This window comes from Acinonyx jubatus, chromosome X, assembly GCF_027475565.1.
Source record: "Acinonyx jubatus isolate Ajub_Pintada_27869175 chromosome X, VMU_Ajub_asm_v1.0, whole genome shotgun sequence".
NCBI lineage: Eukaryota > Metazoa > Chordata > Mammalia > Carnivora > Felidae > Acinonyx > Acinonyx jubatus.
The window spans coordinates 116,481,265-116,553,353 of record NC_069389.1 but is presented as its reverse complement, the minus strand read 5'-3'; the positions used below and the strand labels follow the sequence as shown (position 1 = coordinate 116,553,353).

Below are 72,089 nucleotides of genomic sequence, written 5' to 3'. Positions count from 1 at the left end.
CATGACAAATCAGGGCTGCAGAATATTATAAGTGTATTCACTTTTGGTTTGTTGTGAGTGTCTAACCACAGAAATGTTTTCAGGTACCTTGTCTCCCAAGTACATAATAATTCACCACATGATGCTTATTACTTTTACTACTTGTTAATTTTACTAGTTTATTACTACTCTACTAATACAACCATAGCTAGTGCTCCTAGTATGACTAAGTTTACAAGTAAAGCTAAGATGAAGTTCAATTTAAACAGGAAAGCTACCTGTTTAAGATGCATCTGTGTGTGTGTGTGTGTGTGTGTGTGTCTGTGTGTGTGTGTGTATTCTGTGTTTACAAAAATGGGATCATGCCAGTCACCTACTCTGTGGATATTTCCACTGTTAAATAAGATTTATTAACGTTTGTTTTTTTTTTTAATAGATTAATACCTTTTTTATTTTTTATTTTTTTTCCAACTTTTTTTTTATTTATTTATTTTTGGGACAGAGAGAGACAGAGCATGAACGGGGGAGGGGCAGAGAGAGAGGGAGACACAGAATCGGAAACAGGCTCCAGGCTCCGAGCCATCGGCCCAGAGCCTGACGCGGGGCTCGAACTCCCGGAACGCGAGATCGTGACCTGGCTGAAGTCGGACGCTTAACTGACTGCGCCACCCAGGCGCCCCAACGTTTGTTTTAAATTCATACACTGTAACTCATGCACAATGTGATATGAAGTCAATGAAGTCAGTATTTTATTTGATTATTTTCCCTTTCGAATAGGAATTAACCAGACACTATTTTAGTTATCTATTTTCTTCCAGTTAGCTCTCCCATAGTATTTTAATAAGGACAGCTTTTACCTACCTAGACACTGAATTTTAACATCTTGTATATGTATTTTTTATCTCCTTACAACTTTCTGAACTACTTCATCATTCTTCAAGTTTTCATTGGACTCTCTGTGTTGATTAATATATGTTATCTTTGGGGTTTTTGGTATTGATTTTCTACATTGATTTTTTTTTTTAAGAAACCCAATGTTGTCTCAGCCTAACTAGAAAAAAATTAGTAAAATAGAATATTGAAAACATAATAACACCTGTAGACAAACCCTCTCTTTTGAGGATTTTCTTCAGGCAATTTTTTAGAACTTGAACTTATTCACGTAATTGTTCATGCTAAAATATACATATGTATGCTCACATGAATATATGGATGGACAATACATTTTGTGGGGGGGGGGCACGTTAAGAACATCTGAAAGTCACTGCTGAAGTTCAAAACATGCAATTCTCTCTTGATTTTTTTATCCCATTCGCTGAAATTTATTGTTATAAAAGTAAACTTATAATTTTTACCTTATATCAATTTATGATAACGCATTTTAACTAGTTAAGAATAATAGTTTAACATTTGTTGGCTCTCTTATTTCTTTTGAGGTTAACGCTCACCATTCTTAAGTGTACTTGGTATTGTATCAGAAATCCCTATCAAGTTACAAAATGCTACCATATTGCTCCAAATTTCCTCATGCCCTTTCCAAATCCAGCCCCAGAGAGTCAGTATTTTAGTTTTTGTCTACCACATATTAATTGTCCATGGTCTAGAAGTTCAGGTAAATGGGATAATCTAGTGCCCTCTTTTGTGCGTGGCTTCTTTCTTTCCTGAATAAACTGCTTTTGAGATTTATCCATTTGATGTCTGTATCAATATTTCACTACTTTGTATTGGTGAGCTGTATTCCACTTTATGAATATATCACACTTCTTTTTACCCATTCTCCTACAGATGGACAATTCTAGTTTGGGGCTATTATAAGTAAAGCTTCTATTAACATTCATGTACAAGTCTGTAGACTTATATTTTCATTTCTCTTGAGTAAACATTTAAATTTAGGGTTTTTTAAATGTTTACTTTTGAGAGACACAGGAAGGGCGTGAGCAGGGGAGGGGCAGAGAGAGAGGGAGACACAGACTCCAAAGCAGGCTCCAGGCTCGGGGCTATCAGTACAGAGCCCGACGCGGGGCTCGAACCCACGAACCGTGAGATCATGACCTGAGCCGAAGTCGGACGCTCAACCGACTGAGTCACCCAGGCGCCCCCCTTGAGTAAATATCCAAGTGTACAAATGCTGGTTTATAGGGAGAGGGATATTTTTAATTTTCAGAAAAATTGACAGGCCTTTGTCCAAAGTGTTAAAAATGTCTACCCTGCCCCCGACGACGGATGACAATACTGTGACTGGTCAGCATTTTCACAGACCGTTGCAATTGCCGGTCTTTTTATACCTGAGCCATTCGAGTGGCATGTAGTGTTCTGTAGGGGGTTGGATTTGCATTTTTGCTGATGCCCAATGGTGCTAACCTATCAACCTTTCCCTGTGTATTGTTGGCTAATGTATGCCTTTATGTTCAAGAAATCAATATTAAGTGGAGGTTCTGATAGCTTTTGGTAATAGCGTATAATTATGTATACGTAACCAAGATAGAGAACCGATGCTCTTGTCCTAAAAACTTTCCTCGTGTTACCCTGTATGCGGTGCAGCCAGCTACACGCTTTCTCACACCGCAGGTCTGCCTTTTCAGAACATTCATATAAGTGAAATGCGTGCGGTTTCCTTCATTCACTTAGCATAAGGAACTTGAGATCCATTTCTGTTACTGCGTGTACGAATCGTTGATTCTTTCGTGTTGCCGTATTGCGTCCCATGGTGTGATGTACCGTAAATGATTTATTCATTTACCAGGTTTTGGACGTTTGCTCTGCTTCCGTTTGGGGACTGTTAGGAATAATTGCGCTGTGAGCATTTATGTACACATGTTTGCACGGACATCCATTCTTACTTATCTCGAGTAAACACTTAATAGTAGAATTACTGGGTCATTTTAGCGCACATATATGCATAAAGCCTTGCCAGTGTTTTTCCAGAGGGGCTAAACAATTTGCCTTCACACCAGCCATGAGTGAGAGTTTTACTTTCCCCACACACTCAACAATTGGTAGTTTCAGTCTTTTACTATTTTTATTTTTTTATTTGTAGTTTTAATTTTTTAATGTTATTGTGTGAGCCGGGGAGGAACAGAGAGAGAGGGAGACACAGAATCCAAAGCAGGCTCCAGGCTCTGAGCTGTGATCACAGAGCCCGACATGGGGCTCGAAGTCACAAACTGCGAGATCATGACCTGAGCCAAAGTCAGACGCTTAACCGACTGAGCCACCCAGGCGCCCCTAGTTTTTATATTATTGAAGTATTACGGACATACAATGTGAATATCAGTTTTGGGTGTACAACATTGATTTCAGACAATTCTATACATTATGCAGGGCTCAATCCCACCACCCTGGGATCATGACCGGAGCCAAAATCAAGAGCTGGACACCCACGTGACTAAGCCACCTAGACGCCTCACTTTCAAATATATCACTTTTGTATATTTTATATGCCCAAAAATATGGATACTGTTTTTTTAGTTTTATTTTTAGAAATAATTGACTTGCATCACTGTGTACAGTGTTTTATACAGTAGTATTTAAATCAAAGAGGGAGAAGACCTATGTATTTACATTATCACTTCTAATTTTATGAGTGGATTTGATTTTTTAAATGTGGATTTGAATTAACATTTTCAGTCCTTTTATTTCAGGTTAAAGCTTCCTTTAGTATTTTTTCTCTATGACGTGCCTTCACTAGCAATAAGTTCAGTTTTTGTGTTATCTGGGAATGTCTTTATTTTGCATTTTTTTTTTTGAAAGATAGTTTTCCTGGATATAAAATTTTCCCTAAACAGTTACTTCTTCTTTCAGTGCTTTGAATATGTCAGCCAGTGCTTTCTGGTTTCCATTGTTTCTGATGAGAAGGCAGCCACTCTTGTTGGTGGGTTTCTTTTACCCATGACGTGTTCTTTTTCTCTTGTTGTGTCAATGCTTTTGTTTTAGTAATTATAGTTCATTATTTTTACTATGAGGACTGGATAAGAGTCTCTTGGTATATTACTTAGAGTTCATTTCAGGGCTTTTTTTTGGTGTTTAAACTTACATTTTTCATCAAATTTGGAAAAAAAAATTTTAGCTGTTAATTCTTTGAATAATTTTTGTGCTCTTTTTTCTCATATTCCCAGGACACCTAAGTTGATAATCTTAACGGTGTCCAACATTGCTCTGACGCTCTGTTAGTTTACTTCATTTATTTTTGTTTGTTTTACATGTTGGATACTCTTCATCCATCTTTATTCATGTTAACTGTTGTTTTTTGTTGTTGTTGCCAGTTCAAGCCTACTATTAATTCCCTGTAGTGAAATGTACACTTCAGTTATTATCATTTTTTAAATGTTTATTTAATTTTGAGAGAGGGAGAGAGTGCTAGCGGGGGAGAGGCAAACAGAGGTGGGTCAGAGGATCCAAAGCAGGCTCAGTGCGGACAGAAGGGAGCCCAGCCCGATGCAGGGCCCGAACCCAGGAACTGGGAGATCGTGACTTGAACCGAAGTTGGACGCTTAACCGACCGAGCCACCCGGGTGCCCCTCGCTTCGGTTCTTTTATTTTTCGATTCTTTCTATTTAGCCCTTCTTAACAATTTCTATCATTTGTCTCCTTTTATTTTCTTACTACCAAAAGGGCTAATATTTTCAATAGCACCTTTAGTGTCCCCCACGCTCCATTTTTTGTTTCAAAAAGTCCATTCCTACGGTAAGAGGTTTGTCTCTCCCTTTTCTTACAGACTGCCTCTCGGGCACAGTGTCTGAGCCACTGATCTGGGTACTGGGCAGGGTGTTAAACTCTGGTTTTCTCAGCCCACCTCTCCTGATTTCTAACATCTTCCTAATGAACAAGCTAGGGCATGGGCAGTCCGGGCCCCAGTATTCTCACGCAGCTGTCCCTAGAGCGGAACGTACATCAGATGAGTGAGGAATGGTTGTAGGAGTCCTCTGATCTCTGACTAGGCTCACGAAGACTGACCTCTTCAGCTCGGGCTGGGAGAGGGTGAGGAGTGCAAGCCACCTGCCCTTTTGTTTAAAAACCTTATTACTCGATGGAGATCTGAGAGGAAAGAGAGCCTGTCGTCTTAGTCACTGTCAGTGGGATCTGAGGCTTCATCAGTCCGAGATGGGGACGAGAGAGGAAGCGCATCGTGGCTCAAGGGACCTCGACTCTTGCCAATCTTCCTACGTTCTCGTCAAGTTAGCTTGGACAAGGATGTCGCGCCGAAGACCATTTCCGAGACAAGTTTTGTAATGTTATTTATTTCTTTATTTACTTGGTAAGGTTATTTGAAAGTTTGTTTATTTTTGAGAGAGTCAGAACATAAGCACGGGAGGTGCAGAGGGAGAGGAGGACGGCATCCAATGCTGGCTCTGAGCTGGCAGCAGAGAGCCCGATGCAGGGCTCGAACTCACTAACTGCGAGATTAGAACCTGAGCCGAAGCCAGACGCTCAACCGACTGAGCCACCCAGGCGCCCCTATTTTTCAAAGAGTTTGTGCCCGTGATGCTCCTTTCTCTGGCTACTGACTTTGCAGAGCTCCTCATGCTGCCATCCCAGAATTGAAGCTTTTGCAGTGCTCTCTGTTTTCCGGGGTTCTGTTTATTTACCTTACCTATTATTCCTGGAGTTGAACGTTAGCCTAACTTTCTCCACTTCTCTAGGTGTTTATAGGGAGTGTTAAAATACCTGTTTGATGGCGTCGTGATATTTAGGAATGTCATACCCCAATTTGTCTTGTGATATTTTTTGTCCTATCACAGAGGTCAAACCGCGGTGTCTCCTTTAATACTGTGTCTGAGATGTGGCACATCGATAAACATGTTGGCGTCCACAGCTGTGCTTGTAGTCAAAACGCGTGGACCATGGTCGGGTTCTTACCGTGTGAAAGAAAATGTACAGCTGTATGTGAACCTATTTAGTTATGTATTAGAGTGAAACCTAACGTCTAGTTCCTGCTCTGAGCATTTGGGTTCCAAGTAAGAGCCCAGCATGTTTTCAGTTACTACGCGTTCTTAGAATTTCAGCCACTGCCTTATTCATCCCGTGAATGTATCTGTGTGCTGTTTTTTTATGGTGAGTGTTTGTTCTTTCAGCTGCCTCATCTTGTCTTTGCGTGACCTCTGAGGTGGCGAGACCCGTGGTAAGTGTTTCGTATCGCTGCTGGGAATACAGAACCGGAAAACAGGTAAATACACAGCGTTTGGCCTTCTGTAGGCAACGTGCGATTGTGGTCTGCTGCCGTTGCTGTTACTGTTAATAGGTATTCATTCCTGTCTCAGTGAGAGGTGACCTTGAAACCGGTTTGATTGAATACCATGGGGTAATGTCACCAACGGATGCCTTATCCAAGTATTTTTTTCCACAGGTTTGAATAGATCTTCTCATTCAAATGGTTTTTTTTTTTTAAAGGAAGTATCATTATTTTTACAAAAATAGAGACACAGAAAGTGATGATTTCCGTTACCATTATCCTTTGATTGCACCCCAGCCTCACTCACAAGTATTCATTATGAGCAGTGTCCACATCTTCATATTTGTTCAAACGAACCTATACCCTTCATTCACCATGCGTTTCATATATTGTACTCTTACGTAGACATACAGCTAATTGGTTTTCATTTTTGTTCGCTTGAGAGAGACAAAATTACGGTATATTTATAGTCTTCAGTAAATCGTTTCTCTGCTCAAAAACATTACTTGTGTACATTCTTCCAGGTCCAGTTCTGTGTCTATAATGTAAACCAGTTTTTATTATATGATCAAAAATAAAATTTTCCTGACAGAGTTTTTCTTATAAATCTGGTCCTTTGATCCATCTTTTTAAATTCTTTTTGCTATTATGACAAAGTGACTTTATCACTTGGTGGTGGTATAGAAATTTGTACAGTTTATTTCCGTTTTGAGGTCAGCTTGGTTAATCTCCCCAACTTCTGTATTTGCTCTTAATCTAATTTTTTTTTTCAACGTTTATTTATTTTTTTTGGGACAGAGAGAGACAGAGCATGAACGGGGGAGGGGCAGAGAGAGAGGGAGACACAGAATCGGAAACAGGCTCCAGGCTCTGAGCCATCAGCCCAGAGCCTGACGCGGGGCTCGAACTCTTGGACCGCGAGATCGTGACCTGGCTGAAGTCGGACGCTTAACCGACTGCGCCACCCAGGGGCCCCAAGTATTTGCTCTTAATCTAGAACAACACTGTGCCAACACCAAGAGAGTTGAAGTGACTTTTTTTCCTCCCCCGTTTATCCTTGACCTAAAATTGTAAAATGTGTTCCGGAAAACGTACATTTTTGGCAGTATCCAATCTTGCCATACATGAATATGGGTGTTAAGGTTTTTGCTGTAAAGCTTTAATTTACATAATGTGGGCCCTGAAGTATTTCTTGATAATTTTATTGCTTGCTAATTTACTCTGACTTTCTTTGGTCTGTGTGTTTTTTTTGCCATGGCGTGTTGTAATTATCATGGCAGTATATGGGAAGTATTGAGTTTATGTTTATTGTGAATACACTTCTAGACATATATGTTGTATATAGAAGTGTGCATATGTTGGCATAGATTAATAGATACACATAAGTTTTTTATGTAATCTTTTTCCCTTCAAACTACAGAAACCTGATTAGAGCATACATGTCGTGCAGATCAGTAGTTGAATTGTGGGTGTTGATGTAAGCATATAGAATGTTTACCCTCAGAGTACTTCTGTGCTGGTAGGTGGGGCATTTGGCTTCTAATCAGGAGAGCGACGTGGTCTCAATTCATTTTGTCAAGAATGGAAGTAATATTGTGGGAATACGGTTCCTCGTTTCTCTGTGAGTTTCTCAAAGTATTTCTGTGTGTATGGATATTTTTTAATTCTCATGAGAGATCTGAGGTGTGGAATTAAAAGCGTCCACAGCTCGGGGAGCCTGGATGAGTCCGTCGGTTAAGCGTCTGACTTCTGGCTCAGGTCGTTATCTCCTGGTTTGTGAGTTCGAGCCCTGCATGGAGTTCTGTGATGACAGTGTGGAGCCTGCTTTGGATTCTTTGCCCCTCTCTCTGCGCCTCCCCCTCTGTGTTTTCTCTCTCTCTCTCTCTCTCTCTCTCTCTCAAATATAAGCAAACAAAACGAAGCGTCCACAGCTCCGCTAACTTGTAATGCCTGAATAGGGTGATCCACATGCTGTTTGTATCCCAGCTGCCACGGAAGCATGTAAGTGAGTAAGCGGTAAGTCGGTGTGAGTCCTGATTTTTAGACGTCTAAAAAGCAGAAACTGTTCCTCAAGATGGGAAAACAGGAAGCCTTTACCTTTTAGATCGTTCATTATGCGTCCCATAACAAGAGAGTACCCTGAGTATGTTTAAATATTTTCAGTGTAATTTGTTTTCTGTTTAATAATAAACATAACACTTTTTCAGCCTTATGTATAACATAGGGCAACGATATACAATGAAAACTTAAAAATCAATGTCTTCCTGAAAGTTCTCCAATTCGTATCCAATTTTTAACCCATGTTAACCACCTCATTCATAAAATTTAATAGCATATTTATACTTAAACACCTATTAAACCATAGCAAAGAGTTGTTTGCTATTCACATTAAAATGAGATAATTTATTCCAAAGCATCTTATCTCCTAAAAATACTCCAGTAGCATTTTGTTAGGGATCTCTCCCTCCTCGCACTTACCCTCCCAGATTGTTCAATCCTTCTATTTTTTATTTTTATTTTTTTAAGTAATTGCTACATCCCATGTGTGGCTCGAACTTAAGAATCCAGGATCGCGGGTCGCAATGCTCCTGTCGACTAGGCCAGCCAGGCGCCCCCGTGTAACTTTTGAAATTAAGTTCTGCTCTCTCGTCGTCTCAACAGGTAGCCACTAAAACCAAGGCAGATGATGGTGCTGATTGGCGTCTGGGTGCCCTCCTGGCACCTACTGCTATGCCGGAACTCGGCTGTGGGATCTGGACCCTCAGTTGAACTGTATGAGGAGGGACTTTGGCCAGCTTCTCCAGATTCGCCATCGGAGAAACCAGACTCCTGAGAGCCCTTCAGACCTCCAGCTGCTCTGGTCTCTTCTGATGCTCCCAGCCAAGTGCAGCCTCGGGCCTTCGCACGGGCTGTTCCCTCTGCCTGTGCTGACCTCTTAACTCGGCGTCCTGGTCCCTGTCCTTGGCTCTCCCACCCCAGCCTGTCACCCTGCTCTACATGTTTGTTTTGTTTTTTTTTTTTACTTCATGCCACTTGTCCCGCATTAACGTGGCTTATCATTTCCTCACTGTGTCTTCTCCAGAGTGCACAACTGTCCCAGTTGGGGAGGTTCCCGGGGTGTGGGACTTTGCGGTTTTAGTACTGGGCAAGTCCCAGGCAGACTGAGCTGAATTGGCCACCTTGTTTCCTCGTCTTTCTGCTCCCAGCAGAATGAAACCGTCACAACTGTGGAGGCCTCCGTTTTGTTCAGTGATTTATCGCACACATCAACAACGGTGCCTCACACATGGTAGGCAGTTAATAAATCTTGGCTGAAGGAAGGAAGGAAAGAATGAAGAGTAAGAGTCCCAGTGGTTACATCCTGGGAGCTAGGCACGTAGATTCTAAATGGACCTGCTGTGTGTTATTTAGAGCGGCCAGAATTAAAATCTACCGTGAATATAAGTTTCTAAGTCACTGTTTAGTTCACGTACATAGTATTTCCCCATATCTTGCCTCACTTAATCTTAATGGCAGTCCTGCAGCATAAAATGAATATCTTCTATGGCATCCGACGTTTCTGAATGTAAAAGCGGGTTATTCCATAAAGGTGTTTTCACATCCTGACTCTGGAATAAGCGTTCACTGAATGTTCCTGCCTTCATTATGATCCTCATTATTAATTTCAGTATTACTGAGCTAGTCCTTGGCCTTTTATTTAGAATGGGAAATTTGCATACTAGGGAAGATTGATGGCTTGTATAAAGTCACAAAACAAGTGAGTGGCTGATGCTCCTGTCTAAAGAGTTTTGTTCCGATTTGGTCAATTTAAATGCACCCAAGGAAAGAGTGCTCTTTTTACTTTATTTTTCCCCGCTTTATTGAAGTATACTCCTTGTACAAAGAAAATGTGCATATTGTATACATTTTGATTGTATACATTTGTGTGAAGTGAAGTTTTCATTCATTTCCTCAGCCTGCCTCACACTTCAGCAATGCCAGATTGGCCCGGCACCATTGAGTAATCAATTTTGCTGTAGTGTTACCTTTTTAAATTAATATTTCAATACTGTACTGTTTTAACTTACGAACCATTTAATATCTACAGTCACAAGTATCCCTCATCACCTTTCTTTTTTGAGGGTTTTTTGGTGTAATCTCCCCTACTGAAGACTTAACGGCTAAAATTTAAACTTCACTTTTCAAATTTCTGATAACACATTTGGCTTTTCAGTTCATTTGCCAGAATACGAAAGTACTTTTGTGAAAATGAGCATTTGGTAACAGTCTGTCTCAATTCATGTGTGTCCGGCTGTGGCGAATCCTCCAAAGCTGCCCATTTAAATCCCTTAGGGAAGTTTTGTACTTTTCTTTATATAGGGCCTGAGTAAGTCTTCACAAGCGGATTGGTGAGTTACTTTCTTCCTGCTGTGCATTAGTTCTGAATTAGTTGATCTTTAGAAAACATTGGTAGGTAGCAAAAGTAGTAATTCTCTTTCTTTCTTTCTTTCTTTCTTTCTTTCTTTCTTTCTTTCGTTTGTTTATTGACGTTGAGAGAGAGTGAGAAGGAGCAGAAGAGGGGCAGAGAGACATGGGGAGAGGAGCTGAAGCAGGCTCTGTGCCGACAGCAGGGACGCTGACGCGGGGCTTGAACTCATGAACCGTGAGATCGTGACCTGAGCCGAAGTAGGACACGTAACTGACGGAGCCCCCAGGTGCCCAGTAATTCTTTATTTCTTAGCAGTCAACTTACTGAAATGTTCAGCACCGCTCGGAGTTTTGGAGGCCTGATTTTCACATGTGATGATTTAGGAACATAAAAAGCATTCATGTGTTTGTAGCACTATGTGGGCAAATTTTATACATCGTGCACAAATGTCAGAGGATTAATGGATGGGCATTATTAGGTTTTTGAACCCTGTTGAAAATAAATTGTAGGAGTATGATCATAAATAGATTTTTGGAATAGAGAGGCCATGGACTTCTTTAGGTCCCCGTGTGTATCTGTAAATCAAAAAAAGGTGCAATTATATATCTTTTATATGTCTATATATAGACCTATATACATAATGTATGTAGATAGAGAAAATGTTATATGCCTTTAAAATCTACACAGAGGCGCCTGGCTGTCTCCGTGTGTACAGTGTGTGACTCTTGATCTCGAAGTCACGTGAGTTCAAGCCCCACACTGAGTTCAGAGCCTACTTAAATTATAAATAAAAATAAAATATATACGTACGTCATCGTTTAGAATACAGCTCTCTAACCCATTCATTAGTTTAGTTTTTCATATAAAATCATATAAAACCAAACTTGCTATCTTCCATCTAAGTAGCTAATATATACTAAAAAGAGCAAACTTTTGGGAGTGTGTCAATTTTGTGTCATTGATAATCAAGTTCCTCAAATACACTAAAAGAGCAGACTTTTAGGAGTCCGTTTTTGTGTCGCGGATAATCAAGTTGTTCCTCAAATACACCCATCCTAATGGTGCTTTTGAAGAGCGACCTGCCCACCAGCCCCATGCTGATCTTATTCTCTTTCTTCTAAAGACTCTTTAGTCTTTTTGCACACTTAATATCGTCTAATTTTATTGTTTATTTGCTTTTTTCTTTCTTTATTGTATCCCCCCCCCCCGACAAAGTAGAGCATAAAGTCCGATGGAGGTATTCTTTTCTGCTTTGTTCACAGATGATGACTGTGTGCCAACAGTAGCACCTGGCACATAGTAGATGCTCATTAAATGCTTGCTGAGTGGAAAAAAAATAAATAACATTAGAAGCAAACTTAGCTAGTAAGAAAGATTGTGAGACAGAGTACTCACTGGTTAGTGGGCGTGTAGATACTAAATAAGACAATCACATGTTAATTTTTAGGTGTTCTTACAGGCATGACATCAGTTGTGAGGATTACGTAATTTTTTAGGCTTCTAAGTAGCTTTTTCACTTACGGAAGTATTTCCCATACGTTGAATAGTGATAAAAACAATACCAGTTCCTGTGACGTGGAATTAACCATGATGTCGGACACCTAGGTGAGTTGTGAGATGACATATACAAAGGCATTTCCACACTTCCTGGCCTGGGAGCAGACCCCCAGTGAATGTCAGTGATTTCATAATCATCCTTATTAGTGCAGCTATCATTGTTATTAAAAGCACTTCTTTCATTCTTAATTCTAGATGGGAAGTGTGTGTTCAGAGAGGATAAATGATGTGTTCAAGCACACAAAGCCAAGGGGGCTGTGTTTTCATTCATTGTTAGAAATAGGATGTTCTATGTCAATATTGTTAATATTAAGGGGCGCCTGGGTGGCTCAGTCAGTTAGGCGTCCGACTTCGGCCCGGGTCATGATCTCGTGGTCTGTGAGTTCGAGCCCCGCATCGGGCTCTGAGCTTTCAGCTCAGAGCCTGGAGTCTGCTTTGGGTTCTGTCTCCCTCTCTCTCTGCCCCTCCCGTGCTCACACTCTGTCTCTGTCAGAAATAAACATTTAAATTTTTTTTTTAAATATCGTTAATATTAAAAGTAGTCCTTTGTCAGTTTACCTAAGGAAACAGCTTAGGGACATTGACAAGTTTAATGACCTACACCAAAAACGAACTCATCCCATACCTTTTCCATTATCTGTATTAAACTTGTGTTCCATCTTCCTCTATGCACAAAAACTGACAATAACATACACACACAGACACTCTATAGTTCCTCGTTTTTTATCCATTTTACAAGAACAGGATCATTTTACAAAAAAACTGTATTAATATTATCCTACACATTTCCCCGGAAATTGGTTTCCTCTTGGATATATTTCCATAGACATCCCTCGAGGTCATCATATACTTTATTGTTTGCAGTTTTAAAATTCAAGTCAAACCCAGATGGGATTCATTAGGTCCGTAAGATTTCCAAAACAAATTTTATTTTCCTAAAAGAGCCAATGTATGTAGCAGAATTTTAAGAATGTCATTTTATTTCTTTGGTTCTCTTTCAGTTTTTAGCCAATACCGCATTGTTTGAATTTTTATAACGTGATACTGCCTTTGTGTTACTTTTGTCCTCAGTGGCTGTCAGGAATTAAATTATGTCCTTAAAAAAAAAAAGAGACGTTGAATCCATAATACCCCATTATTCCAGTATCGCAGAATGTGTCCTTGTTTGGGAACAGGGTCATCGTAGATGTAATTGGTTAAGATGAGGTCATACTGGAGTAAGGTGGGTCCTTTACCCAATTTGACTGGTGTCTTCACAAGAAGACAGAAATTTCGACCCTGTTGCGGAAGGAAGATGGAGTCCTTTGCTACAAGACAAGCGACTTCTGGGCCGCCAGAATCGGGAAGAGGTAAGAAGTGATCATTTCCAGAGTCTTTGGAGGGAGCGTGGCCGTGCCAACAAGTTGATTTGGGGTTTGTGGCATCCTGAACTCGAAACACCCAAGTTTATGTTGTTTCAAGCCCTGCGAGTTTGTGGTGCTTCGTCATGGTAGCCCTTCAAAAGCAGTAACGCTGGCCTTCGGTATTTTTCTGGGGTTGTTAACTCTCACTAACAAATTCTTACAGCTGGAATTTTAACAGCTCTTTGTCAAATTAACCAAAAACTTCATGGGGATTTTAATGTGATTGTCTTAAAAATACGACTAGAGAAAATTCAGTATCTCTACAATATCAACTCCACATTTGAGAGCATACCTATGTGTCTATTGAAACCCTATGTAATATAATACAGTTTTGTATTTTCATTGTAGATCCTGAAATTTCTAAGTACGTATAAGTAGCTTGCGTTTCATCTTTCTGTTGTATTTTTGTTTCATTTTCTTTTCCGCTTTCTACTTATTTCTATAATGTAAGGGATGTATTGATATTTTAAAATTTGTACTTTCGGTCCAGTCTCTAAAGAATCTGTTCTATATTCTCAAGTTTCCTCATTTGACTATTTTCCTTTCTTCCAGCTTTATTGAGATACGTTTGATAAATAAAATTGTGCCTATTTAAGGAGTTCAACGTGAGACGTTTTGACATACATGCACATCGTGAGCTGAATACCAGTTTCTAGCAAATTTACATGTCTTCTATTACCTCACGTAGTTGCCGTTTTGTGTGCGTGATGAGAACACTTGAGAATTCATGTCATGTATGTGAGACATTTATTGTGAGGATTAAATGAGTTAATCCCCATAATAGCAGTTAACACATTGATTGACCTTTAAATAAGAAGTCATTAAACGTTAATAACCTTTATTATTGTAAGTAAAAAATAATAGCATTAGATGCACCTTAGGTGCAAAGAATTAAATTTGCCCTAATTCTTCATGTCGGACATGCTCTCGGTTGAAGTCTCTGCCTACCCTGCTCTTACTTACTTATGTTTCTTTCTTTAATAACGTAAGAAACAGAAGCTGTCCTGAGAATCAGAGCAATAGCGTTGTTAATAACGCGCATCTAACGCTCTAGCTGCCCCAGCAACTCTTTCTGGCCTCTGTCCACCAGGGGTAACCGTCACCCTCGTTCCTGTTGAGCGTTCCTCTGCTTCCTTTTCTCTTGCTGTACGGAATCTTCTTTCGGGTTTCGCTTTTTTCCCTTTCTTAGAAGTTTCCTCCGCGTTGTTGTGTGCTGCTGTGGCTTATTCCATTTGACTACGATGGAACATTCTGCCGTGTCTATCAGTTGTTTCACTTACGCTCCAGGTGATGAACATCCAGGCTCTTGCTCGTGTGCGAAGTGCTGCTGCGAACAGCCTTCTGCATGTTGCCTATTGTGATGAATAAAAGTTTCTCTTGGGCATTCCCTGGGAGACAAATTGGTGGGCTATGGGTTAAGCAAATGCTCAACTTGACGTGCTAATGCTAAACCATCTCCCAAATTAACTCCATTTAAATCACACTCCCACCAGCAGGTGTGGATGTTGTGAATTGACACCCAGGCCAACACTAGGTGTCATGAGTCCTTTAAATTTTTGCCAATAGCATGGAGGCAGATGGTACCCCTTGTGGTCTTGATTTGCATTTCTGTGATTAATAAGTGGAATATGTCTTTATAATTTTCTCGTTGTTAATACTAAGTGAATACCTCTTACCATGAAAATATGTTTGCTGTAGGTTTTTTCAAAGGTATACTATTAAGTATGTTTCCATCTAGTTTCTAAAAACGCTATTAGAAATGAAATCTTCAAGGGGCGTCCGGGTGGCTCAGTTAAGCGTCCGACTCTTGGTTTTGGCTCAGGTCACAATCTTGCAGTTTGTGGGTTCGAGCCCCGCATCTGGCTCCACGCTGACAGTGCAGAGACTGCTTGGGATTCTCTCTCTCTCTTCCTCTGTCTCTGTCCCTCCACTGCTCGTGCTCTCTCTCTCTCTAAATAAATAAACTTAAAAAAAAGAAACGAAGTCTTTAAGTTATTAGATGCCTTTATTACGAGAGTTTCGTTCTGATTTCCTACCTTGCCAAGGCTCACAGCCATACCCCCCTCCTCACTACTGTCAGAATCCAAGGCTTTAGGTTACTGAGCGTGGCATGCGCCCTCCCACTATTCACGTCTTCATCTCCGTTTACCCTTCTGGTTATTTCCCCTTTGTGGATTTGGACCCCTGCTTTATTATGAATTCAGCTCTGCATTCAAAAAGATTTTTGTTCTATGTTATCCCATATTTCTATGTTTATAAGAGAAGAGTCCATCCACATCACTGAATTCTTCAAACTTTAATGTGAATATGAAGTGCCTGGCGATGTTGGTAAAAATGCAGATTCTGATTGTGTCTTCAGTCCAGCCCAAGACTCTATCGCTAACACGATCTCCGGGAAGGCCTGTGATACTAATCCCTGAACCACCCTTTGAGTAGCAAGCGCCTACGTCGACTATCATAGTGGTGGAAACAGGATTCCAAAATCAGTTTTTGCATCTGGTCTCTGAAGAAAACGGTCTGTAGCGATTTTTTGGCCAGCTCCTCCTGAGTTGCCCTGGAAGCAACATGAAGGTCAAAATCACTGAATAAAACGGTGTGAAAAAAAAAAAAAGCCAATATACAACTTGGAGTCTAATCTTGGCTAACAGCAATTTACTTAAAGCTCTTACATCCTGAATCGGCCAATAGTTTTCAAATAGGAAGTTAACATCATGAGTAAATGTGTATCATAGAACATGAGATTGAAGTTTTCCATATAAATGCCTATGTTGCCCTGATACCTTGATTTGCCAAAATACCGTGGTATGTGATTGGCTCATTTGATCCCTACAACAAACCTGGGAGGCAGATGTAACGATCTCCTCAAACAGCCAAGAGATTTTTGGTGGGTTAGACGGGATGACACTCATGAAAGGATTTACCCACTGCTTGACATGTAAGTAATCCCTCAGGAAAGGTCATTTTTGCTTTCAATATTCAAAACCTTGGTAACATTTAGAAAAGCTTTGTGTAGAGTACTTCATATGCTACTAGAAAAACTCTGGATGATTTTATTTCTAGATGTCATGCTTCTCCTTGCTGTCCATAGATTTTCTTCCAATTGATGATTACTGGTATAGCAGAATGCTTGATTTTTGCATACTTTTTCTGACTACCCCACTTTAACTATATTAATACATGTACCTTTGTATCTATAATCTTATCAACTGTGCTGCACCATTATAACGAAAGTTAAAAATGCTTCACCGTTCTAGGGGCACCTGGGTGGCTCAGTCAGTTAAGCGTCCGACTTCGGCTCAGGTCGTGATCCTGCAGTCCATGAGTTCGAGACCCGCGCCGGGCTCTGTGCTGACAGCTGAGCCTGGAGCCTGCTTCGGATTCTGTGTCTCCCTCTCTTTGCCCCTCTCCTGCTCGTGCTCTGTCTCTCTCTCAAAAACAAATGAACATTAAAAAAAATGCTTCACCATTCTCATTGAATAGTAGCGTGCTCTGCCAACTAGACCAAATCAGATGGAACAATTGCCTTTTTCAGTCTATGTCCCTACCTGGCCACCTCATCTTTTAGACATAGGACCTTTGCCTGTAGTATAAGCTTCCCCAGAGGTTCCTGAAACTTAAATTCAGTACTGACCTTTTGACACAAAAATAGTGATTTATGATTGGGCGACAAGAAAGGTAAACTTATCAGGCGGAATTTCAGAATCAAAATTCTGGGGGCACCTGGGCGGCTCAGTTGGTTGAATGTCTGACTTGGGCTCAGGTCATGATCTCAGTTTGTGGGTTCGAGTCCCATGAAGGGCTCTGTGCTGACAGTGAAGAGCCTGCTTCACACACTCTGTCTCCTTCTCTCTGCCCCTCCACTGCTCATACTCACTCACTCTCTCTGAAAAATAGGTAAACACAAAAAGAAAAATTCTAGATGCAGGCTTCTGCGTTCAAAACAGGATGCCTATGTCTTCTCTATGAATGGGATTCCTTTGACATAGGTTCAAAATAATATGACTTCTTGTTTGATCCTCCAATTAAACTTTACCAAAAATTAACTTATTGCATAGCATTCTTTGATCCTCAAGGGAAATCTGTTACGAGAGAAGGAGTAAGTATCTGGTAGGAGTATAGTGAAGCCCAATGAAATAAATCACGGGAAATTATTTAGCAAAATGCCTGATAAGTTACTGAACATCAGTATATGTTTATTATTTATCTTATTTTTTTAATGTTTTATTTATTTTTGAGAGAGACAGCACATGCAAGTGAGGGAGGGGCAAAGAGAGAGGGAGACAGAATCTGGAGCAGGCTCCGGGCTCTGAGCTGTCAGCACAGAGCCCTACATGGGGCTCGGATGCTTTAATTGACTTAGCCACCAGGCACCCGTGTTTATATTCTGTATATTATTGTTCATATTATGCCTGACCATCTTATGAAATGTGTGGGAACGTCACAATGGAGAATATCCGGGATTTATTCAAGAAAAACACAATGTCAGAAGCTCAAAACAAAGTTTTAATTTCGTTGTCTTCGTTAAGATTTTAAAATATCAAAGCAGGGGCGCCTGGGTGGCGCAGTCGGTTAAGCGTCCGACTTCAGCCAGGTCACGATCTCGAGGTCCGTGAGTTCGAGCCCCGCGTCAGGCTCTGGGCTGATGGCTCAGAGCCTGGAGCCTGTTTCCGATTCTGTGTCTCCCTCTCTCTCTGCCCCTCCCCCGTTCATGCTCTGTCTCTCTCTGTCCCAAAAATAAATAAACGTTGAAAAAAAAAATTAAAAAAAAAATATCAAAGCAATGTTCTTTCATGTTAAATAGGGAAATTACACCAAGGTGAATTTTAAAAGTTTGTTTTTTCCCTTCATTCTTCTCTGGTCTCCACTCCTTATTAATTTTAATTTTTAACAAATGCCTGATGTACCATTTTCTGCGCACAGTGAAACATAGATACATACACACATATGATGGAGATGGTGGTTTTCTCTTGTTTAAAGATGTAATCATTCTATTTACATTTCTCCTGTCTTTTGCCCAATACAAATACTTACATTTTATCTGTACTTTTGCCGATACAGATAAATACGCATATTGACATAAAAAACTTCATGGTTTATGCTTTTAATATTTAATTAAAAAGTTAATCCTTTACTTGCCTTCAAAGTAGTACAAAATAGGAAGTAGCAATAACTTGTACATTTTACATAACATTTGTTTTGACTAATATTCATGTTGACGATTCTGTTTCTTGAATACTTGTTCAGGTTTTGAGATACATCTATGGTTTACATTTTCATAGTTCGATTAAAATCATACTTTGTACCATGACAAATACACTCCTTTTCTCTCCTCTCCCAAAGCTTTTATTTTGCTTTTGAAATAAAATTGGATATATTTAAGGTGTGCAACATGATGACTCGGTATACATAGTGAAATACTACAGTCAAGCTGATGATGGCCAACTCTTCACGTAGTTCCCTTTTTACTGTTTTGTGGTAAGAACACCTGAAACCTACTCTCGTAGCAAATTTCTAAGCATTCAGGATAGTATTATTAACTGTAGTTGTCACGTTGTACATAAAATCTCTAGACTTGTTTATCCGACATAAACACAGCTTTGTATTTTTTTGACTAACATTTCCCTGTTTTCTTCACCTCCCCATCCCTGGTCACTACTATTCTAATCGATGCTTGCGTGTATTTGACTTTCTTAGATCACACGTAAGAGAGACTATAAAGATCTTTTCTTCATGTGTCTGGCTTAATTTCACTTAGCATAATGTCCTCAAGATTCATTCGTATTGTTGCAAATAACAGTATCTCCTTTTTTAAGGCTAAATCTTATTCCATTGTCTATGTATACCATAATTTCTTTACTCGTTTGTCCATCTATGGACATTTAAGTCGTTTTCATATTTTGGCTATTGTGAACAATGCTGCAGTAAACATGAGAATGGAGATTCCTCTTCAAGGTATTGATTTCATTTCCTTTGGATATATATACCCAAAAGTGGTATTACTGGATCCTATGGTAGTTCTATTTTTAGTTTTTTGTGCAAACTCCATACGGTTTTCCATAATGCCTGTACCAATTTATATTGCAACCAGCAGTGTGCAAGTGTTCCCTTTTCTCCTCATCCTTGCCAACACCCATGTTGTATCCTTTTCATAATGGTCATCCTAACAAGTGTGAGGTGATATTAAGGTTTTGATTTGCATTTCCATAAAGAGTCATGACGTTGAGCGTCTTTTCATGTACTTGTTGGCTCTTTGTATGTCTGTTGAAGGTCCTTTGCCCATTTTGTAAATTGTATTATTTGGGATTTTGCCATTGAGTTATAGGAGTTCCTTATATATTTCGGATATTAGCCTTTTAGATATATGTTTTGTAAATGTTTTCTCCCGATCTGTAGGTTTCCTTTATACTTTTTTGTTTCTTTTGTTGTACACATGCTTTTTAATTTGATAGAGTTCCACTAATTTAGTTGTGCGTTTGTTGCCTGAGCTTTTAGTGTCATGTGCCAAAAATCATGGCCAAGGGCAATGCCAAAAAGCTTTTTTCCTATTTTCTTTTCTGGTTTTATGATACCCAATTTCAGGTCTTACACTTAAGTCTTTAATCCGTTTTTCGTTGGTTTTTGTTCATGTTGTAAGGTGAGTGTCCGGCTTCATTCTTTTGTTAGTGGATATTCAGTTTTCCCAGCACCAATTTTAGAGATTGAACTTTCCTCATTGTGTGTTCTCGGCGCCCTTGTAGAAAATTAGTTTACCACGTGTGCTTTGGTTGAATTCTGCACTCTGTTTTGTTCCATTGGTCTTTGTCTTTTTTGTGCCTGTACTATTATCTTTTGATAACTACAGATTTGTAATATAATTTGCAGTCCGGAAGTGTGAAGCCTGAAGCTTTACTCTTCTTGCTCAAGACTACTTTGGCTATTTGGGGTCCTTTGTGCTTCCATACCAATTGTAGGATCTTTTTCTTATTTCTGTGAAAAATAACATTGGAATTTTGATAGAGATTGCATCAAACTGTAGGTCACTTGGGTAGTATGGTCATTTTAACAATATTCTTCAATCCATGAACACGGTATATATTTTCATTTGTTTGTGTCTTCAGTTTCTTTCGTCAATGCCTTACACTTTTCAGTGTTCAGATCTTTCATCTCTTTGGTTAAAATTATTCCGAAGTATTTTATTCTTTTTCATGATGTTGTAAATGAGATTGCTTGTCGCGACCGGCGCGACAAACACCGAGGTCAGGGTCCTGAGGGTAGGGGAATGCAAGAAAAAAGAAAGAAGAGAAAGTTTGGGAACAGGAGGGTCCCCTGGGCTGATGGCCCAAGTGACGGCTTTATTGTTGCTGTACACAATCTTTTATAATATAAGACTCTTATGGATCAGGTCATTCTAAGAATAAACAGGTTTCACATGATCACTGCCAGCCAAAACATTTAGTTCTGTATACCTTGTGAACTTTCTGAACAGGTGACAAGACCTTGTTGATAGATTGCTAGCAAAACACAGTTCCCATGTTTGTGTCTATCTGACTCGGGGTAGAAAAAGGGAGAAAAACTGCCAACACCTGCAGACCACAGGCTTCAGGAATTAACTCTCTCAGCCTTGACAAGGCTTTCGTATGCCCTTGAAAGTGGGGGAATGGGAGGGGGAACCACCGGGTTGGCTTGAGTTAACAGGGAACGTTGCTCGACCCGGTCTCAGCCTGGCGCCAGGGCCCGGCCTCCCACATGAATGGGAGGGAAAACCACCAGGTTGGCTTAAGTCAACAGGGAACATTGCTCGACCCGGTCTCAGCCTGGCACCAGGGCCCGGCCCCCCACAATTGCTGTCTTGTTTTTCTTTTCTGATAGTTTCTTGTGGATGTAAAGAAATGCAGCTGATACTTTATGTTGATTTTGTATCTTCCAACTTTACTGGATTTGTGTATTAGCTCTAACTGTGTGTACGTGTATGTGTGTAGTGTAGTGTATAAACTTTAGGGTTTTCTACATATAGAATTATGTCATCTTGAAACAGATAATTTTAGATCTTTCTTTCCAATGTGGATGTCTTTAATTTCTTTTTCTTGTCTCATTTCTCTTGCTAGTACTTACAGTAATATCTTGAATATAAGTGGCAAGAGTGGGCATCTATGTCTTGGACTGAATTTTAGAGGAAATCTTTTCGGTTTTTCCCCATTGATTATGAGGTTAGCTGTCGGCTTCATAAATGGCCTTCGTCATGCTGAGGAAATTTCCTTTTATACTTACTTTGTTTAGAGTTATTATGAGTGAATGTTGAACTTTGTCAAAAGCTTTTTCTGAATCTAATGAGATGATCATGTGGTATTTAGCTTTCATTCTGTTGTGTGATGTATCACATTAATTTATTTACATAGGTTACACCAATCTTGCATCCCATGTATAAACCCTACTCAGCCATGGTGTATAATCTTTCTGATGTGTTGAATTCAGTTTGCTAGTATGTTGAGGATTTTTTGCATCTGTGTTCTTCAGAGATAATTAGCCTGTAGTTTTTCTTCTTGTAGTTCCTGAAGCTTTAAAAACTCAGTAGTTTATTCATGCAGAGGAACTGAGTTACGTCCTTCCAATGTATAATATTACATTATATATTACAATATATTTAGCATTAAAATGTAATTATATTTGATGTGTCCCCCAAAGTATTCTGCATCATACTCTTCTTTGCTCACAATACATAGTACACATTCTTACAGGTTAAGGTTTTAGGTTTTAAAATTCCATTCTTTAGCATATGTGGGAAGCATTTACATATATACAGTAAATGAGGTTTTTAACATTATTCCCTGAATTATGTTTTCCCATACCATTTGAAATGTTGATTCTGTTACATCTTGATGCTATGATTGTTTCAATTATTCTAGGTTTAGAAGGAAATTTGAAGGCAAATATCCTCCAATTTTTGAAGAGCTTCCTTTAGTTATTTTACCATTTTTGGTTGTTCAAATGGAACTAATGTCATCTTTTTTAATTAAAAAAAGTAAAATCACTTTGGAACATTTAATATGTTAACTTTACAATATTGGGTCTCCTGGGATCAAAAGTATACGTAGCTGGTTTTAATACTCAAAACAATTTGGCAGTTGTTTAAAGGAATTCTGACCAGTCCTTGCTAATTTGATTCCATTATTTTCATTAAAAATTTTTTTATACTGTCAATGGACTTTTTCCTTTTTTTTAAAGTAAGCTCTACCACCAATGTGGGGCTTGAACTCACAACCCTGAAATCAAGAGTCACATGCCCTACCTACCGAGCCAGCCAGGTGCCCCTCATTCGTTTTGAGTCTAGTTGGCACACAGTGTTACGTGAACGGATTTTTACTTTTTTTTTTTTTTTTTACTTTGAGTATAGTTGATATAATGCTATGTGAGTGAGTTTTTTTTCCTTTTTTTAAAAAATTTGAGTATAGTTGGCACAATGTTACATTAGTTTCAAGCGTACCATATAGTGATTCACCAAGTTTATATGTTACGTAAGTGATTCTTATCCAGTTTTCTGTTTACAATACTGTTACATGGGGAAGCTACTATTTTATTGTTTTGTCTGCTCACCCAAGATGGGCGCTTTCATCACTCTTCACCAGAGGTTTTAGAGTATCTGCATCCATCACAGTATCTGCTATGACTTGCACTGCACTGTTACACACGTCACGTGTTGCTGCCCAGAGCAGGTCAGACAATGTCTCGACTCTCTCCACCTTCTCCAGCTCTGTCTCTCGGAACTGTGCTGTAGGTCCACGCCCTCCAGTAGACTTTTGGGATGGATTTGGTGCCTTTGCATATTAAACAACCATGTAACGGTAGCGGTTAAATTCAGCTAGAATGAAAGCTTATTCAAAGTACTTCGTCCAGTGGCAGGTAATAATACAGATTCTATAGAGGAAAGTGAGTATCTACGAATGTGTTTTGCCAGAGATAGAATCCAGTGTCTGAATAATATATTTTCTTTTATTTCCGTGTGGATTTTCACTTTAAGACGTGTTTTCCATGTGTTAATTTATGGAATCCCGAAACCATGAGATAGAGGTGACAGTGGAGTTTCAGGTGTACATTTTTATAAAGACGGAGATAATCCAGGTAAATTTAGTTCACATACTGCATGAGAAGTAAGTGAGTGATCAGGAAATGTTAACGGTTGTCAATATTATTAGTAGTTGTATGAAGAACTCGTTTTGTTTTCTCTTTGGTACAGATTAGAAAATGAGATTGGAGAGGTTCTTGTTTCAATCACCAAGAAGCCCAAGTTACTTAATAACAAAACTTGTGTTTTCAGTCCAACTCGCGAAAGGTTATAAAAACATAAACCGAAGAAGTTCATTATCTTCTCACATCCCCTCTATTCCACAGCCCTAATATTTTAAGGGTATGTGCAGGTGATTCTGGATAGCAAAACTCAACACTGTATTGATGTTGTCTTTTCTAAGATACATCCATCGACATTCTTTTGGCAATTTCAATTTAACACTCCATTATGTCTCTGGAAATCTGTCAAAGTGATATTAGAGTTCATCGGTAAGACTCAATGGCCAAGGATGTTTAAAAATACAACGTGTGGGAAGAGAAATGAGGGATATTTAAAGTATCCTATAATAGGGGTGCCAGGGTGGCTCAGTCGGTTGGGCATCCGACTTCGGCTCAGGTCACGGTCTCACTGTCTGTGAGTTTGAGCCCCACGTCGGGCTCTGTGCTGACAGCTCAGAGCCTGGAGCCTGCTTCAGATTCTGTGTCTCCCCCTCTCTCTGTCCTTCGCCCACTCGTGCTCTGTCCCTCTCTCTGTCTCTCAAAAATAAAAAATAAAAACATTAAAAAAATTAAAGTGTCCTATAATAAACTGCGTTATAATGAATAAAAAAAAACCAAAAACATGGAGTACTGGCATAGAAATCGGCAGATAGCTGAACCAGTCTTATTTTTTAGAGTTAAGTAAATTCATTAATGTTTTTTACATAATTCCTAAAGCATTGTTGGTAATTTTGTTTCTAGATATTGTGTTTATCTTATATTGTCTTTCTGTTGCAAATGACCTTGTTTTTCCATCGTATTAATTTCTCATTGCTGTTATATATAGGAAAGATAGTGATTGTTATCAATATTTTATTTCTGCTTGACAGAATACTCTCTTACTGGTTCTCATTATTTTCCAGTGGATCCTAGAATTACGTCCTGTCCTCTACGTCACGGATCCATCGTAAATGTTAAAACCGAGCCATAGGCTGAATTGTCATAATCGGTAAGTGGTCTGTATCGTCCAGGCCTCCTCCTTCCTAACTGCCCGCTCTAGTCTTGTTGACATGGTTTACTAACCCTTGTATTTACCATCGTACCCCAGTAGACGTGGTTTACATCTGTCATCACATAGCTTTGGAGAAAGATTATAGGGGCGCCTGAGGGGCTCAATTGGTGAAGCATCTGACTTTTATTTTTAAGTGTATTTATTTTGAGACGGAAAGAGCACGGGAGCAAGTGGGGGAGGTGCAGAGAGAAGGGGGAATAGAGAGAGAATCCCAAGCAGGCTTTGCAGTGTCCGTGCGTAGCCTGCCACAGCTTGAACTCATGGGGATGGAACTCAGACCGAGAGATCACCACGTGAGCTGCGATCTAAAGTTGGACGCTCAACTGACGGAGCGACACAGCTGCCCCTATGATGGGGCTCTTGATACGGGCTCACGTCTTGATCTCACGGTCCTGAGATTGAGCCCCAGGTCAGGCTTCGTGCTGAGCATGGAGTCCGCTCGGGATTCTCTCTCTCTCTCCTCCCCTTCCTCTGCCCCTCCGCCACTCCCGCTCTCTCTCTTTCGAGCAAAACAATTAAATAAACTGACCAAAAAATAAGCTAGATTATCCTCCATAACGTGTGTGGACCCCATGCGAGTGATGGGAGGGCTTAAAAGCAAAAACTGAAGCTTCCTGGAGAAAATTCTGCCTCAGGACTGCATCCTCAGCCACTACCTGAGCCTGGTGACTGGCTTCAGATTTCAGACACGCTGGTCCCACAAGCTAGTAAGCCAGTTCCTTAAAATACGCTATATATCGTCTCTGTGGCTCTATCATCTGTATGTCAATCTGTCCTGGTTGCGTTTCTCTGTAGAACCCTGACTGAAAACCGCCTCTGAAGACTGTTTGGGGAGTTGTCTTAGCTAACCTGCTAACACAACTCGAGACGTCCTGGAGAGATCTAGCGACCTAGCGTGCAGCCCTCTCGGTCTAATTAGATGTCTGTCAAGTGCAGGCTTTGTTGCTACTAGCTTTTGAAACACTGGAACAGTGGTTAGTAGTTTGCATGGTTTGAAAGTTTCATAGTTATCATCATCCTAGTTAAGAGGCAAAATGGTAACAGGAAAGAAAGAAATGAAAAGTGGAAGACGGGGTGGGAAACAGTAACAGGCAGGCTTTTTTTTATTTGGAGAGAAACGTTTGAAAGGCATTTAAAAGGCGTGAGAATGTTGATCGAAAAGCATTGCTTAGGGGCGCCTGGGTGGCTCAGTTGGTTAAGCCTCCCACTCTTGCTTTCGGCTCAGGTCATGATCTCATGGTTCATGGGTTTGAGCCCCGCGCCGGGCTCTGCGCAGAGCCTGCTTGGGATTCTCTCTCTCTCTCTCTCTCTCTCTCTCTCTCTCTCTCTCTCTCTCTCCCCCCCCCCCCCCCCAAAATAAATACGTAAGCTTAAAAAAAAAAAGCATTGCTCAGATGGGAAAGCAGTTCTGTGGGAGAGAGGAACAGCATTTAGATTTGACATGGATCGAAGACAGTGGCATGTGCACTCGGTTTTCTGTAGCCTAAGAGGACACAGAAGGGGTCCCCAGTGAGACCTCTGAGTGTAGCTAGAGGGGCAGAGCAGAGGCTGGGTAACCATGTGAAGGGTAAGCTTACAAGTCCATCTTGTCTTTGAACAGAGAGGCAGCATAGCCCAATGGCTGAACTTGAATGTCATCCCAGTGTTGCCACTTCCTAGCTGTGTGTGATCTTGCAATTTGCTTCACTCTCTGTGCCTCAGTTTGCTTATGTATAAAATGGGGATCATAATAATAACGGGGATTAAGTGAGTTAATAGATCTAAACAACCTGGGGCAGTCCGTGCCTGCCAGGCAGAATGTACAAAATACATTTAATGATAACTGTTGAGGATGCAGTGTAATAGTGAAGGCTGAAGTTATCTAGTATCCAGATTACACACAGGATTCAAGTCTTTGGTAGTTACGTGCATACATTCTAAATAGAAAACCAACTTTTTAGTAATAAATATACTTTGTGGAGTACATAATCTGCTATAGGGATGATATCATTTGCATCTATGTTGGTTTTCACCAAAAGTATTTTTCCATGTTTTTTCAATTGAACCTTATGAGAAACTTGTGAGTCTAATGTAATAAGAGTGTTCCCACGAGGATTAAATTCTTATAAAAGTCTCATAACGATTACTTGAGTGGTTTTATGGTCTATTTTTATGGATGCAATAATTTGAAGCTTTGAAACCTTAAGTGGTTTCTTTTAGTTGGCATTAACACATGAGTGACCTGGGTTCTTTTGTGTTAAATTACAAAATTATTTTTCTATCTTAAATTGCGTTTATTCACATCCATAATCCTTTCACATTGTAACTGGTGGAATAAGGCAGATAAACTTAAAGAAGGAGTCGCAAATTTTTCTTCTCTCCATCTCTGTCTGCGTCCCCCGAGATGGTGGAATGCCAGCATCTTGGTAGACATCGGTACTGGTTTCTTTCCTTCTTTAGCTCAAGCAAACCACTGGAAACCTACACGTACGTGCGTAAGATGTTCATTGTGGTCATTTGCTCTTACAAGATTTTTGATTGTAAATTTGTCCCTCTGCAACTTGCTTGTTTCATGCCACAATATGTTAGGACATCTCTTCAAAGTCAGTGGTTTTCTTGCTCACCCCACCCCAACCCCAGGGGAACAGAGTCCGTTTGGTTGCCATAATTGGAGGCAGGATGCCGTTGGCGTTTCGAGCGTAGACGGTGAGGACGGGACGGCCGTCCCCCATCTCAGCGAAGAATTATCTCACCCCAAATGTCAATAGTGCCAAGGTTGAGAAATCCCGCTGGAGGTCAGTAGAACTGCTGACTGATTGAAGTGAAGCTGACTCTTTATTTAAATAGTTGTAAAATATTACACAGCAGTGACCACCTGCAAGTTACCTGGTTCTGTTACTGAAGAGTCAACCTAACAGTTTCCAGTTGTTTGCCAACACAGACAATGCTGCAGTAGCTTCTTGTTCACAGACCTTCACATGCTAATGCTTTCCTTTCTCTCGGATACATTCTCCAATGTGAGGCTGCTGGGTCCACGTTCTAGAGTTTAATACTTTCCTGGATCACTTTTCAAATTATTTGTGATAACTCACACTTCCCCGTTAATGAATGAGGGTGTCATTTCCCCAGCCTTCTTTCTAGGAACTGACTATGGTCAATCTTCTGTAATTTTAGCTAGCCACTTGTGCCAGAAAATGATGTCTCTCATTTTATCTGAATTTGCATTTACCTAACTATCCTTAAACTTGAGCAGCATTTCATGTATTTATTAGCTGTTTGGGTGTTACCCTAATCCCTACTGATCCCTTTTACTGACTTTTTTTCCTAGTGTCTTTTTTTTTTTTAATTTTTTTTTTTAACATTTATTTATTTTTGAGACAGAGAGAGACAGAGCATGAATGGGGGAGGGTCAGAGAGAGAGGGAGACACAGAATCTGAAACAGGCTCCAGTCTCTGAGCAGTCAGCACAGAGCCCGACGCGGGGCTCGAACTCACACACCGCGAGATCGTGACCTGAGCTGAAGTCGGACGCTTAACCGACTGAGCCACCCAGGCGCCCCTCCTAGTGTCTTTTTAAAAAAATATTTATTTATTTTTGAGAGAGAGCACGCAAATAGGGGAAGGGCAGAGAGAGGGAGAGAGAGAATCCCCAGCAGACTCCGTGCTCTCAGCACAGAGTCCGATGCAAAGCTCAATCCCACAACCCTGAGAATGTGACCTGAACTGAAACCAAGAATCCGGCGCTCCACTGACTCTGCCGCCTAGGTGCTCCTCTGTTGTCTTTTTACAACAATTTGTGGAAACACTGTCTATACTGTGGTTATTACATTTTTTCTGTTATATTTTTCTCGTCATCTGTCTTTCTGATACCGTATCTGTTTTCGTTTAACAAATTTTGATTTAGGTAAATGTCAAGGTTTTGATATGTTGGTGGGTTTTGCTCGCTCGGGACAGTAAACCCCACTCGAGATTCATACAAATCTCATTCCAAATTTCACTGATACCTTATTTTTATACTTTTTAAACTTCTTTTACTTGGTCAAAGAGAAGCATCTGTATTAGTTTTCGACCTCAGTAGAAGTATTTCTGCACGGTTAATTAATACATCATCTTCTCCTTGCTGACCTAGAAACTTGTTTCTTAGATACTCCTGAATCTTTTGCTTTAGACTCTCAATTCCCTTTTAGTTACCTAATTTGTATTTCTATGGCGGTGCCATAGTATTACAGTTTTCTGGGAAGTTTTCTTTATCTGGTTAGGCAAATCTCTCTGTGCTTTTCTTTTTCATAAAGGTCCTAGCTGTTCTTTTCAGTAAACATGAAAATCATTACATCAGGTTTCAAAAATAAATCTGTGTCAGTCAGGGTCCTAGCGGGAAACAAATGATGCATTCACAGATAATTAGAGTGTAATAGAGAGACTTGTGTAAGTGAAATTAAGGGACGATGGTGCACCTTGAGGCTGGCTCAAGCGAGCAGCCATTACCACCTGTGGGTCTGAAGGTTAAAGGGAAGGTAGAAGTTACTAGAGTCCTGAGACAATATCTGCATTGGAGGGGGTTACCAACGGGAGTCATAAGCTGTAGAAGCCACCGCTCACCCATGTCACCTGCCTGGGACGAAGTTGTGGAGATCAGTGTCCCGAACCTCCTCTCCTACCTCCAGAACTGCTGCCACTGCTTCCTCTTGGCCAAACCCCACCAGGCACCAGAGAGTCCCAGAGGGGTTTAACGTACTCCATATGGGGTAGCCACCTGAGGCCCAGGTCAGGATGGAGGAGGGTAGAGGGTGTCTCTAGAGCAGGGGAGTGTATCCAGCCCGTAATCCATTGGAATTCTGATACATAGTTCATTTCATGCACTTACTAATTTTGTGAGGACTGAGGTTTTTATATTAGTTCTTTCTGTCCAGGAACCTAGTGTATATTTCTGTATGTTCACATTTTGTTCTATGTTCTTCATTAAATTTTAACATTTTCTGCATGGAGATCCTTACCTTTTTCGAAAAATGTGTGCTTACATGTTTATAATTTTCTTTGTGTGCTGGGTAAGATGAGCTTTCCATCCTGTTAATACATGGCTCTCAGTGATATGAAGAAGAGTTGTTAACTCATGTGCCTATATTTTGTGTAAAACAACCATACCCAGGTATTGTACAGGTGAATCTGGCTGACTCAGTTGGTGAAGCATGCGACTCCTGATCTTGGGGTCGTGGGTTTGAGCCCCACGTTGGGTGTAGAGATTACTTAGAAATAAAATCTTTCCAAAAATTCTCATATAAATTCTCGTTGGGTTTTTTCTTGCTCTGTTTTCTAGTTCTATGGCCATATTGTGAACAAATAGAATTTTTTGCTTTTCCAGTATCTGTTCTGATTACTTCATTTTCTTTTGTAATTGCATTAAACAACAGCATCCGAGACCATGTGGAGTCCTAATGGTAGTGAGCAATATTTTGCTAACTCACAGTTTGATTTTTTAACAATAGAAGCAATACATAGTTCTATTTTTATTTTTCTTGTATTTTTGAAGTTTATTTTTGAGAGAGAGCGAGAGCACACGTGAGCGCGCGAGCAGGGGAGAGGCAGAGCGTGAGGGAGAGCAAGAATCCCAAGCAGGCTCCGCACTGTCCGTGCAGAGCCTGATATGGGGCTTGAACTCACGAACTGTGAGATCATGACCTGAGCCGAAACGAAGAGCTGGATGCTCGGTCAACTGACTGAGCCACTCAGGTGCCCGTGTTTTTATTTTGTAACTGTAGCATACCGGGTCAAACTGAAATCCCCTTGAAATGTTGCTCCCAACTATTGTCCTCTCCTTGCCTCCCTGAGGTAGTCAGTTCCTTAATGTATAAAATGAGAGTAATGATAATATTTACCTGCTAAGATTATTATGAGACTTAGGTGATATTATGTATGCCAAGTACGTAGAATAGAGTCTGGTACAGTGAATATGACCATCATTGTTACCACCACCCATTGAAACGTACTGTTATTTGGTTGTAACTCCTTGGGAAAAGTAAGTTCCCGATTGTTCTGTATCAACTAATTTATAAGGGTTCCTAGTATAATCTGGATCTTCATTCAAAAATTGTTACAAAATGGTTTCATTCTGCCCTTTTGTGTTATTTTTCATGATTAATCCATTATTTTTCTTTTTAGTTTACCTATTTTGAAATGGCTGTTGTGTGTTCCTTCATGTTTTCCACGTGCTTTTATAGCATTCTGTGAGTCCAGAAAGATTCTGAGGTCACACTTTTCATTGAGGTGACTTCTGGGCAGTCACAGTGTCTCTTGCTGCCGTAGGTTATTTCTCCCTCGTTCCTTCGCCAGTCATTTAGTGAATGGCTGCAGTGTATCGGGCGTTTTGCCGGATGCTGGAGACGCCGTGGCGAACAAGTTTGGCAAAACCCTGTTCTCCTGGAACTCATACTCTGGGGGGGTAGGTGGGAGCAAGGAGTGTGGGAAATGAGCAAGTAATCAAAAAGACAGGTTTATCTGTAAACAGTGTGGGGAAATGAAACAGAGCGCGGTTCTGGAAAGTAGGCAACGCTGGGGAAGGAAGCACCGCCTTGGATAAAGCGGTCAAGGCTGGCCTCTTTGAGAAGGCTCTGTCTGAATCGAGACCCGAGCAGCCGGCAGCCAGCCAGGCGACGCTCCGGCTCTCGAGCAAAGGGTCAGGGTAAAGAGTCTGAGGTGGGACGGAACTTGGGGATCTGAACGACGGAAAGAACACGGGTGAGCCGGTGCACCTACGGCCTCGTGGGTCGTGGCGAGGAGATGGGGCCTTATTCTAGATTCTCTGGCATACTGCTGGAGGATTTTGAGCAGGAAAATGCCAAAACCTCACCTACGTGTTTTTCTTCCAGTTGGCCACTACAATGGCTTATAGCGTATGAGCATGCCTCTTAGCATGTATATCCATCCAAATTGCTTTCCAATTGTTCAAATTGATAGTTACTCTAGAGAGTATGGTTCTGTCCAGATCAGTGTATCAGCAATAGCTTTGAGTATATTATTTGAAAATGGTGGCTAATTAGTTGGTTAAATAAATAAAGGTATCTTGCTCCCTTGATTTGCATGTCTTTAAGTAACGGTGATATTGCCACTTTTTTTTTTTTCAGTTTTATTGAATTTAATTCAGGGGGATCCGTCTAATTCCAAGCATCCATCCATTTTTCCACTGGGATATGTAGTGGGTGCCATCGTGTGCCACTTGGATCCCCCTTTCAGGACCAGGGTTTTCTCTTGGGTGGCAAGGATGTCCATGTCTGAGGTCTCTCAGCTGAATCCCTTGCCAGGGTCAAATCCCTTGCCCGGTTCATACCCCTTCCAGGGGCGCTGGTCGTCCTCTAGCGATGATTCAGTGCGGAGGTAAAGGCTTGGCTCCCTGCCTTAAAGATTGTCATCTCCAGGGGCGCCCGGGTGGCTCAGTCGGTTGAGCGTCCAAGTTTGGCCCAGGTCGTGATCTCACGGTGCATGAGCTCGAGCCCTGCGTCGGGCTCTCTGCTGTCGGCACAGATCCTCTGTATCCCTCTCTCTGCCCCTGCCCTGCTCACTCTCTCTCTCTTTTTCTCAAAAATAAACATTAAAAAAACAAGATGGTCATCTCCAAAGGGTCATGCCAGCTTAGAGCTCTCCCAGGAGGAGAGGGAAGTAGTGGAACTCTTCCCTCTGTCTGTTTACACCGTCTTTACACTACACGGGTTGGTCCCAGTACACTCATTACATCAAATTCCTTCCTCAGAACCCTTCCCTGAAACCAGGTGTTAGTAATTCAGCACTTAATCATTAGTAGGTCTTTCTATTTACTCCTCTGTCTAGCATACGGTGAAGCCACTTTCCTGGTCTGTTATTTGTCAGTTTTGTTCATAGTCTTTAAAATTTTAATTAAAAGAAAACTGTCTTCACATCAGGGCAAATTAATACTCTCCCTTTTGTATACTGTTTTCACATACATCAGGCTTGTTCTGTTTTTTTTTTTTTTTTCCCTCCAGAAAATACTAGCTTCTTGGTACAATGTTTCTTTATTTATGAAAGATATAAATTTTTCGTCAAGTATAATGCTTTTTTTAATAAAATATGTTCAGGCGTAGTGAGCCTCTGCCATCAGATCTTTAAAATAGTAATCCGTATTGTCCCCAACTTTTTTTTAATGATTATGTCTTTTAATATTTCCTTCTTTAACCCATTTGGAATTCATCTGGGTGTATGGGATACAGTGAAAATCTAGCTCTGTGCCCCCCAACGTATTTAACTTAACCAACCAAATTTCAGCTGTTAGTCTTGCTCTACTGTTCTTTTGGTCTACCCTAGCCTCTACCACAATATTTGAATTATTTTAACTTTCCAACACCCAGTTAATACCTGGAATGGCAAATATGCCCTCATTTCGCTTCTTTTTTTTTTTTTTTTTACCTTTCTCCTTAACTATAGCATCACTTTGTTAAAAATAAAATTTTAAAGTAACACTGGGATTTTAATGTAATTACCTTAATGATAAATTAATTAGAAAAATTAGCCTTTCTATGATATTGACTTGTCCCAGCCAGAAACTGATCTGTATCCTTCAGGAAAGATTTCTAGATTTCTTCATACAAGCCCCAAACAGATCTTGGTAGTTGACTCTTCGTTTCACATTTTCTTCTGTTGTTTATGAGTGGGGAGGTCACTTCCTAGGTTGTATAATGGAGACAGTTGTTTAATCCCATTTGCCTCAGTTTCTGCATCTGTAAAATGGGGATGATAATATCCCCTCCCTGATGGGTTTGTTTAGAGTGTGAAATGAAATCGTATACACAAGGCCTGTAGCATGTCCCTGGCAATTTTACGTGCAAGATACACAGATACTATTATTATCCATGAAACATACTTCCCCCAGGAAATTGGCCTAGCTGTTCTGTTAGTGCCCATTAACACCAGCCGTTAGTAATCACACAACAGATAGCTGACACCATCCTGACTGCTGGAAACCTGCTTTTGTTGTGTGCCAGCCACCGTGATGGTTGCTGGGCGAAAAGTGGTGAAGGGAACAGATAAGATCCCTGCTCTTATGGAGCTTTCAGTATGTGGGGGGCAGACAGATAATTAAATGGTCTGCAGTTAGAGATCTGGTTATCAATTAAGTAACCATGTAAAAGAAGAAAGGCGTGTCATGAAATACTACCTATGGAGACCCAATTTAGGCAGGTAATGACATTTTCCTTTTTTAACGTTTGTTTATTTGAGAGAGAGCAGACACATGCGAGCAGGAGGGGCAGAGAGAAGGGGGGAGAGAGAATCCCAAGCAGACCTCCCGCTGGCAGGGTAGAGCCTGACGGGCTTGAACCCACCTGAGCTGAAATCAAGAGTTGGGTGCTTAATGGACTAAGCCACCCAGGTGCCCCCTTTTTACTAATGTTTATTTATTTAACATGCAAAGAGCTGATACCAGGCAGAGTATTCAAGACCGAATAAATAGCGTGTCTGAAACCTCTTAACGCAAAACAAATCTTGTGTTTTCCGGCACGTCGTCACGGAGAGGTAGTGTCTTGTGATAAGGTGAACACAGGGTCCAGGGTCACACGTGCTTGGAATTGAGTTCCAGCTTCTGCCTCTTACTGTGGGGTCTGGGCAAGTTAACATTTCTGAGGCTGGGCCTCATAAAATGAGGTCACTTAGCAGCCAGTCTTACTGGTGGTCGTGAGGGTTCCGTGAGACAATGCGTATATAGTGCTTCGTTAGCACGATGCTTGGTGTAGAGAAAACACCGAAAAAATGTTATTTATTATTGGCAAACCTTATGCCACTCTCTTAAGGACTGTGCTTGGGTTTCATGTTGCTTTGTTCGTGCCTCTTTACGTCTGTGACTCCCTTAGTAGAAAGGGGCATCAAGCACAAAACACAACGGTGGTGGTTTATTGACTGTCGCTGATGTGCCTACACCACGCTGGTTATTTTTACACGTTGACTCTTTACAACACTATCTTTAAGGTATGCGTCGATATCCATCTCCTTTAAGTTTATTTCTTTATTTTGAGAGAGAGCACATGCACGTGCACAGGGGAGGGGCAGAGAGAGAAGGGGAGCAAGAGAATCCCAAGCAGGCTCTGTCAGCACAGAGCCTGATGGTGGGGCTCGAACTCACCAACTGTGAAATCATGACCCCAGCTGAGATCAAGAGTCGGACACTCAACTGACTGAGCTGCCCAGGTGCCCCAGTGTCTGTATTTCGAAGATGTGAAAGCCAAGGTGCAGGGGAGTTACTGATATAAACTAAAGCTACACAGTTACTAGTAGCTTTGACCGCCATGATTTTGAAAGAGGCCATGCGGCTTCCTTCCTCATAAGGTTTACATTACATGTGAACTCTACTAACACTTTATATCTTTTTTTAAAATTTCCATCCAAATTAGTTAGCATCTAGTGCAACAATGATTTCAGGAGTAGATTCCTTAGTGCCCCTGACCCATTTCACCCATCCCCCCCTCCCACAACCCCTCCCGTAACCCTCAGTTTGTTCTCCATATTTATGAGCCTCTTCTCTTGTGTCCCCCTCCCTGTTTTTATATTATTTTTGCTTCCCTTCCCTTATGTTCATCTGTTTTGTATCTTAAAGTCCTCATATGAGTAAAGTCATAGGATTTTTGTCTTTCTCCGACTGACTTTTCACTTAGCATAATACCCTCCAGTTCCATCCACGTAGTTGCAAATGGCAAGATTTCCTTCTTTTTGATTGCCGAGTAATACTCCATTGTACATATACACCACATCTTTTTTATCTATTCATCCATCGATGGACATTTGGGCTCTTTCCATACGTTGGCTATTGTTGATAGTGCTGCATAAACATGGGGGTGCCTGTGTCCCTTCGAAACAGCACACCTGTATCCCGTGGATAAATGCCTAGTAGTGCAACTGCTGGGTCGTAGGGTAGTTCTGTTTTTAGTTTTTTGAGGAACCTCCATTCTGTTTTCCAGAGTGGCTGTACCAGCTTGCATTCCCACCAACAGTGCAAAAGAGACCCTCTTTCTCCGCATCCTTGCCAACGTCTGTTGTTGCCTGAGCTGTTCACGTTAGCCATTCTGACTGGTGTGAGGTGGTATCTCGTTGTGGTTTTGATTTGTCTTTCCCTGCTGATGAGTGATGTGGAGCATTTTTTCATGTGTCGGTTGGCCATCTGGATGTCTTCCTTAGAGACGTGTCTATTCGTGTCTTTTGCCCATTTCTTCACTGGATTATTTGTTTTTTGGGTATTGAGTTTGAAAGTTCTTTAGAGATTTTGGATACTGACCCTTTATCTGATATGTCACTTGCAAATATCTTCTCCCATTCCGTCGGTTGCCTTTTAGTTTTGCTGATTGTTTCCTTCGCTGTGCAGAAGCTTTTTATTTTGATGAGGTCCCAGTAGTTCATTTTTGCTTTTGTTTCCCTTGCCTCCAGAGAAGTGTTCAATAAGAAGTTGCTGTGGGCAAGATCAAAGAGGTTTTTGCCTGCTTTCTCCTCGAGGATTTTGATGGCTTCCTGTCTTAACTTGCATTGAGGTCTTCCATCCATTTTGAGTTTATTTTTGCGTATGGTGTAAGAAAGTGGTCCAGGTTCATTCTTCTGCATGTTGCCGTCCAGTTTTCCCAGCACCACTTGCTGAAGAGACCGTCTTTATTCCGTTGGATATTCTTTCCTGCTTTGTCAAAGATGAGTTGGCTGTACGTTTCTGGGTCCATTTCTGGGTTCTCTCTTCTGTTCCCTTGATCTGAGTGTCTGTTCTTGTGCCAGTACCATGCTGTCTTGATGATTACAACTTTGTAGTATAGCTTGAAGTCTGGGATTGCGGTGCCTCCTGCTTTGGTTTTCTTTGTCAAGATCGCTTTGGCTATTCGGGGTCTTTTCTGGTTCCCTACAAGTTTTAGGATTATTTGTTCTAGTTCTGTGAAGAATGCTGGTGTTACTTTGATAGGGATTGCATTGAATATGTAGATTGCTTTGGGTAGTGTTGACATTGTAACAATATTTGTTCTTCCTATCCAGGAGCATGGGATCTTTTTCCAGTTTTTTGTGTCTCCTTCAGTTTCTTTCATAAGCTTTCTATAGTTTTCAGTGTATAGATTTTTCACCTCTTTGGTTAGATTTATTCCTAGGTATTTTTTTGTGTGTGTGTGTGCAACTGTAAATGGGATCGATTCCTTGATTTCTCTTGATGTTGCTTCATTGTTGGTGTATAGGAATGCAGCCGATTTCTGTGCGTTGATTTTATATCCTGCAAGTTTGCTGAATTCATGAATCAATTCTAGCAGGTTTTTTGTGGAATCTTTTGGGTTTTCCATATACAGGATCATGTCATCTGCGAAGAGTGAAAGTTTGACTTCCTCCTGGCCAACTTGGATGCCTTTTATTTCTTCGTGTTGTCTGATTGCAGAAGCTAAGACTTCCAATATGACGTTGAATAACAGTGGTGAGAGTGGACATCCCTGTCTTGTTCCTGACCTTAGGGGGAAAGCTCTCAGTTTTTCCCCATTGAGGATGATATTAGCGTTGGGTCGTTCATATATGGCTTTTATGATCTCGAGGTATGCTCCTTCTGTCCCTACTTTCTTGAGGGTTTTTATCAAGAAAGGATGCTATATTTTGTCAAATGCTTTCTCTGCATCTATTGAGAGGATCATATGGTTCTTGTCCTTTCTTTTATTGATGTGGTGAATCATGTTAATTGTTTTGCAGATATTGAACCAGCCCTGCATCCCAGGTATAACTCGCACTTGGTTGTGGTGAACAATTTTTTTAATGTATTGTTGGAGCCGGTTGGTTAATATCTTGTTGAGGATTTTTGCATCCATGTTCATCCGGGAAGTTGGTCTATAGTTCTCCTTTTTAGTGGGGTCTCTGTCTGGTTTTGGAATCAAGGTAATGCTGGCTTCATAGAAAGAGTTCGGAAGCTTTCCATCCATTTCTATTTTTTGGAACAGTTTCAAGAGAATAGGTGTTAACTCTTCCTTAAATGTTTGGTAGAATTCCCCTGGAAAGCCATCTGGCCCTGGACTCTTGTTTTTTGGCAGATTTTTGATTACTAATTCGATTTCCTTACTGGTTATGGGTCTGTTTGAGTTTTCTATTTCTTCCTGTTTCAGTTTTGGTTAGTGTATATGTTTCTAGGAGTTTGTCCATTTCTTCCAGATTACCCATTTTATTGGCATATAATTGCTCATAATATTCTCTTATTATTGTTTTTATTTCTGTTGTGTTTGTGGTGATCTCTCCTCTTTCATTCTTGATTTTATTTATTTGGGTCCTTTCCTTTTTCTTTTTGATCAAACTTGCTACTGGTTTATCAATTTTGTTAATTCTTTCAAAGAACCAGCTTCTAGTTTCATTGATCTGCCTTTTTTGGTTTCGATGGCATTAATTTCTGCTTTAGTCTTTATTATTTCCTGTCTTCTGCTGGTTTTGGGTTTTATTTGCTGTTGTTTTTCCAGCTCCTTAAGGCATAAGGTTAGGTTGTGTATCTGAGATCTTTCTTCCTTCTTTAGGAAGGCCTGGATTGCTGTATAATTTCCTCTTATGACTGCCTTTCCTGCGTCCCAGAGCTTTTGGATTGTGGTGTTATCATTTTCATTGGCTTCCATGAACTTGTTAATTTCCTCTTTAACTTCTTGGTTAGCCCACTCATTCTTTAGTAGGATGTTCTTCAGCCTCCCAAGTATTTTTTACCTTTCCAAATTTTTTCTCGTGGTTGATTTCGAGTTTCATAGCGTTGTGGTCTGAAAATATGCACGGTATGATCTCGATTTTTTTGTACTTATTTAGCACTGATTTGTGTCCCAGTATATGGCTATTTTGGAGAACGTTCCATGTGCACTGGAGAAGAATGTATATTCTGCTGCTTTAGGATGAAATGTTCTGAATATATCTGTTAAGTCCATCTGGTCCAGTGTGTCATTCAAAGCCATTGTTTCCGTGCTGATTTTTTGATTAGATGATCTGTCCATTGCTGTGAGTGGGGTGTTGAAGTCTCCCACTATTATGGTATTATTATTGATGAGTTTCTTTATGTTTGTGATTAATTGATTTATATATTTGGGTGCTCCAACATTTGGCGTATAAATGTTGACAATTATTATGTCTTCTGAGAGGATAGACCCCTTGATTATCATATAAGGCCCTTCTGCATCTCTTGATACAGTCTTTATTTTAAAGTCTAGATTGTCTTATACAAGTATGGCTACTCCGGCTTTTTTTTGTTGACCATTAGCATGATAGATGGTTCTCCATCCCCTTATTTTCAATCTGAAGGTGTCTTTAGGTCTAAAGTGGGTCTCTTGTAAACAGCATATGGATGGATCTTGTTTTCTTATCCATTCCGTTACCCTGTGTCTTTTGATTGGAGCATGGAGTCTGTTGATGTTTAGAGACTAACACTTTATATCTTGCTTCTAACCTTCCACTCCAGGTTACCTAATCTCCTGCTGGTCTCCTGTTTTTGTATTCTTTCAAGTTTATACTTTGTCCCATTTTCTTGTCTTCTACTTTGACTTCTCTTAACAGTGATTCTGGTTCTCAACTAAAACTACATAGTGGTAAGTTGATTGGGTAAAACATTCCTACTGGGGTTGACTCAGTTGCAAATCCTTGTCCCGTGAGCAACGTTCCTGTGGGACTTGCCCAACCCAGTGCACAGGAACCAGACAATGTCTACTCGTAACTTACCTTGTCCTTAAATGAACAGGGAGCACATTTGGATCCTGGGATTAATATAAATTCCAAATACCCTCTAGTGTGTTGTTTTATGAAAACTGTTGAAAAATTAAGACAAAAGGGCCTTGATTTTTTAAAATATAATTTATTGTCAAATTGGCTTCCATACGACACCCAGTGCTCATCCCAACAAGTGCCCTCCTCAGTGCCCATCACCCACTTTCCCCTCTCCCCCATCAACTCCCACTTTGTTCTCTCTTTTTAAGAGTCTCTTATGGTTTGCCTCCCTCCCTCTCTGTTTGTAACTATTTTTCCCCTTCCCTTCCCCTATGGTCTTCTGTTAAGTTTCTCAAGTTTCACATATGAGTGAAAACATGGTATCTGTCTTCCTCTGACTGACTTATTTCACTTAGCATAATACCTTCCACTTCCATCCACATTGCTGCAAATGCCAGGATTCCATTCTTTCTCATTGCCAAGTAGTATTCCATGGTATATATAAACCACATCTTCTTTATCCATTCATCAGTTGATGGGCATTTAGGCTCTTTCCATAATTTGGCTCTTGTTGAAAGTGCTGCTGTAAACATTGGGGTACATGTGCCCCTATGCATCAGCATTCCTGTATCCCCAAAGGGCCCTGTTTTTTTTTTTTTTTAGCAAACAAGGATCATGGCAGATTAAATAGCTCATGTAAATGAATAAGTCTTGTGCATGGTCAAACTTGCCAGCATTAGAATTAAATAGCAGATTATTCAAGACACACATCTTCAACTGTCGGTTAGTTTTATTGGTACAGGAAGCCCAGGTGATACTTTCTATCTAAAATTTCTTTTGAGGCAATCCAGTCATTGAGAAATGCCTTCCCAGAATTTAAGGAAGAAAAAAAGAATAGACTTTTCAGACAGATTATGCACAATGCCAAAAGCAGTAACTTCAGTCTGAATTCAAGTGTCCTCTTTGCAGAAAAGCAATAGCTTCCTTGTCGAGTGGGCATCCTAATTATGTTCACTAATTACACATAGGCCATAATGAGAACAAATGATTCAAAACTAAGAGAACTTTGTGTAAATTAAAACCATGGGCTCTAGCAAGGGAAGTTATTCAGCAGGATGATTTCCATGTTCTGAGTAATGGACTTCATTGAAATTGGTACAGAAGCTCACTGCGTAGAAAAGGCAGAAAGATATTTTGGGGGCTAAGGTAGAGTTTATCCCCACTCTCTGGGGCCTCTCTTCTAGGAAGTTGCCAACGAGGGTTTCTGGGTACAGTTTAGAAACTATTGGCTTAAGTGTCTTCAAAAGGCATTTTCATAACTAAAAAGAAAAGAAAATAGAGTCATCCATCAAACAAACTCTAGCTGGGCATATGAGGCAACTTGCCTCTTTCAGTCTGAGGTCCTGTTTTCAGGTGGTATTTTCATTTGCACAGCCTGGGGCTCCCCTTCAATCATTTATCTCATTTAGACAAACTCTTACCTCCAGTGGCGATTAAGCACACTTGAGTTCCTAGCAACACCCTAAGTCAAGTTGGACAAACAAAACTGGCTCATGTCTTATTCATTCCCACATATTAACCTTAGAATTTTTCACTAGCATTCTTCATAGCAAAGCAGACAACAGCTGACCTTGTGCAAAGATTCAGTTTCTTGTAGGAGAGCTTTTGACACAGGAAGCACCCCCACTGGGCAGGCAGTTCAGGATCCAGAACAAAACTTGGCCATTTCACGTGTTCATTCGTTGTATTTTCAAACCTTTTCTACAAAAGTCAATAGTGCTGATTTGAAAGGAATTCTGCACCTGGGTGTTTTTAATGGCTGGAAGGGCCATCTGAATGTTACTCTAGACTTGGGAATAATTGAGGCTGAATAATAGATGTCCATATTTTGTCTGACAAACAACTTCAGAAAAAACCTTGATGCAAACACTGAAAGAAATGCATTACTTGTGGTTACTGTATTTTAGCAGATAGTTGAATTTACTTGAATTGAGCTACATTTATGTCACCCATACTCATTAATGGAGGCCAGCCGAATGGATATCCTTCTAACAAATACAACTAGGTCTCAGGAGCTGCATTTTCTCGAGATTTCCGTATTCACTAAGAGATCCCTGCTTATGTTTGCCCCTTTTGTCTGCAGCCAGTTAAAGGACTGTGCTCGATTTGAAAAAATTACTAGCTGCATTTTTTCAAGGAAGTGATTGTTCATTAATGGACTAGGTAGTTTTGCTAGAGTCGGGAAAGAAGGCACATACTTTCTTAATCAACAAGAAGTGACTCACACGCTAGGGAGACTCAGAATGAGTTCTTTAAGTGACATGTACATTTGACTTGATAAATCTTTTTATGGATATATAAAAAGTGCACATTATCTAACATCAGTATGACTGAAGAACATTTTAATTGAAGATAATAAAAAGGACAGTTAATGGCCTGCTCTGAATTTATTTCAAGGAGAAAAGTTATGCTTGAAGTATGACTGAGTACACACACACACACACACACACACACACACGTGTACTTCACTCACTCGCCATCAGGAGACTAATAGAAAAGGTGAGCAATTTGGGTTTATGATGAAAACTAAGTATTTTGGTGAACTACTAATGGGAAATCATATAGGAGGTGTTTGCATGTAAGAACCGTGTTTGTTAATCTGGGGGTTTTATCCTTTTGTGGGAAAGTCTTATTTATATATATGTAAATAAAGACATAATAGTTAAGTTATATACAGTTATATGGTTAGTTGTCCATGTTCTTTTTTTAGAAAAAAGTTTATTTTGAGAGAGAGCGAGTGCACGCGTGCGCATGGGGGAGGGGCAGAGAGAGAGGGAGACAGAATCCCAAGCAGCCTCCGTGCTGTACGCGCAGAGCCTGATCGATGTGAGGCTCAAACTCATGAACTGTGAGATCATGACCTGAGCAAAAATCAAGAGTTGGACGGACACTTAACCGACTGAGCCACCCAGGTGCCCCCGTCCATGATCTTTTAACAATTCATACTCAGTAAGTTACCTGTAGAAACTTGTATCTCGTGTACTCTATTAAGTATTTTGATGACCATTGATAGCCCTTCTGTATATCTGTCAGGGTGTGTATGTGTGTGTGTACATGCATGTGTTTCTCCAAATAATGGTCAACAAATTTTATAGCTGTGATTATTGGACACAGTTAAGAGAAGAAATTTTACTAACTTCTAGAAAGAAGTAACAAGGTGACATAAATTGCTTCTCATAATGTGCAAAATTGTATTTTACCTGCCCCAGCCTTTCTCCCTTCTGTAGGGCGGGAACAAGTGTCAGTAGCCTCTCTGGGACATTAAGTTTAAGGGGGTAGCCGAGTTGAGTGCAGAGGCCCGAATGAGTTCTGTAGAGGGAAGGAATTATTTGCCATTGGTTGGCAAATTGAGGGAATCTTAAGATGGGTTGAGGGGGACACAGTACGAAGCCAAGGGCTTGGATTCCTGAGATCAAGTAACAGAATAATAAGGTGGGTGAGTAGGGGCATAACAGTCTGGAAGAATACCAGGAATAAGATGTCTTTAACCTTGGATGAGCTTTTTCTTTCCCCTCAGTCAGTGGGGGGTGTGGGTAAGTTCCAGCAGTGCCTCATTCACCCATGACCACCTCTATTATCGAGAATAATTGAAAGCCATCTGCATTGGGTTCTTTACTTGCCCATTATCACCAAAGAATCTGTGCAAAAATCGCCTAGCTGCAGAAGAGATTCAAAATATTCAGCATTTATTGGGTAAGATCTCCCAGGATTTGATCTGAATAATCATATCAGGTGGTCTAGAGTAGAGCCCTTATAAAATGTTTTCTGAAAACCCCTAAAGTCTCATAATATTGAAATTACAAATCTCAGCTCTGCGTTATTTTAGAAAGAACATATCCCAAGTATCAAAGCTTTAAAAAATACCTCCCAAATGAATTTTCAAGGTCCAGGGGACAGAGCAAGGTACCCAGAACTAGGGTACAGAAATTAGTAAGGATTTTTGATAAAAACTGACTTACCTGGTCATGCGATTGAACTTTTAGTTTTGGGAAATTAAGCATATTGCAGAAAATGCTTTCATATCGTCTCAAAGCTGTCAAACCCGTTGTCCTGTAAAAGGCCTTTGATAATTATATGTCAGTCCTAAGGAAATCAATTTACCAATTTTGAGAAGATTCTGTTTCAGTGTCTAATGATCCTCATTATTGTGATTTTTTCATTATTTAAACTTCACTCCTTCACATCAGAACTTATCCTCTATATTTTTTCGATCCTAACGTATCCTCTCAATTTCTTTGTGGAGTCTCAAAATGGCAGCTAATGTCAATCATATCTAAGATTTGTAAAACATTCATACATTCATTATCTTATTAAATCCTAACAATCCTGTAATGCAAATACTATTGTTATTATCATGGTTCTACAAAACCTGGAACTGATGATGATGTAGTTTATCCAAAGTCACACATCTATTAAGCGATGGAGACACTTGTTCAGATATTCTAGTATATACGATGAGAGTGACAGTGTTGAAATATTTTGACAGTGATGTCACTTCATGGCATTAGTTCCCAAGGCTTCACTCTGATGGGGAACTCCCTCCTGGTTAATAGTATCTACCACTATTTGCTAGGCACTGTTTTAAGCACTTAATATACATATTAACTTATTTAATACTTGCAGAAACCTAAATGTATGTATGATTATTGTCCCCATTTTACAGATGAGGAACCTGAGGCCCAGAAGTGAAGTCACTTTTCCAAGTCACATAGGCAGGCCGGCAATGTCAGGAGTCCAATCCAGGTAATCAGGCTCCAGAATCTGTACTGAGTTTTGTTGTTGTTGTTGTTTTTAAGAGGGAGAGAGCATGCCAGCAGGGGAGAGGGGCAGGGGGAGGGAATGGTGGGGTGGGGAGAGAGAAAGAAAGAATGAATGAATGAATCTTAAGCAGTCTCCATGCTCAGCATGGGGCTTGACATGGGGCTTGATGCCACGACTCTGGGATCATGACCTGAGCCGAAATCAAGAGTTAGCCACTCAATCAGCTGAACCAGTCAGGTGCCTCAAGGGTCTGTAGTCTTTATCATGGCATCATCCGGTTGTCCAGGAGAGTGCGAGTGAATCACTGGGGCCATACCTGGTTTTGCAGTGTAATTTCTGCAATCATGGCCTTAAGTGTGCCTAACTAATCTGACCGTCATTGAGCTTTATTGATCATCTACATGTCTACATGGCATACCGTCCAAAGATTCAATTAGGTATTCCTTCAGTGTCAAGACAAGAGTGAAAAAGTCATGTTCACACTCACCCCTACTTACTCTCTAAACTCTTCAGAGGACTCAGTTCACAGATGTAGAGAAAAGCATGTGTTGTTGAGCAGTTGCACCTGCTAATCAACTAGAGTGACAGAGTGACATCCCTGAACTGACTGCAGGGTTCCATTTTAGCAAATCAATACCCGGGGTGACACAGATCCACTAGGGAGGAAGCCAGAAGTGACCTGTGAGGCCTGCCACTTTGATCTGCTCACTCGACCTGTGTTCCCTGCTCAGGTCATAATGCCTAAATAACCTTCCTCCTCCTCACCGTCTCCGTTCTTCCCCGGACATGTGCGTGCGTGTGCACGCACACAGAGATACTTCATTAAAATTTTTCCAAATGAATAAACAACCATTTGAGGAAAGGTAGTATAAGTGAGTTTAAAATCAACTTACCCTTGGAAATTCCTTAAATTGCCCCCAAACGTACAGTTCAGAATATCTCTACGTAATTTCAGCATAACCAGTTTTTCCTTCAGTGTTGACACCAGTTGTTTTTTTCAGTTGGTTATTAGCTGAATTAATTAGCTTGCCATTTGGAACCCTATTAGTTAGGTTTCTCCAGAGAAACAGAAACAATAGGGTGTGTGTGTGTGTGTGTGTGTGTGTGTGTGTGTGTGAGAGAGAGAGAGAGAGAGCGCGCGCGTGCGCACATGTGCACGCGCTTGCATGGCGAACAGTGCTGCTCCTGAAAGAAAGAATTTTTAAAAATCATATTGAGTTAGGTACTTTTCAAGATCTGATAAAAGGAGACAAATTCTTAAAAGCTTGTGCGTCCTCACAAACGAACTAGCATTTGGTCACCAGCCACACAGGACATTTACAACTAAGAGAAAATAAAATTCCCATCAGCTAAATAGTCTTTTCTCTCCTTTCTTCTCAACCACTTTTGCACCCTGATGCTGCAGGAAAGATGGGAAAAAATAGAGGAAAAGCAAAACACAGAAGCCACTTCTCAACCTGCAGGAACCCAAGCCAGAGGTCAGGCCTGAACCTGGAAAGAGGTATGAGGACAGGAGTGGGGAGAAGCTTTATATTGGGTGTGAGATTGAGGTTTGGATGCAGACTGGACTGGACTTCTGAGTCGCTGAAAGTAAGTCATGGCCATTTGTGGGGGTTTTTGAATAACTGTGTGACCAAAACTCTGAATCTGTGCTTCCCACTGTGGAGCAAAGAGATCCATCAGAACAGAGCGGGGAGTGACGCTTGGAGGAAAAACAGTCATTTCCTATCTGTGCCTTATCCATTTCAGTGCATTTAACAAGCTGGTGGCGTTTGTGAGGGTAAGGTCTGAAGAGCGTACTGAGGGGCAGAGGTTTGGGGGAGGAACCGACCGTGGCTTGTCAGTCTGGTTTATTGGGAGGATACCATACAGAGTCAGGATCCTTTGCAGCCAGTCTTGAGGGTAGGTTTTATTGGCTAGATGTGCCCTTGGGGAAATTATTTTCCCACCTCTGGGAGAAACCGTTATCTAAAGCCAAGATTAGTTTGCGGGGCTGTTACTGGCCGACCAGGTCGTCTGTCTGTGAAGAATGACTGTAACACGTCAGAGAATTGCCGTGAGCCGACAGAATGCCTAAGATGTCCGGCCTTCGAGATCGTTGGTGAGGTCATCCAGACAGGCCCTCGGAGGTTGGGGCAGAATGCTTTCAGTCCCCTTGTGGGCTTTCAGATGAGTAGAGAGCTGGAGGACAGTGCCGGTCGGCTGGTTGTCGTTCAGGGTCAGGTCTGGCCTCCAGACAAAGTCGTCCAGCTAGGGCTCTGCAGTCCTTTCAGGCTTCCAGTGGACGTGGATTAATGCTAGAGCTCCAAATAAACGAGAGAACGGAATGATTTCTTCTATGTTGAAGGGGAAGCCAAGCCATCTGGACTCAGCACACAGGGGCATGAGGGAAATGCTGTGGCTTCGCATCTGTGCCCCTTCAGAGAGTCCCCGCAGCGATTGCCAGGTTACGGCAACGAGGACAGCAGGCCTGGTGGATATGGGGGCTCTTGGTGAAGCACCGGCTGTGGTCAAGACTGGCTCCAGGGTAATCCCAGCTGCCCCTGAAGATGATTAACTGGGCAGAGGTTGGGAGGAATGAAACTGGGAAGCTGTGGACTTGCCATCAGCTGGGTGCACTATACAGCAGGCGTAATGGCTTTAATTCCTATTGGACACTGTTAGCGCATAACTGATGCTTATTAGTCAGACGTTCGATAGAGGCCCCACCTTGGGAAGAGAGAGGCAAGAAGAGTCACTTTATTCTTTATTGTTTTGTTCCGCATTGTGTCGTATTTTATATAGAAAGTAAGTGGGGGAGAGGGGCAGCGGGGGAGAGAGAGTCTTAAGCGGTCTCCATGCTTAGTATGGACCCCAACTTGGGGTTCTGTCCCACCACCCTGGGATCATGACCTGAGATGAAACCCAAGAGTCCGACGCTTAACCGACTGAGCCACCCAGGTACCCCAAAAAGAGCAAAAAGTAAAAAGTCCCATTTTAAATGGACCAACGAGACAATGTCAAAATCTAGATAAAATGATAAAAATCTAGACAATGAGAAATCTAGATAAAATGTCCTTCCCTGCTCAACAAGTATACCGTCCGTTGGCCCCAGGTCTACTGAAAAGCCAGGAGAATTCTTGGTAAAACCTCAAAATTCAGGGTCTCAGTCACTATCCTGGGGAAAGGAACTCCATAAGAGAATGAAGTTCCCCAGATCTTCAGATACGTTAGCTGCTAGGTGTTAAAATAGGCATAAAAATTATCTTTGAAACTAAGAAGTTTTTTTAAAATTTTTAACGTTTATTCATATTTGAGAGAGAGAGCACAAGTCGCAAAGGGACAGAGAGAAGGGGAGACAGAAACTGAAGCAGGCTCCAGGCTCCAAAGCTGTCAGCACAGAGCCCAGTGTGGGGCTCGGACTCACAAACTGCGAGATCATGACCTGAGCCGCAGTCGGACGCTTCACCGACTGAGCCACCCAGGCGCCCCAGAAACTAAGCAGTTTTTACTGGAAATCAAGGAAACCCAGCTCCTCCTCTGGCTTCAGAAGGGGGACACTTCTTGCCCACTCGTGAGCACCTTCTGGCCTCCTCACTCTCTCTTTCCGTGTCTTTGATTTGGAAGGGAGATGTTGTAGGAAGCTTTGTGTGACCAGGTCTTTCTTTTTCTTTCTGAAGGAAAAGACCAAACTCTCCATGTGTGTTGTTTTGTGGGAGCAGTGATGGTCTCCATAGGAAAGCGAGACCACCCATCAACTGGCCAAATACAGCAGGGGCTGGGAAACAATAGGAACCATGGGAATTGGAGACATCTGGAAAGTATCCCATTGTTGGGAAAATCTTGGACTTTGGCAGGATATAGAAAGGGGTTTCAAGGCAGTCTTACCCTTAGCGTGAAGAGAACTTAGATGGACAGCTGAGGTGTATGTATGATTTTATGCAAATGGTCCTTTCAAACAGAGTATTAAACTTTTTTAACATTTAATTTTGAGAGAGAGAGAGCGCGCGCGAGAGAGTGAGCGAGCAGGGAAGGGGCAGAAAGAGAGAGACAGACAGAATCCAACACAGGGTCCGGGCTCTGAGCTGTTAGCACTGTTGGGATCATGACCTGAGCTGAAGTTGGACACTTAACCAACTGAGCCACCCAGGCGCCCCTCAAACAGAATATTTTAAAATGCCTTGCCACTTTCATAAGAGAGAATCAAGAACAACTATTGACATATCTTTCAAAAGAATGCGAACCAACCTGCTCCCCTTGTGACATTATAGCCAAATGACTTAATTTCACACTGACATTTGACGAGGTCCTATATTCTTGACATCGACCTGTTATTGATTTCCACGTGAAAAAGAACATGAAACAGAATTCATATACATGTTAGGCATATGGTTAAGTACACGGTTAATATGTGTTGAATTAAATTTAATCAGGGGCGCCTTGGTGGCTCAGTTGGAAGAGCATGTGACTCTTGACCTCGGGGTTGTGATTTTGAGTCCGACATTGTGTGCAGAGATGACTTAAATATTTAAAATAAATAAAATAAAATAAACTTACTTGGGATTTGGACGCTATTACACGACAAATAGTATATGAACTGCAAAGGCATGTGACCTAAATTAAGCATCTATATGGGAGAGTGTCGTTTATCACTTGGGACTGTCACGCATATGTGTGTGTATACACGTGCATGTATATGTGTATGTCTCTGGATCATTACATTTATATATATGGCGAGAAATTGTGTGACATCTGTTGCCAGTCAGTTTGGTGGCTTGGTTTGACCCAGAAGGCTTTGGTGGGACTGTTTACCTTGTAGGGAGGAGCCTGTGATTGCAGTCGTCTGCCTGGAGGTGAGCAGTGATCCTCAGACATATTTCCCTTTGGCAGGAAACCAGCAAGCTTCCATTCAGGCTTTCTTCCTACTTCCCGATCTTTCATCTTCCTCCTTATACCTCATCCAAGGAATCACTATAATTGTCCCTTGGAGTGCCAGCTGATATTTGCAGCTTCCTGTCTCTTTGCCCAAGGGAAAAACGCCGATTTCCTCTTTGCTATTTGGCAAATGTCAAAAGAAAAGGACTGGCTACACCATGTATTCCTTTCAGCACCATGAATGAACATCCTGTGTTTTTCCCCCAATCGGGAGAAGATTTAACTAGCTAAAACTTAATTAGCCTAAGCTGAGAGACTTTTTTCCTATTATTTTCCTATTGCTTCTCCTTCATTTGTTCCTTTTTATCTTCCAGGAATCCCGATCCTACGTACTTAACAATACCAGGCCTTTATACGTTTGCATATCATGTTTGTCTCTAACTCTTTCTTGCCAGGTTCTGGGAGAATTCTCTGACCTCTTCCACTTTACAGATTTGGTTTTCTGCAGTAATCTATCTACTGTTCACTGGCTCCATGGTAGTTTTGTTTCTTTCTGTACTTGTGTTTTTCATCTGATTTTCTATTGCTTCCTCTTCACCTACGAAATGTTTTCTCAAAACTCTTAGAGAACAAAAATAGAAGTCTTCTATTGTTTTCTCCAGTTCCATGGAGTAAGTCTCTTTCATTGGGAGAAGGCTGTCCTTATTCCCTGGATTAATCCTTTTCTTTGGAATTGCCAACTCTTCAAATGTCTGGGATGTTGTGTTTTTGCTTTTTGTTTTTTGTTTTTTAGGTAAACTCTACACCCATGACCCTGGCCCAAGGGTCTCATGCTCTACCGTCTGAGCCAGCCGTGCGCCCTTGGGAAGGTCTTCTGCTTCCGCATCCCGACAGAGTGGTCTCTGCTAAGTTAGGCTAGTTGGGATGGGTGTCCGTACAGATAGTTTATTCCCGGCAGGAAAAGTGGAGTTTCTCGTCTGTGTACTTTTATGTTGCTACAGTGACGATCGAGTTGGTTATAATTCAATATGGAGGGGCTTCCCACAGACAGTGCTATATGCCCAACAGTTTTTCTCTCTGTTTGTGATGGTAGCATAAAGTTAGCTAGAGGACTTGCCCCGTCCTGAATTGTCCTGACTGCCTTTTCTGAACCGGTTACCGCACTTGCCCTGTCCTAGCACAGCGCCCGTGCTAGGGAGAGAAACCAGACGAGCGAGCCCCCTGGCCTGCCGCTCTGCGGTCTCTGTAGCGGGGTGGTCATGGGACTGTACTGTAGGGGTCCAGGGACTTACCTGCACTTCCACACCGGGCGTGGGGGTTTGAGGAGCATCTGTGCATGGGGCCCTTCCACTTCCCTAAGTCCTCACCTGGGGTCTTCATTCATATGCGAAAGAACAGGATACTGTTGCCCTTGATTCCGTCCTATCCCTACCACCCGCCTACACCTTTCAGCACGTCCCCGGTTTCTTGCCTCCTGTTTTTCAGCAATGGTGTAGACTTTTCCTGTTTTTATATTTATGTGAGCAGTTTTTACTTAACAACTATGTCTAGTACAGCATTGTTTTTCACGGTGAAAAGTTGAAAATTAATAAAAAGCTAACTAAATTATGTCCATTAAATATGAGGCCATTCAAAGGAATGCAAATCCATATTTATTTCTAAGCGAAAACATGTTACAATATTTACGGCATAGCATCATGACTATTAAAATTTTTGCAAAACTGTATGTAAGCAGAAAAAGGCAGAAAAATCTTGATGTCAGATGAAGTCATTCTAACATTGGAGATTTGAAGACAATTTTTTGACCTCCCCTCCCATGTCCCGTGAGAAGTCCAGTATCTCCACCAGTGTTTCTGTGAATTCCTGACGATTTATGCTCCCATGCTCATTCTGACTCTGAGGTCTTAATTCTTTTTGTTTCCTGCCCTAGAGGAAAAGACATTCTACCCTGTAAGCACCCAAGTTCTTGGTTCTTTTTAACTCTTGCGCTTCCCCTCATCTGGCCCAAACCCAGCCCCTGCTTCTTTATTCTCCCAAACCATTTCTTTTTTTTTTTTTTCCCTTAACAACCTTAACACTCAGCATGGTGCGCAACGTGGGTCTTGAACTTGACCGTGAGATCAAGACCTGAGCTGCGATCAAGAATCAGACGCTTAACCGACTGAGCCACCCAGGCGCCCCGAAACCATTTCTTTAGCGAAGGAGGAGGCTCCCCCTCGCATGGAGCTTATGTTCTGATTCAAGGCATTTGTAGCCGTGTTCCTGATGTCATGAGTGAATGCAGGGACAGCTGCTGTGCGTCTTTGTTCCTAACTTTTCTTTGGCTACGGCATCACTTAAACGCTTTGCAGCCACCCTTCCTCACTCTCACCCTCTCACCGAATCCCTGCCGTTTTTTTTTTTTTTCCCAGAACAAGTTTAGTTATTTTATTTCATTTCCTTTTTCCAGTCACATGCATGGGACCTCATCTCTCTTGCCCCAAGTGCTTATCAAGACATTTACCTGATCAAGTACAGTTCCTTTCTTTACAAGATCCCTGGTGTTGGCTTTCAAAGTGGTTAACTTTACTACCTCACTGCACATATTTGTGGGTTTACGAAAATATAGAGCTAGGGACATACAGTCCTCTGAAAGGATGATACCATATCTGGACTGTGGGATTAGGGGTGAGTCTATTCTGCCATTAACTGATCATCTGCATTTTCTGTTTTCCAAAACGAATGTATATTAATCATCTTTAAGAGCAAAGAAACAAAAAAGCTTTAGTAAACTCTCAATCTCTCCAACTTACTCATTGAAAATAGAATATAATTTTAAAAAACAGGAAAAAAAGAAAATAGAATATAATTGACCTCAACTTTCTCTTTTCCGGATCCAAAAGTTTCTGGCCATGCGTCATCTTTATTCGTAAATTGGCATCCCCTTTTCCATACTATATGTGGTTTCTCAGTTTTCATTTTTTATTTTTTTAATTTATTTTTGGAGCGGGGGGAGAGAGAGAGAATCCCAAGCAAGCTCCCCACTGAAGGCACGGAGCCCAGTGCAGGGCTTGAACCGACAAACCACGGGATTGTGACGTCAGCCGAAATCAAGAGTCAGATGGTTAATTGATTGAGCCCCCCAGGTGCCCGATACTTGTGGTTGTTTTAAATGGAGGTATAGTTGATACACATAGTATATAGCTTTAAATTAATTTTAACAAAAATATTTTAGCAGTCTTAAATATACACACACAGTTTGGGTATATATATTAACCCAGAGAAAAGGCAGACTAAAACAGTTAAGTGGTTTAATTTGGGGTTGGGGGAAACTTTCTGTATGACTGAAAATTTTTTGCAACCAGGCTCATGTGTTACCATTATTTTAAAAATTGGGAAGAAACACATACACGACCCTACAGCAGGAGCTGCTCTGGAGCCTTGCAAATTCATCTTCCACTACATACCACCCTTCGTAGGTGGTTTTGAGGGGTTTGCTAGGTTACACGGTAGTGCCCTAGCACGTCTTGATTGATTACGGTACGTACAGTGAAAAGGAATGTGCTAGTAGCTACTCCTACGACCTTGGGCAAGTCAGTTCGTCTAATACGTGTTTTGCCATCGGCAAAATGAGGGGCTTGCGCTACGTAGGCGAGTGTGATTCCGAGGTCCAACATTTTTATGACTCCGCTGAACATGAATTGAGAAATCCAGGGGTGGCCGGGTGGCTCCATCGATTGAGCGTCCGACTCCGGCTCAGGTCGTGATCTTGCGGTTCGGGAGTTCGTGCCCGCCGAGATAAATAAATAAATTAAAAACAAAAAAGAAATCTGGAATGAAAAGTGAAGAAGAGTACGTGTGAGTGGTAGAGAGGCAAAGGTCTGACTGTGTGCTCAGGAAACAAGGGTGTGTTCTGTCACCGTCCTAGCCCTCCTGTGCCACAGAGTTTCCGTGTCCTTTGTGGATTGGTTTCCTGATGGCAAAAGTGGCCTGATTTTATGGAATGTGTAGATGAGAAGAGGTCATTCCCGACCAGCTGTGTTGGGCTGCGTGTACTCTACCGAGAGCAGGATGCTGGCATCTAGATGTACGGAGTTCTTGGTTCTGGGTTATTCTCTGGTACAACCCAAAGCTGCCTCCGGGAGGTAGCTGGCAGTTTGCCAAGACACCTTTTCCTTCAGATCAGTTTGAAAATCACCACGTCGCTTCAATCTTTTAAGCAATGTCCCTCGTGACACGAAAGACTGCTACTTCTTTCTTTTTAAAAGTTTGTTTATTTATTTCGAGAGAGAGAGAGTGGGTGGGAGGGGCAGAGAGGAGGAGACAGACAGAATCCCGAGCAGGCTCCACAGTGTCCGCGCAGAGCCTGACGCGGGGCTCAAACCCACCAACTGTGAGATCGTGACCTGACCCGAATCCAAGAGTCAGACGCTTGACCGACTGAGACACCCAGGTGCCCCCAAAGACTGCTACTTCGTTAAGTGCCTGGACTGGGCACGAAAATATCTGGCCCTTCTCGTGACCAAATTAGAAGTGATGTCTATCTAGGGCAATCACTTTCACGAACGTCACGCAAGACGCCTCGCTCAGCTCCCTTGCAAACGTGCAGAAGTCTGATCAATAGCAGTCTCTTCTCTTTATTTAAAATGACAGAACGCCTCAAAAATGGTGGAGGCACCAGTTCTGTAATAATTCTCACCTACCGTTCTGGCCAAGTGAAATTGAAAAGCCTTCCCCCGGTGCAGGGATGAGAAGCAAACTCTCACGAGGAAAGATGACAGGCCTTTATCAGGTCCAGTTGTGTTCTGGTTGTCTTGCTCTTAGTTCCATAAGCCAGGTGCCCCCTGCTGTCTCCTCCATATGACACTCACTGTGAGATCTTCTGGCCATTTATTCAAGTCTACTAAATTTCTCGTTCCAAGTGTGCTCAAAGTATCTAAATCATAATGCCCTCATTCTGTCATGTTTGTTTAAAATGCATGTTGGTATGTAGGCTTAGTTTATTATTAAAAAAAACCCAGATATCGCCCATTTTGCTGTGTCTAATCTAAACAATCCTTAACTGTGTCAAGCCAGGAATTAATTAGTTTTATATTTCTTATGTTAATTTCTCTCACTTTCCCAGTTAATTTCATTGGAAATCTGTTTTATTAGCTTAATAACACTTCTATCCTTCTGTGCTAATGGGATTTTTCATAAAAAATTCAAGGATTTCATATAGGCCTGAATAAATAGGAAATAATTGAATGACAGGGCTGATAAACGGGAACTCTCCAGGTACCCAGCTTCTGTAACCCCTTCAGGTCCTTGAGTAGAACTGTGTCTGCCTCACGTGCCATCACAGCTCAGCAGAGGACAGCTCCGCTGTCAAGGCGGTCATCTGGCCGTGACCCAGAGGGTCAGAACAGGGGACAGGCAAATTGACTATTTCTTTAAAGGCAAAATTTCAAGGGGCTTGACCTATCAAATTGGGGACAATGACTAATGCTTTCTGCACACACACAAACAGAGCAGATGAACAACTGTTCCCAAAGGTTAGATGCCATCCATTGAACTCCATTAAGCAATCAAACACCAGATGACTCAGAATCACACTGTTCCCTGTGTTCCTTGGGAAAACTTCCATCCACCCACCCCATCCATTAATGCCCCAGCCCCTCGGCAAGGAGGATCTCTAACTTGAGAGGATTTGTAATTGCAAGGACACTGCTGATTGAGCGAGGTCTAACTTGAAGAGGGCTCTCACGGGCTCACGTTTAATTATTATCTTCCAGGGAAACCCACATCATACAAAGAGAGCTCTAGAAGCAGCAGTGGGGGCATGCATGTTACTGATGAGTTGAGGGGGTGTTACTCAAGATTCACATCTTACGGGGACTGTGAAGGGTTCAAGAAAACAGATGAGTCTGGGGAGGTGCCGCAGTGACCTATTTCAGTTTTCAAAAAAATTGTGGTACAATATATATAACATTTACCATCTTAATCATTAAAAAGAAATTTAAGTTTATGTATTTTGAAAGAGAGAGACAGAGCGCGCACGAGTGGGGGGAGGGCAGGGAGAGAATCCCAAGCAGGCTCCGCACTACCAGCCCAGAGCCCGATGCGGGGCTTGAGCTCAACGATCCGTGAGATTATGATCCCAGCCAAAGTCAAGAGCCGGAGGCTTCATCGACTGAGCCACTCAGGTGCCCCTCATTTTTTTTTTTTAATTTAAAAAATTTCTAGGGGTCGCTTGGATGGCTGTCAGTTGAGCATGTGACTCTTGATTTCGGCTCAGGTCATGATCCCAGGATAGTGAGATTGAGCCCCACGTTGGGCTCCGTGCTGAGTGTGGAGCCTGCTTAAGATTCTCTCTCTCTCTCTCTCTCTCTCTCTCTCTCTCTCTCTCTCTCTGCCCCTCTCCCCGCTTGTGCTCACTGTCTCTAAATATAAAAAAAAAAATTTTTTAACGGGCCCTATGCCCAACATGGGGCTTGAATTCACAACCCGTAGATTGAGTCGCTTGCTCTGTGGACTGAGGCAGCCCGGCATCCCCCCGCCCCATTTTAATGATTTTTAAGTGCCCGGTTCAGTAGCATCAAGTGTGCTCATGTTGTTGTGCAGCCGTCAGCACCATCCATCACAGAGGTCCTCTTCTTGTGCAACCGAAACCTTGTCCTCCTCAAACAGCTCTCCACTGCCTACTTCCCCGCCCTAGGGAACCTCCATTCTCCTGTCTGTCCCTATGAATTTGGCTATTCTGGGCCCCTCATGTGAGTGAAATGATAGAACATTTGCCTTTGCGTGATTGGCTGTCACTAGCAGAATGTCCTCTGCCCTCGTCCCTGTTGCAACATGTATCAAAATCGCCTGCCTTTTGAAGGCAGAATAACACTCCACTCTACGAGATCCTGTAGTCTGCTTATCCATTTATCTGTCCGTCGGTGGGCACTCGGGATACAAAGAAGGCATATTTCTGAATTAAAATCAGATGATTCCTGGACACGATCTGGAGCTAGGTTACCAAAATGCGTGTGCCGGGGAAGAGTTTCTGGGCTGCCATGAATGTCCTTTTCGTACCGGTTTAGCTTCCTGAGCAAATAGCAAAAGGGATGAGAAAAGCCGAATGGTGTCATCGCTATCTGGTTTGAAGCAGCGACGCAGCACTCGCTTAACGCACTCTCTTGAGTACTAGTGGTTTTGAGAACATCTGTTTTACCAGACTGATAACCGTTGGTTCAAAGTAGACAAGATTGCAACAGCACAAGGTCTTTCTTACGACACCCGAGACGCTTAATAACTTCATACTTTTGACGATACAAACTCGGCAAGGTCACGTGGAAGTTTACCTGGTAAAGACGTAGAACATTCTGTAGGCTTTTGGTATATTATGGGTGAGAAGTGGTGCTTTAGTAGCATTACAGTGAATATTTCATGCTTTTGAAAAACGCTTATGTTTTGTTTTTTTTTCATGTACTGTGATTTTATGTATTTATTTTTCCTCAGTATATGAAATTTATTGTCAAATTGGTTTCCATACAACACCCAGTGCTCATCCCAAAACGTGCCCTCCTCAATACCCATCACCCACCCTCCCCTCCTTCCCACCCCCCCATCAACCCTCAGTTTGTTCTCAGTTTTTAACAGTCTCTTATGCTTTGGCTCTCTCTCACTCTAACCTCTTTTTTTTTTCCTTCCCCTCCCCCATGGGTTTCTGTTAAGTTTCTCAGGATCCACCTAAGAGTGAAAATATATGGTATCTGTCTTTCTCTGTATGGCTTATTTCACTTAGCATCACACTCTCCAGTTCCATCCACGTTGCTACAGAGGGCCATATTTCGTTCTTTCTCATTGCCATGTAGTACTCCATTGTGTGTATAAACCACAACTTCTTTACCCATGCATCATTTGATGGACATTTAGGCTCTTTCCATCATTTGGCTATTGTTGAGAGTGCTGCTATACACATTGGGGTACAAGTGCCCCTATGCATCAGTACTCCTGTATCCCTTGGGTAAATTCCCAGCACTGCTATTGCTGGGTCATAGGGTAGGTCTATTTTTAATTTTCTGAGGAACCTCCACACTGTTTTCCAGAGCGGCTGCACCAGTTTGCATTCCCACCAACAGTGCAAGAGGGTTCCCGTTTCTCCACATCCTCACCAGCATCTATAGTCTCCTGATTTGTTCATTTTGGCCAGTCTGACTGGCGTGAGGTGATACCTGAGTGTGGTTTTGATTTGTATTTCCCTGATAAGGAGCGACGTTGAGCATCTTTTCATGTGCCTGTTGGCCATCCGGATGTCTTCTTTAGAGAAGTGTCTATTCACGTTTTCTGCCCATTTCTTCACTGGTTATTTGTTTTTCGGGTGTGGAGTTTGGTGAGCTCTTTATAGATTTTGGATACTAGCCCTTTGTCCGATATGTCATTTACAAACATCTTTTCCCATTCCGTTGGTTGCCTTTTAGTTTTTGTTGGTTGTTTCCTTTGCTGTGCAGAAGCTTTTTATCTTCATAAGGTCCCAGTAATTCATTTTTGCTTTTGATTCCCTTGCCTTTGGGGATGTGTCGAGTAAGAGATTGCTACGGCTGAGGTCAGAGAGGTCTTTTCCTGCTTTCTCCTCTAAGGTTTTGATGGTTTCCTGCCTCACATTCAGGTCCTTTATCCATTTTGAGTTTATTTTTGTGAATGGTGTGAGAAAGTGGTCTAGTTTCAACCTTCTGCATGTTGCTATCCAGTTCTCCCAGCACCATTTGTTGAAGAGACTGTCTTTTTTCCATTGGATGTTCTTTCCTGCTTTGTCAAAGATGAGTTGGCCATACGTTTGTGGGTCTAGTTCTGGGGTTTCTATTCTATTCCACTGGTCTACGTGTCTGTTTTTGTGCCACTACCATGCTGTCTTGATGATGACAGCTTTGTAGTCGAGGCTAAAGTCTGGGATTGCGATGCCTCCTGCTTTGGTCTTCTTCTTCAAAATTACTTTGGCTATTCGGGGCCTTTTGTGGTTCCATATGAATTTTAGAATTGCTTGTTCTAGTTTCGAGAAGAATGCTGGTGCAATTTTGATTGGGATTGCATTGAATGTGTAGATAGCTTTGGGTAGTATTGACATTTTGACAATATTTATTCTTCCAATCCATGAGCATGGAATGTCTTTCCCTGAGATCAGGAACACGACAGGCATGCCCACTCTCACCTCTGTTGTTTAACATAGCGTTGGAAGTTCTAGCATCAGCAATCAGACAACAACAGGAAATCAAAGGCATCAAAATTAGCAAAGATGAAGTCAAGCTTTCGCTTTTTGCAGATGACATGATATTATATATGGAAAATCCGATAGACTCCACCAGAAGTCTGCTAGAATTGATACGTGAATTCAGCAAAGTTGCAGGATACAAAATAAATGTACAGAAATCAGTTGCATTCTTATACACCAACAATGAAGCAACAGAAAGACAAATAAAGAAACTGATCCCATTCACAATTGCACCAAGAAGCATAAAATACCTAGGAATAAATCTAACCAAAGATGTAAAAGATCTGTATGCTGAAAACTATAGAAAGCTTATGAAGGTAATTGAAGAAGGTATAAAGAAACCGCTTATGTTTTAAAATATAACAGTCACTTCCTTAAAAAGATCTTTTAGAAACTTTGGAAATCATCCCAAAAAGTTCATAGCAGGCTGACACAAGAATTTGCAGCTTGACGTAACATCATGTCCTGGCATTTGATGCCCCTTCTTCAGCCCCTTGTTATTTTCACTCTCCTCTGCATTTCTCAGTCTCCTTTCAAAGTCAGTTTTCCCCCTTCTCCATCTTCCTTCCTCACCCCTTCCTCAGCCTTGCACGTCCCTCGGCCTGCCCCGGACCTCCGGGTGTCCCCCTGACCGTTGCTCAGCCCAGCTGATGGCTCTGAGGGCAAGAGCAGGTGTCAGTGATCGCAACATCCAGCTGACAGACCCGCACACTCCCTGGCCCGCGCAGATGGACACATCAGAGTTGCCCTGGAACGTATTTACAGTGACGCATTACAGACAAAGAACACACACATGGAATGTGCTGGTAATAAAAGGAAATTTCAGATGGTTTGTTCTTAAGAAGATGAATTACTGGTGGCACCTGAGTGGCTCAGTCACTTCAGAGTCTGACTCCGGCTCAGGTCATGATCTCAAGGTTCATGAGTTGGAGCTCTGCATTGGGATTCTCTCTCTCTGTCTCCCTTTCTCTCTGCCCCTCCCTCCCTCCCTCCCTCTCTCTCTTTCTCTCTTTCTCTCTCGCAAAATGGATAAAACTTAGAAAAAGATTAATTTACTGCCGTGGATTTTTAAGGCGTTTACTGTACTAAATAATGTAAACGGTTAGCGGCGATAAAAATTTCACTCTGTTGTCTGAAAAGGCAGATGTTTTCAGTGAGGATTTTCCTTGGGTTCTTTTCCTCCTTGAATCTCATGGGTCTTTGGATGTTTCCATGATCTTAATTATAGTTTATACTACAATTTGGATCATTCTGCCTCCATGCTGATATTGATGTGAAAACGCATGTAAGTAGCATGACAGCATTTCCCCACGTTGTTAATAGCAGACTTTGGTTACAGCCGAACAGATTTGGTTATATTCATTGGAGCCCTAAGTCACCCAAATACTAAGCTGCTCAGATGAGAGAAAGAGCTGCCCCGTGGTTTAATCTCTGTCTGTGTATTTGTCTCTGACTGCCTGTCTCTCATGCCCACCCCCCTTGAAACACACAGGGCTTCTTTCCACTTAAGCTCCTTCTCCTCTCTTGACCTCACTTTCTCTTTCCGTAAAATAAGGAAGACTGGACGATCTCTAAGACCCCGTCTTGCTCTAACATTCTTTGTTTCCAAGCCTATGAATAAACATGACACTAATATCCACATCACTACTTCCCTTTTAAGATGACCTATACTCTGGAAAAGAGAGTTTGATGAATGTTATAAAAATCACTTCCTGGAAATGAGACGAGCCATTTTCATAATGAATATGATTTCATGCAGCTAGCTTTTAAAGAAGCAATTTGCTTGCCAGGTTGCTAAATTGAAGATTATCATTGTGATAAGGAAATTAGTGGTTAACATTTATGGCCATTTACAAAATCCACTCTACATTGATAAGTTCTCACGCATAGCCTAGAGAATTCCATTAAAGAATTTCTGCTGTACAGATGAATATCTTAAAGGTAAAATACAAGTGAATTGAGCTAGCTGATGTACTTAAATTTGTCGTGTGTCTGTAGGTAGTGAGCACACCATAAAGCTAGCTGTGAATGTTTCATATACTTCAAATTTTTTTAACGTTTATTTATTTTTGAGAGACCGAGACAGAGCGTGAGCAGGGGAGGGGGCAGAGAGAGAGAGGGAGACACAGAATCCAAAGCAGGCTCCAGGCTCTGAACTGTAATCAGAGCCCGACGTGGGGCTCGAACCCACGAACCGTGACATCGTGGCCCGAGCCGAAGTTGGACACTTAACTGACTGAGCCACCCGGGCGCCCCTGTTTCATGTACTTTAAAGTGACATGGCAGTTACATTTCTGAGCAAAAAAAGATTTAAATGGTTAATGATGACACTAACCTCCCTAAAATAAAGCATATCTAAAAATACGTTTATCTTCTGAGCCCAAACCAATGAAAAGGCATGCCTGTTTACTTGCTCCGTCTAGTATGACCCATAGTTTTATAAGCAGACCAAGATTAATGGTGGGAGTATCTGTAACCAAGATATTAAACTATTGATTTGGGAAGACATGTCATGCCTCTGATTTTATTTTCAAAATGTCTCTGAGCGTAAGCACCATTAAATAAAGTGCAATGAAATGTGGGCCGTGCTAAGTCATCTCGTCTTCAAACTTCCATTTGTCACAGAAACCGGGAAGCATCGAAAGCTTCAGACGCCGGAAAAGCCAATCGCCGTGGTGGATGGCTCTTACCTTGTGGTCTGCAGAGGGCACCGCTGCCTGGGAGAGAAAACACTGTAAAATGAGTCTGTCCCCTGAGTCTGAAGTGACACAATATATGCTTGGTTGGTCTTTCTTATCAGTCATGATACTGCTCTAGACTTTTCAATTTTAATGCCTGAATGAGCATTTTGAAAACGCATCTTTGTCTTGTAGGAGTTAGGCTTGTGGGCAAATCCCGAGTTGTGGAACATCTCTGGGCTGAGTTTTGAAGGTTTGAGAAAGCCTTTTTTAAGATTTTGTTTTTAGGTAATCTCTGCGCTCAACGTGGGCCTCGACCTCAAAACCCCGAGATCAGGAGTCGCACGCTCCACTGACTCAGCCAGCCAGGAGATCCGAGAAAGCCTTTTTTGTTTTTGAAGTTTATTTATTTATTTTGAGAGAGAGAGTGAGAGGAAGAGGGAGAGGGAGAGAGAGAGAGAATCCCAAGCAGGCTCTGCCCCATCAGCACAGAGCCCAACGCAGGGCTCAAACTCAGGAACTGTGAGATCAGGACCTGAGCTGAAATCAAGAGTCAGACACTTAACTGACTGAGCCACCCAGGCGCACCCCCCTGAAGAAAGCCTGTTTATATGTATTTCTTTTTCTTCCTTCCCTTTTCTCCTCCTGTTCTTACGTAGTCAGGCACTAAATACTGAAAAGAAACAAAAATTCCTAGAACATGACTTGGTAGCTTGAAAGACAGGGTAAAAGATAAAAGGGGAAAAAAGTATAGAAACAAAAAGCCATCTGGGTGTGAGCTAAAATGGCAGATCATGGTATTCTACACGTCTGCTAAGGATGTGGCCCCAAAACTGTTTTCAAGAGGCCTAGCGGCCATTAGGAAAAGGGAGAGTCTCTACGCTGAAAAAGCCACAAGGTCCGTGAGGTACAAACGTCTCAATTATATGACGGATGTATAATTACTCTCGGTCGAGAGGCCAGGAAGTTTCCCCAGGCCTCCATCCACGTAAACAGTGGCCTTGGCAGTGTAGTCCTCGGGGTCTCCTAGCACTGTCTTTATGCGTAACATTGAATTCCACGGGGCTGTTGCTTAACATCGTCCTTCACAGAAGCTAATGGGGGTCGGGGCGCCTGGTGGGCTCAGTCAGAAGAGCAGGTGACTCTTAATCTCAGGGTTGTAGATTCAAGCCCCGTGGCGGGGGTGGAGATTACTAAAAAAAAAAAAAACACAAAAAAAAACGATGGGGTAGTATCCTACCAGAGCGTAGTTTAGGAAAAGGCATTATTCTGCTGGAGATCTGTGTGCCTGCCTCTGCTGACATGCGTGAATCCAGGGGTATATTGGAGGAGTGGACGGATCACGTCTGCTCCGAAGTTCTCTCATTTAAGGAGCTGGTCATCTGAACTCCGCTTTTGACAGCGATTGAGCAACAGAGATCTGGGGACCGTTCTCCCTGGTAAACGGCTAGAGCTCTGCCGCTCTGTGCCGCAGTTGAACTTCTTCTGTACAACCGGACCTACATGTTTTTCCGGCGGTGGAGCTGGGGGTCAGGGAAACCCCCTTTTCTTGCAACCTGAGGAATGGCGAGATAAAGGCCCAGGGGAAGTAAGTTACGAAACGAAAGGTAATCATAAGTAAGGATTAATTGAGTTCTCACTTCTGTCGGGCATCGTTTGTGGTACTGCACACGCAACGCCTCCTCTAATAGCCAGTTTTATGCCCATTTTCCATAGGGGGAGGTTGAAGACCAGAGAAGCTAAGAAATCTGCCCCATATCATACGGCCAGAAAGTGATGGAGCCAGGATTTACAGCCAGCCGGTTATCACTCCAGATTCCACAGTTTTAACCACCATAATACGTGGCCCCGTCATGGGAAAGCTTTTCTCATTACCCTAAAACGGTATCTCAGAAAAGAGCAGAAGGCCACGAAACCACAAACATCTCGGAAGGACAAGTCACCTGCGCTGCTGACCGTGGTTTGCCCAAGGAGGACAGTGTGGACACTCCCAAAGATCTAGATCCGCTTCGGCCTGGTTGGCGGGGAGAGTTCTGCAGTTGAAATCAGGTGACCTAGACTTGAGTCCTTCTGAAGCAACCTTGGGTAAATTTGGCTCAGTTTCTCCAACCGCACGGTGAGGGATTCGAACTAGAATGGGGGCGCGGTTCTTAACCAGGGGAGCGTAGTCCTGTCAGCTGGGAAACGTGCCCGGGCCCCACCCCAAACTCGCTGAGTTCCCGCCGTGGGCTAGGTGCTGTGGGGGACATTGAGTTCACTTGTCCAAGGCCAGCTTCTCCGCAAAGTTCTTTATGGCTCGGCACAGTAAGAAACCGTTCTGCCTACGTGGAGGTTTGTGTTGAGTTAAAAGCTAGAGGTGCATGTTCGAATCCAGCTACGTCTAGGAAAGCCGCAGCACCGTCACTCTTTACGTTAAAGGACACTTGAAAAGGGGCCGTAGGGAAAAGCTGAGGCTCAGTGGCCCAACCAAACCTATAAGGACCCAGGACAGGCTGTCGAAGTGAGCGAGCCCCCGGCATTGACCACCAGGGTGAGCCAAGCATGAATGGCAGCAGGGACTTTGCAAGGGGGTCTGGCCACATTAGGAATCCCAATAAAGCAGCGAGGAAGAAGGGCAGAGCCGCTGGCTGCAGTCTCGTGTCCTTGCTTAAAATCCCAGACTTGTGATTTCCCAGCTGTGTCACCCCGGGCAAATGTAGTTGACTTCTCTGAGCTTCGATTTCTGCATTTGGGACGCGGAGACAGATAGATAGTAGCGGACTCCTGGGGCTTTATTCCAGTTTTGTTGTGTTGCGTTTTTCACTAACATTTATTGTGTCCCTCCTACTTGCCAGGTGTTACTGTAAGTGCTTTACAGGTGTGATTTTATTGCATCTTGACCACATCCCAGGGAACAGGTCCAAGTCACCCGGCTAGCAAGCGGTCAGCCAGCCGGGGTCCCGTCAGTCCCATTCGAGAGGCCACATCCCACCTCACTCCCCTTCTTCCTCTCTCTGCCTAACATGGACGACAGCTCCAAATGGACAGAAGCTACAAAATTGCTTCTTTACAAGCTAAGTCCATTAAATCCTCTCCATTATGAAAATGGATTCTCTGGTTCCAGAAAGTGCTTTTTACAAGATTCATTAAACTCCCTTTCCCCGTGTACGTGTCATTTTACGAGGGTGGCAGAAATCTAGCCATTAGTGCCATGGGTTTTCATAGACTCCTAGAATAACGGTGCTAGAGCTATAAAGGCCCCGAGGCATTGTTTCATCTATTCCTCTCATTTTACACATGGGGAAACTGAGGCTCTGAGTAGAGAAGTGATTTAACCATGAAAAGCCACCAAGCTTGTGACCGAATCAGATTAAAAGCCCACGTTTGGGGCGCCTGGGTGGCTCAGTCGGTGAAGCGTCTGACTTCGGCTCAGGTCATGATCTCGCGGTCCGTGGGTTCGAGCCCCGCGTCGGGCTCTGTGCTGACAGCTCAGAGCCTGGAGCCTGTTTCAGATTCTGTGTCTCCCTCTCTCTCTGACCCTCCCCCATTCATGCTCTGTCTCTCTCTGTCTCAAAGATAAATAGACGTTAAAAATTTTTTTTAAAGCCCGCGTTCTCTAACTCCTAAGTCAGTTTTTACTTTAGCACTCACCATCAGCACACAACCTTGTAGGCAGGTACCGCTAATGACTCACTGATTCGTTCATTTATTCAAGGGGTATTTACTGAGCACTTACTTATTATGCCAAGCACCGGGCAAAGCCCAGGGGTGAGAAGAAATAGGCAGGAGGTTGTGCTGGGCTCAGATAACCCATCCTCAGTCTTGCTGGAATGAGCAGGGGTGGGGGACCACAGGCGGGGGTCGGGGGGGAGCACGGGGGACCCTGTAAAGCAGGAGTTCTGGACTTGGGCTGCACGCTAGAATTACCTCAGAATCTCTTAAAAATGCGAGTGCCAAAACCGTTTAGGGACCCACCCCAGGCAAGCTGAATGAGAATCTTCGCCGTAGCAATGCGCCCCCTTGGTCGGCAGCCGCTACTGCAGGCATGTGTTGCGAAGGGTGCAGAAAGGCCGCTGCTGGTGCTCGTGTCCGACGCTAAAGCTTCACGGGACGTTGCTGTTACGGGGTAAAAAAAAAAAAAAGCCTGGCTGGAGGGGCCCTGGCCCCATGGGTCACTGAAATCTATTAAAGCGGAGCTCACACCTTAGCACGCTCAGGAGCCGGTCCGGCCACACTGCAGGGAATCGGGTACATTCTCATTCCTTTCGCTTAGAGCCGCCTTTTAAATTCTGAAGCACCTGTCGGCGCTGAGCCCTGCACTAGGCACTTGCACGCAGGAGTGCATTAGACCCGGACCTCACTGTGAGGTAGGTGCTAGTATTTTGCCCGTGTTTCAGTTGAGGGAACGGACACTCAGGTTGATGAACTTGCTCAAGATCACAGAGGAGGTGGCTGAAGTAAGGTTTAACCTTCTCCCTTCCGACTCCAGGACCCGTTTCCACCGTATCCTGTTGCAAAGGGAGAGCCCTTTTATGCGATAAACAGATACGCCGTTGGTCCTGTGTCCTTTCTTTTTTTTTAAGTTTGTTTATTTTTGAGAGGGGGGGGGCGGACAGAGGATCTGAAGCGGGCTGCATGATGACAGCACAGAGCCCGTTGCCAGGCTTAAACCCACACGCTGCGAGATCGTGACCCAAGCTGAAGTCAGACACTTAACTGACTGAGCCACCCAGGCGCCCTGGTCCTGTGTCATTAAAATCGCAGTCGGGATGTTGATCAATAACATGTTAGACTGGTCTCTCCCCACCCGGATTCTGTTCTCTTCCTGCCCGCTTCTGGTTCATATTCCCTCCATCCCGGCCACAGGTGCTGTCGTGGAAGAGAAAGAAGGAAGGCCATTCAAGCCTCTCTCTTCCAGGAGGATGAACACGTCATCTCTTAGGAGTTTGAAATCACTTCCCATAATGAGTTCTGCCGGAGAACGGGCACAAAGATTGTGCCTTATTCTTAGCACATATTCTCAGCACGCCTTTTAATGACTCCCGTGGAACCAGTTCCATGCATGCTGTGTTTCTGTCTATACTGAACATTAGCAAGCACAAACATTCTCTACAATGGTTTGAGATTAGCAAGGCAGTGCTGAATACGCTTCTGCTCTTTTGTTGTTGAAAACTAAAATATGTATTTACTTTCGTCTAAAGTCACGCAAAATTTCAGACTCCACTGTGCCTGTCTGTTTGGGCTGCATCTAAGATCGAAAGGGAAGCACACCAGTTGAGACACCCTGTACTACGCACATACTGTGTGGATTTGAGCCCCGGCCTGCAAGTATTTTCATCAGCTTCTGGAAGGCGGTGGGAAGAATGATGGAAGTATTTTTATGTCATCTGTTGGCAGCCCGTTCCCACGTCCAACGTGCTCATGGAAAGCCCCTGCGAGGAAAAGCCAGCGTAGGGTGTCGGAAGAAATAAAAGGCGAACCACGTTTAATGTCGGGATTTTTATGGGTACTGCGAGGGAAAAGTAAATGTCACAATGCTGCCTGCAAGATGCTACCACTTGCGTGCCAGCTTCCCCTTCCAGCGTGACTTATCAGCAGGATTCGGTAGCCACTGAATGAGAAGCTTCTGAGGATAAAACATGCTCGAACACGGGGTGGCTCCAAACGGAGACAGACTTGGTCTTGCGACATCCGTAGTTTATATCACACCGTTGACTCTGGGGAGCAGTGGCGCGTGTGAAATCTGCCATCTCCCCCAGAGGGATTCGTGCTAGGCAGGGAGTAGGGTGGGTGGGCTGCAATCCTCCTCCCAACGCTCACGAGAACAAACAACCGCTATCCTCTCATGCTGTTCCCCAGCGGAAGGAGGAGGCCTCCCTGCCCCGCTTGCCAGAATAAATCTGAGAGTCAAATGGCTCTTCCCAAGCTCTCGCTAAAGCCCGAGCAGATAAGGGATCATTAGCGTCTCACAAAACGATGCCGAGTTTTCTCTCCCTTCCCCAGTGACTGTTCAGGCCCGGTTTTAATATTCCGTTCACGGATGTCAGACATCACGGAGCCTGTGTCTTTTATGAGCGTCGCGTTGATGTAGAGGCGCTGCAAGAAAGGGCTCGGTGACACCCCAGCCAGGGCCATCCCCGGGCGGCCGAGAACCCTCCCCAGAGAATGGCAAACTGTGATGCGTTTTGTCCAGAATCGTCCGGTAGCTCTGCTCCGCGTTTGCTCTGAAGGCCCGTGTCGCCGTTTGCAGACGCACGTCTGCAGCAAGGTGTTCCGGGAGGGGACCTGAGCTCGGGCACTCTGGAGGAGAACAACCCCCCGTGTCTCCTCTGAAACGAGTCTCTTCCGCGGTCGAACCTCTCCGTGAGCGAGGCGAAAACAGGAAGATCAAGCGCTCCGCGCCGGTCGAAGGTGCAGGAGCTTGCACGTGGGGCACGCTGGCGCTCTGAGAGGCGCACGGTGGCACCTCTGTCGCCGGTCCTGCCCCTGAAGGCGCGGTGGCGTGGGCTCTGGGTGCTGCCCAAATTATCTCTTGGGCGGAAAAGGGCTGCCAGGCCGGGACTGTGTGCCATGGTAAGAGAGGAGAGAAAGACAGCAACGAAGGGAATCTCTCTTTCCTTTTCTCGGCACTCCGAACTGAAAAGAAAACCTGCGACGCTCTGAACTGCTACACAGACACGCCAGCACGGGGGACGACACCCACCACCACCACGCGCACTCACGCCCGCTGACACGGTGGTCGTGAACGTGGCGTGACTTACCACGTGCGGAGCGCTATCACGTGCTCTGGGACACGAATTCGGCGCTGGTTGGTGGTGGTGGTCTTACTGTATTAAGAGGGGCCCACGCCCACGTTGGAGCAATCAAAGGAATAACACGCACGGAGTTGCTCAAGGTATTTGCTTCGGTCAAATCTCGACGGGAACGGATCAAGTCGTCGTAAGCCCTAGAGAAAGGAGATGTTTAAAGATGGAGGCAATTAGGATCTCGCTAACTAAGCACGGGGAACAAAGAGAAAGAATTCTAGCAATATTCTAGGCCGAATCCCTCAGCAGAGAAAAGCCGCCATCAGTCGAGGAGATAACATCACCAGACTTCAGAAAACCTTTTGGGAACCCCCCGCCCCCCCTCCTGCATCTTGGGCTTTTGGGGAATTGCCGTGTAATCACAGAGCCTCCGAAGGGTCCCCGGGTTTCTAGAAACCAAACGTCGGAATTAATTTCCTCTCTGCTTACCTTGTCCTGGAGGCCAGAAGCCCCCCGTTTGCCTTAGCGTGGTAGTCAGGCCGTCTGTCTTTATTCAACACAGCTTCGACTGAACCTTCCCTTTTCGCCATCTGGGTTTGGGAGATGCCGTCTGGAGCTGTGATTTGTGAATGGCCGCGTCCACCAGGGTGCTTCTCACACATAAGCCTAATTCACTGCCCTGTCAATTTTCTCTTCCCGTCATCACGCTTGAGACATAGTTAGAATCCTGGAACGTGAGAGCCGGAAGGGGCCGTGGAGATCAACCAGTCCAACCTCATTTTACACTCCCAGCTGATAGCCACGGTCCCATTTGTCACCAACGTCGCTTCTAGCATGATCGGGGCTGCTAACACTGGGAACATGGGACATGTTCCTCTTCCCCACACTCTCAGAGAGGCCAAGGTCGTAGCCCCTCCCCCCAGCCTGCCTCACACACAGTTTTCACTGTTTCCTTTCTGCTGCTGTGTGAGGCAGCTTATAAAGCAACAGCCCTTTGTTGCTGAGGGAAGAACAAAACCCCGGCCTCCCAGCAGTGGGGAGATTTATAAGAGCTCAAGGAAGGTCAAAAGGGTAAATTACCCTGTGACTTGTATATAATCAGCATCTTTCCGGTGTACTCCGGGATAAGGCTGATTACAGGGAAGGCAGAGGTGAAGAAAAGGGAGCATAAGTAATCACAGAAAATGAAACTGGAGCAGGTTCTGGTCCTCGTCGTTTTTTTCAGTCTTTATGCAGCATTCTGCTAAATCCTTCGTGGAAGAGCGTTTAGGGGGAACAAACGTGAATGGTTCCTTCCAGATTTGTGTCAAAGCACAAATAGGAAATAACTTGATATTGTGTGAGCTTTTCTCTATTTTAAGTCAAGAAAGAATACGCCCGTAAGTTGGAGGAAATGGTCTGGAACTGAGAGCCGTCGTCATTGAGGAGTCACTTCCGTTTGGAAGAAGCAGGGAAGGCTTCACGGAAGAGGTGCCAACTTTTATGTATCTTTCCCGTCTTTGTGTTTCGTTCTTTGCTGTTTCCTTTCATCAATGATTTAGAGAATGAGGTTACATTTAGGTAAAATTAGGATAAGCCTGTCTTTACACTCCCCCCTCCCATCTCTCACGCATCCATGCATAGAAATCTCAAGTGCCTGTTGCATCCCGGGAATTTCGGTCTCTAGTTAACCCCACCGTAGCGCCCAGTGTATATTGCACTGCAGGTGCTCCCTGGGACCCAGTAAGCTCAGTGAGGGCAGAAACCTTGTGTGTGTGACTTACCGCTGTGTGCCTAGCAGCAGTCACAGAGCCCAGCACAGAGGAAGTGCAGGAAGTGCCCGGTCGGTTGAATGAATGAATGATTACGGCACCAGTTTGTCGGAACGCCGTGTGGCTGTGATCGCAAACGAAGCTGAGGATATATTCCTAGGAGTGTCTTCCCACACCCCCTTGACCTTTATCAGGTACACTGCCTGTCTGCCTCACCCGTGCGGGCTTCTGGTACCTGGCATGGTGTAGGCACTTGAATATTGGTGTACTGGCACAATGAATACGTTACGGAAACCACTTGGGAAAGCAACCATAGCAGACCTAGAGGTTTTAGGATACCTCTTCGCAGTACGAAACACACAAGCCCTTTCAAGTAACAGACCTGAGAAGGAATTGAACATAAGTCGTAAGTCAGTTATGATTCCCTACTTGAATTCTGTCAGACTATTGCCATGTGTAAGACGTGACTGGCATCCAAACCGCTGTGGTCTTCCACCTAAAAAGAACCCTAGATTTATACTAAATTCACACACTACAGGGTCCTCCTATTCCATACGGAATCTGTACGCTCACACGTGTCCGTACTAAACAAGATGCCAGCGGACGTTCGTGACGTGGCGAAACCGTTGGCACATTCATTCATTAGGGCATTTATAGGTGTCTTGTTGCAAGTACAGCCGTTTATTTGAAGCGAGTCATTGATCTACAAAGGCCTTGAGTGCACATGGAGAAGGATTTGACCCCTCCATTTTTCTGATACTTGATCATGTTGCTGCCGGGCTCGAACCCGTAATGCCTTCAGTCTCCCGAGCGTGACGTTCGAGGTCCTCCACCATGTGACTGCTGCCTGCCGTATCTGCTGCAGCCTTGCCGTTTGCCCCCTCACCGGGACCAAAAGATGACCATGCGTTGCCCAGGTCCGTGCCTTTGGACCTGCTGTTCCCTTCCTACCTTCTGCGGTCAGCACAGTTCTCACCCTTCTCGGTCCAGCTCTGGGGTAACTTTGGCCAGGTCTTCCTTGCCCAGGCCGAGTCAGTGGCTGCCTCTCTCCCTCGGTTCCCAGCGTACTCAGTGTACCCTCCTAGCATGCCATTTACAACTCCGCATTAGCATTCGTTTTATGCACCACTTGATTGTGAACTCCTGGAGGATTAGAGCCACCGTTTCGCACAGTGTTTAATAAATGTTTGTTACATGAATGAATGAATGAGTTAATGAGTTCATTATTTTCCCCCCGCCATGGACATTAGTCAGCATTAAAAACAGTTCGTTTCCACTCGGGAATCTCTTTATTTCCATAGAGTGTAATGCGGTCTCTTAAGTTTACCAGAGGTCTGGGAAAAGGAAACGTAGTAAATGGAGAAGTATTTTTAAGTGGGCATGTGTGAGCCTTACCTTAAACCTTTTAAAGACATTGTGTTCTACTCCGGAAAGCATTATGAATGAGAATGTTGAAAAAATGGTTTGTTGCATAATAGCTAGGGGTGAAAAGGTTTTCTTTTCTTTTCTTTTCTTTTCTTTTCTTTTCTTTTCTTTTCTTTTCTTAAGTAAGCTCTAGGCCCAAAAGGGACTGAGCCAGCCAGGGGCCCCAAAAGGTTCTTTTCTTTAACCCTGGGAACAATAAAGTGATCACCCATATGTAAGTCCCCTCCCCCACCTGCTTTGGCCAGTGTTTACCACATGAAAAAGAGACATCAGTGCTTTCACCCACACTTCTCGTCTCCAAAAATTGCAAAGGAAGTATTTTCACATTCATTGTTCTTGATTTTCATCGTTTTATGAAGATGAGGTGAGATCTCCAAATGTGGTAGCATAGTTTAAAAATAGTTGAGTTGCTTGTTGGGGCGCCTGGGTAGCTCGGTCCATTAGGCGTCCGACTTTGACTGAGGTCATGATCTCAGGGTTCCTGAGTTTGAGCCCTGCACTATCAGTGTGGAGCTTGCTTGGGATTTTCTCTCTCTCTCTGCCCCTCCCCTGCTTGAGCGTTTTCTCTCTCGCTCGCTCGCTCTTTGTCTCTCTCAAAAGCAGTAAATAAACTTTAAAAAATGACGAAAATTGACAACACAAGGAACAACCGATGTTGGTGAGGATGCAGAGAAAGGGGAGCCCTCTTGCACTGCTGGTGGGAATGCAAACTGGTGCAGCCACTCTGGAAAACAGTGTGGAGGTTCCTCAAAAGATTAAAAATGGAACTACCCTACCATCCAGTAATTGCACTACTAGGTATTTATCCAATGGATACAGGTGTGCTGTTTCAAAGGGATACATGCACCCCCATGTTTATAGCAGCACTATCAACACTAGCCAAACTATGGAAAGAGCCCAAGTGCCCACCGGCTGATGAATGGATAAAGAAGAAGTGTATGTATACAATGGAGTATTACTTAGACATCAAAAAGAATGAAATCTTACCATTGTAATGATGTGGATGGAGCTAGAGTGTATTATGCTAAGTGAAATAAGTCACAGATAAATACACGATTTCACTCATGTGGAATTTAAGAAACAAAACAGAAGAACATATATGAAAGGGGGGAAAGAGAAGAGAGGGAAACAAACCACAAGAGCCACTTAATGATAGA

General features: G+C 42.7%; 2 long non-coding RNA genes across 3 annotated transcripts in view; both read left to right on the top strand.

Annotated features, from left to right (window-relative positions):
* LOC128311465 (uncharacterized) overlaps nucleotides 1-6,292 on the top strand; it is a 24,265-nt gene extending 17,973 nt beyond the window's left edge. Inside the window, exon 6 of the long non-coding RNA XR_008289883.1 lies at nucleotides 6,051-6,292. This is a non-coding gene — a long non-coding RNA (uncharacterized LOC128311465). The remainder of the gene's footprint in view (nucleotides 1-6,050) is intronic.
* Nucleotides 6,293-15,590: 9,298 nt separating this feature from the next.
* On the top strand, nucleotides 15,591-61,405 carry LOC113597819 (uncharacterized). 2 transcript variants are annotated; one of them, XR_003418577.2, is made up of 8 exons: nucleotides 15,591-16,451; nucleotides 18,857-18,991; nucleotides 23,511-23,611; nucleotides 24,679-24,764; nucleotides 44,188-44,267; nucleotides 45,691-45,786; nucleotides 46,633-46,812; nucleotides 60,979-61,405. It is a non-coding gene; the product is annotated as an uncharacterized LOC113597819 (long non-coding RNA). The 2 variants fall into 2 exon arrangements; XR_008289882.1 differs by having other exon boundaries at nucleotides 45,691-46,812.
* Nucleotides 61,406-72,089: the final 10,684 nt, after the last annotated feature.